We start from the raw sequence: 52,904 nt of genomic DNA on the forward strand, positions 1-52,904 counted from the left end.
TAAGTCAAAGCTTTCCTTAAGTTTGGGTCAGCCACAGTGGTCAGGTATTCTGCCACTGTGTAGTTTAGGGGCAAATAGCATTCTAGTTTGCTCTGTTTTTTTGTTAATTCTTTCCAATGTGTCAAGAAATTATATTTTTGTTGATTTGGTTGTGTCTAATTGTGTTGCTGTCTTGGGGCTCTGTGAGGTGTGTTGTGAACAGAGCCCCAGGACCAGCTTGCTTAGGGGACTCTTCTCCAGGGTCATCTTTCGTAGATGATGGCTTTGTTATGGAAGCTTGGGAATCGCTTCCTTTTAGGTGGTTGTAGAATTTACGGTTCTTTTCTGGATTTTGATAATTAGCCTAATTCTGCTCTGCATCATTATTTTGTTTCTACGTTGTACACAGAGGATATTTTTGCAGAATTCTGCATGCAGAGTCTCAATTTGGTGTTTGACCCTTTTGTGAATTCTTGGTTGGTGAGCGGACACCAGACCTCACAACCATGAAGGGCAATGGGTTCTATAACTGATTCAAGTATTTAGCCAGATCCTAATTGGTATGTCGAATTGTATGTTCCTTTTGATGGCCTAGAATGCCCTTCTTGCCTTGTCTCTCTCTTTTCGTGCTCTCTTCTCCCGTTCCCTTCATCTCCTTCCTCTTTCACCCCTCCCAGCTCCTGACCCAGCCAGCTGACTCCCAGGAGGAGATCACGGCCCGCCACCACATCGCTGACCAGCTGGAGCGCCGTTTCATCCCCCGCCCCCTTTGCAAGAGCTCCCTGTTCGCAGAGTTCAACAACGAGCTGAAGATCCTCAAGGAGGCCGTGCACAGTGGCTCTGGTTGGTGACCCACTGATTAGTATACTAGTTATTAGTAGAGTAGCCGTTAGTATACTACTTTATAGTGCACTACCCATTAGTACACTATACCCATTAGTAAACTACCCGTTAGTGGACTACCCATTAGTGGACTACCCATTAGGGACTAAAACCATTAGGCACTACCCATTAGTAAACTACCGTTAGGGACTACCCATTAGTACACTACCCATTAGTGGACTACACCCATTAGTACACTACCCATTAGTAAACTACCCGTTAGTGGACTACCCATTAGTGGACTACCCATTAGTGGACTACACCCATTAGTACACTACCCATTAGTGGACTACCCGTTAGTGGACTACACATTAGTGGACTACCCATTAGTACACTACCCATTAGTGCACTACCCATTAGTGCACTACCCATTAGTGGACTACCCATTAGTACACTACCCATTAGTACACTACCCATTAGTGGACTACCCATTAGTACACTACCCATTAGTGGACTACCCATTAGTACACTACCCATTAGCGGACTACCCATTAGTGCACTACCCATTAGTGAACTACCCATTAGTGGACTACCCATTAGTGGACTACCCATTAATGGACTACACATTAGTGGACTACCCATTAGGACACTACCCATTAGTGGACTACCCATTAGTACACTACCCATTAATGGACTACACATTAGTGGACTACCCATTAGCACACTACCCATTAGTGGACTACCCATTAGTACACTACCCATTAGTGGACTACCCATTAGTGGACTACCCATTAGTGGACTACCCATTAGTACACTACCCATTAGTCCACAACCCATTAGTGGACTACCCATTAGTACACTACCCATTAGTGGACTACCCGTTAGTGGACTACCCATTAGTACACTACTCATTAGTGGACTACCCGTTAGTGGACTACCCATTAGTGGACTACCCATTAGCGGACTACCCATTAGTACACTACCCATTAGTGGACTACCCATTAGTGGACTATCCATTAGTACACTACCCATTAGTACACTACCCATTAGTCCACAACCCGTTAGTCTACTATCCGTTAGTGCACTACCCATTAGTCCACAACCCGTTAGTATACTATCCGTTAGTGCACTACCCATTAGTACACAACCCGTTAGTCTACTATCCGTTAGTGCACTACCCATTAGTCCACAACCCGTTAGTATACTATCCGTTAGTGCACTACCCATTAGTACACTACCCATTAGTCCACTATCCATTAGCACATTACCCATTAGTGGACTACCCATTAGTACACTACTCATTAGCGCACGTTCACTACCCGTTAGTGCACTACCCGTCAGTACGCTGCACGTTAGTACGCTGCATGTTAGTCCACTACCCGTTAGTGCACTACCCATTAGTGCACTACCCATTAGTGCACTACCCATTAGTGCACAACCCATTAGTAGACTACCCATTAGTAGACTACCCATTAGCACACTATCCATTAGCACACTACCCAAATGCCATGTTAACCTTTTGTTATTAAATGACAGGTTATGATAAGAGATGTGTCTGTTCATGCCCCCTGCTGCCCACAGCGTACCAGGGCAAGACGTCCATCAGTACAGTGGGCACGTCCACCTCTGCCTACCGCCTGTCGCTGGCCACCATGTCCCGGTCCAACACGGGCACGGGCACGGTGTGGGAGCAGGAGAGCCAGCCGTCACGCCAGCCCTCTCAGGACACGCTGAGCCGCACCGACGAGGATGACGAACAGGAGCAGGAAGAGAGTCAGACACCACTCCTACTACTATCACTACCACTATCACTATCACTGAGTCAGACACCACTCCTACTACTACCACTACCACTATCACTCTATCACTGAGTCAGACACCCCTCCTACCTCCTACTACTATCACTATCACTCTATCACTGAGTCAGACACCCCTCCTACCTCCTACTACTATCACTATCACTCTATCACTGAGTCAGACACCACTCCTACTACTATCACTACCACTATCACTCTATCACTGAGTCAGACACCCCTCCTACCTACTACTACTATCACTACCACTATCACTCTATCACTGAGTCAGACACCACTCCTACCTACTATCACTACCACTATCACTCTATCACTGAGTCAGACACCCCTCCTACCTACTACTACTATCACTACCACTATCACTCTATCACTGAGTCAGACACCACTCCTACTACTATCACTACCACTATCACTATATCACTGAGTCAGACACCCCTCCTACCTACTACTACTATCACTATCACTCTATCACTGAGTCAGACACCCCTCCTACTACTATCACTACCACTATCACTCTATCACTGAGTCAGACACCCCTCCTACTACTATCACTACCACTATCACTATATCACTGAGTCAGACACCCCTCCTACTACTATCACTACCACTATCACTCTATCACTGAGTCAGACACCCCTCCTACTACTATCACTACCACTATCACTCTATCACTGAGTCAGACACCCCTCCTACTACTATCACTACCACTATCACTCTATCACTGAGTCAGACACCACTCCTACACTATCACTACCACTATCACTCTATCACTGAGTCAGACACCCCTCCTACTACTATCACTACCACTATCACTCTATCACTGAGTCAGACACCCCTCCTACTACTATCACTACCACTATCACTCTATCACTGAGTCAGACACCACTCCTACTACTATCACTACCACTATCACTCTATCACTGAGTCAGACACCCTCCTACTACTATCACTATCACTCTATCACTGAGTCAGACACCACTCCTACTACTATCACTACCACTATCACTCTGTCACTGAGTCAGACACCCTCCTACTACTATCACTACCACTATCACTCTATCACTGAGTCAGACACCACTCCTACTACTATCACTACCACTATCACTCTATCACTGAGTCAGACACCACTCCTACTACTATCACTACCACTATCACTCTATCACTGAGTCAGACACCCTCCTACCTACTACTACTATCACTATCACTCTATCACTGAGTCAAACACTCCTCCTACCTACTACTACTATCACTATCACTCTATCACTGAGTCAGACACTCCTCCTACCTACTACTACTATCACTATCACTATCACTCTATCACTGAGTCAGACACCACTCCTACTACTACCACTATCACTCTATCACTGAGTCAGACACCACTCCTACTACTATCACTACCACTATCACTCTATCACTGAGTCAGACACCACTCCTACTACTATCACTACCACTATCACTCTATCACTGAGTCAGACACCCCTCCTACCTACTACTACTATCACTACCACTATCACTCTATCACTGAGTCAGACCCCACTCCTACTACTATCACTACCACTATCACTCTATCACTGAGTCAGACACCCCTCCTACCTACTACTACTATCACTACCACTATCACTCTATCACTGAGTCAGACACCCCTCCTACCTACTACTACTATCACTACCACTATCACTCTATCACTGAGTCATACACCCCTCCTACCTACTACTACTATCACTACCACTATCACTCTGTCACTGAGTCAGACACTCCTCCTACCTACTACTACTATCACTCTATCACTGAGTCAGACACCACTCCTACTACTATCACTACCACTATCACTCTATCACTGAGTCAGACACCACTCCTACTACTATCACTACCACTATCACTCTATCACTGAGTCAGACACCCTCCTACCTACTACTACTGTCACTATCACTCTATCACTGAGTCAAACACTCCTCCTACCTACTACTACTATCACTATCACTCTATCACTGAGTCAGACACTCCTCCTACCTACTACTACTATCACTATCACTATCACTCTATCACTGAGTCAGACACCACTCCTACTACTACCACTATCACTCTATCACTGAGTCAGACACCACTCCTACTACTATCACTACCACTATCACTCTATCACTGAGTCAGACACCACTCCTACTACTATCACTACCACTATCACTCTATCACTGAGTCAGACACCCCTCCTACCTACTACTACTATCACTACCACTATCACTCTATCACTGAGTCAGACACCACTCCTACTACTATCACTACCACTATCACTCTATCACTGAGTCAGACACCCCTCCTACCTACTACTACTATCACTACCACTATCACTCTATCACTGAGTCAGACACCCCTCCTACCTACTACTACTATCACTACCACTATCACTCTATCACTGAGTCATACACCCCTCCTACCTACTACTACTATCACTACCACTATCACTCTGTCACTGAGTCAGACACTCCTCCTACCTACTACTACTATCACTCTATCACTGAGTCAGACACCACTCCTACTACTATCACTACCACTATCACTCTATCCCTGAGTCAGACACCCCTCCTACTACTACCACTATCACTATCACTCTATCACTGAGTCATACACCACTCCTACTACTACCACTATCACTACCACTATCACTCTGTCACTGAGTCAGACACCCCTCCTACCTACTACTACTACCACTACCACTATCACTCTATCACTGAGTCAGACACCACTCCTACTACTACCACTATCACTACCACTATCACTCTGTCACTGAGTCAGACACCCCTCCTACCTACTACTACTACCACTACCACTATCACTCTATCACTGAGTCAGACACCACTCCTACTACTACTATCACTACCACTATCACTCTATCACTGAGTCAGACACCCCTCCTACCTACTACTACTATCACTATCACTCTATCACTGAGTCAGACACCCCTCCTACTACTACCACTACCACTATCACTCTATCACTGAGTCAGACACCCCTCCTACCTACTACTACTATCACTATCACTCTATCACTGAGTCAGACACCCCTCCTACTACTACCACTACCACTATCACTCTATCACTGAGTCAGACACCACTCCTACTACTACCACTACCACTATCACTCTATCACTGAGTCAGACACCACTCCTACTACTACCACTACCACTATCACTCTATCACTGAGTCAGACACCCCTCCTACTACTACCACTACCACTATCACTCTATCACTGAGTCAGACACCCCTCCTACTACTACCACTACCACTATCACTCTATCACTGAGTCAGACACCACTCCTACTACTACCACTACCACTATCACTCTATCACTGAGTCAGACACCCCTCCTACTACTATCACTATCACTATCACTCTATCACTGAGTCAGACACCCCTCCTACTACTATCACTATCACTATCACTCTATCACTGAGTCAGACACCCCTCCTACTACTATCACTATCACTCTATCACTGAGTCAGACACCACTCCTACTACTATTACTACCACTATCACTCTATCGCTGAGTCAGACACCCTCCTACTACTATCACTACCACTATCACTCTGTCACTGAGTCAGACACCCTCCTACTACTATCACTATCACTCTATCACTGAGTCAGACACCACTCCTACTACTATCACTACCACTATCACTCTGTCACTGAGTCAGACACCACTCCTACTACTATCACTACCACTATCACTCTATCCCTGAGTCAGACACCCCTCCTACTACTACCACTATCACTATCACTCTATCACTGAGTCATACACCACTCCTACTACTACCACTATCAATACCACTATCACTCTGTCACTGAGTAAGACACCCCTCCTACCTACTACTACTACCACTACCACTATCACTCTATCACTGAGTCAGACACCACTCCTACTACTACCACTATCACTACCACTATCACTCTGTCACTGAGTCAGACACCCCTCCTACCTACTACTACTACCACTACCACTATCACTCTATCACTGAGTCAGACACCCCTCCTACTACTACCACTACCACTATCACTCTATCACTGAGTCAGACACCCCTCCTACCTACTACTACTATCACTATCACTCTATCACTGAGTCAGACACCACTCCTACTACTACCACTACCACTATCACTCTATCACTGAGTCAGTGACACCCCTCCTACCTACTACTACTATCACTATCACTCTATCACTGAGTCAGACACCACTCCTACTACTACCACTACCACTATCACTGAGTCAGACACCACTCCTACTACTACCACTACCACTATCACTCTATCACTGAGTCAGACACCACTCCTACTACTACCACTATCACTATCACTCTATCACTGAGTCAGACACCCCTCCTACTACTACCACTACCACTATCACTCTATCACTGAGTCAGACACCCCTCCTACTACTACCACTACCACTATCACTCTATCACTGAGTCAGACACCACTCCTACTACTACCACTACCACTATCACTCTATCACTGAGTCAGACACCCCTCCTACTACTATCACTATCACTATCACTCTATCACTGAGTCAGACACCCCTCCTACTACTATCACTATCACTATCACTCTATCACTGAGTCAGACACCACTCCTACTACTACCACTATCACTATCACTCTATCACTGAGTCAGACACCCCTCCTACTACTATCACTATCACTATCACTCTATCACTGAGTCAGACACCACTCCTACTACTATTACTACCACTATCACTCTATCGCTGAGTCAGACACCCTCCTACTACTATCACTACCACTATCACTCTGTCACTGAGTCAGACACCCTCCTACTACTATCACTATCACTCTATCACTGAGTCAGACACCACTCCTACTACTATCACTACCACTATCACTCTGTCACTGAGTCAGACACCACTCCTACTACTATCACTACCACTATCACTCTATCACTGAGTCAGACACCACTCCTACTACTATCACTACCACTATCACTCTGTCACTGAGTCAGACACCACTCCTACTACTATCACTACCACTATCACTCTGTCACTGAGTCAGACACCTCTCCTACTACTATCACTACCACTATCACTCTATCACTGAGTCAGACACCCCTCCTACTACTATCACTATCACTATATCACTGAGTCAGACACCCCTCCTACTACTATCACTACCACTATCACTCTATCACTGAGTCAGACACCACTCCTACTACTATCACTACCACTATCACTCTGTCACTGAGTCAGACACCACTCCTACTACTATCACTACCACTATCACTCTGTCACTGAGTCAGACACCTCTCCTACTACTATCACTACCACTATCACTCTATCACTGAGTCAGACACCCCTCCTACTACTATCACTATCACTATATCACTGAGTCAGACACCCCTCCTACTACTATCACTACCACTATCACTCTATCACTGAGTCAGACACCACTCCTACTACTATCACTACCACTATCACTCTGTCACTGAGTCAGACACCACTCCTACTACTATCACTACCACTACCACTCTATCACTGAGTCAGACACCACTCCTACTACTATCACTATCACTATCACTCTGTCACTGAGTCAGACACCCTCCTACTACTATCACTACCACTATCACTCTATCACTGAGTCAGACACCACTCCTACTACTATCACTACCACTATCACTCTATCACTGAGTCAGACACCACTCCTACTACTATCACTATCACTATATCACTGAGTCAGACACCCCTCCTACCTACTACTACTATCACTACCACTATCACTCTATCACTGAGTCAGACACCACTCCTACTACTATCACTATCACTCTATCACTGAGTCAGACACCACTCCTACTACTACTACTATCACTACCACTATCACTCTGTCACTGAGTCAGACACCCCTCCTACCTACTACTACTATCACTACCACTATCACTCTATCACTGAGTCAGACACCACTCCTACTACTATCACTATCACTCTATCACTGAGTCAGACACCACTCCTACTACTACTACTATCACTACCACTATCACTCTGTCACTGAGTCAGACACCCCTCCTACCTACTACTACTATCACTCTATCACTGAGTCAGACACCCCTCCTACCTACTACTACTATCACTACCACTATCACTCTATCACTGAGTCAGACACCACTCCTACTACTATCACTATCACTCTATCACTGAGTCAGACACCCCTCCTACTACTATCACTATCACTCTATCACTGAGTCAGACACCCTCCTACTACTATCACTATCACTATCACTATATCACTGAGTCAGACACCCCTCCTACTACTATCACTCTATCACTGAGTCAGACACCCCTCCTACTACTATCACTATCACTCTATCACTGAGTCAGACACCCCTCCTACTACTATCACTCTATCACTGAGTCAGACACCCCTCCTACTACTATCACTATCACTCTATCACTGAGTCAGACACCACTCCTACTACTATCACTCTATCACTGAGTCAGACACCCCTCCTACCAACTACGATCACTCTATTTTCTCTAAGGCTGTATTCCAATATCCACTAGCATACCACATAGAATCCATGCCTAATACTTGGTTCATTGTAAATGCTATTGTAGATATTGGATGTTTAATTGAGTACAGGTTTCAAACCAAAGTACTATACCTGTCAATCCCAGCGGTCAAAAGAGAATGATGACTTCCTTGTTGTTGGACATGTTATATGTTTTGAGATTTTTTAAAGGTCCAATGCAACTGACAATTAGCTGTTATTGGCAGAGAGGTTTGGAGCTCTCTGTTTTATTGGTCTATTAACTAATTTCCCGCATGGTGATGTCACCATGGAAAGCCAAAACTCCAACCCACCAAAACAGGCTGAAATTTCAAGTGGTCTTTTCAAACAGCACTTACACTAAAAGGGCATTATCATAAGTTTCACAATATTATTCCAACCTCAGTGTTGAAATAAATACTGACAAAAATATAAATGCAACATACAACAATTTCAAAGATTTTACGGAGTTACAGTTCATATAAGGAAATCAGTCAATTGAAATAAATGAATTTGGCCCTAATCTATGGATTTCACATGACTGGGTTCACATGACTGGGCAGGGGCGCAGCCCTGGTTTGGCATAGGCCCTCCCAGGCCCACCCACTGGGGAGCCAGGACCAGCCAATCGGGGAGTTACTGCCAAATTCTCTAAAACGACGTTGGATGCGGCTTATGGTAGAGAAATGAACATTCAATTATCTGGCAATGGCTCTGGTGGACATTCCTGCAGTTTGCAGTGACAAAACTGTGACAAAAACTGCACATTTTAGAGTGGCCTTTTATTGTCTCCAGCACAAGGTGCACCTGTGTAATGATCATGCTGTTTAATCAGCTTCCTGATATGCCACACGTCAGGTGGATGGATTATCTTGGCAAAGGAGAAATGCTCACTAACAGGGATGTAAACAAATTTGAGAGAAATAAGCTTTTTATGCGTATGGAACATTTCTGGGATCTTTTATTTCAGCACATGAAACATGGGACCAACACTTTACATGTTGCGTTTATATTTTAGTTCAGTATATATAAAACAAAGAAAAGTCACGTTTTTGACTGCACTGGGCCTTTAATGAATTGTATCTCTGTTTTCATATTGTCTGTTTTCCTCTCCCTCTCTTTCTCTCTTTCTCCCCCTCTTTCACTATCTGAATGGTGTCTGGTTTGGCATGTTTGGGTTTGCCTGCATGTCATTTTCAACCCCCACTCTCCCCACCCTACACTGGTCTTTTGATCGCCCCCTTTCCTCCCTCTCTCTCTGTCCCTACCTCCTTCCTCCCTCTCTCTCTGTCCCTACCTCCTTTCCTCCCTCTCTCTCTCTGTCCCTATCTCCCTCTCTCTCTGTCCCTACCACCTTTCCTCCCTCTCTCTCTCTGTCCCTATCCCCTCTCTCTCTGTCCCTACCACCTTTCCTCCCTCTCTCTCTGTTCCTATCTCCTCTCTCTCTGTCCCTACCACCGTTCCTCCCTCTCTCTGTTCCTATCTCCTCTCTCTCTGTCCCTACCTCCTTTCCTCCCTCTCTCTCTCTGTCCCTACCACCTTTCCTCCCTCTCTCTCTGTCCCTATCTCCTCTCTCTCTGTCCCTACCTCCTTCCCTCCATCTCTCTCTCTCTCTCTCTCTCTCTCTCTCTCTCTCTCTCTCTGTCCCTACCTCCCCTACCTCTGTCTCTCCCTCCCCTCCTCTCTCTCCTATAGATGACTCTATCAGTATTCCCAGTGTGGTGAGTGAACATGAGGTCTTCCTGCCCAGGCTCATCACCCAGCGACGCTTCTCTAGTCACGCCACGGGCAGCGCCCAGCCTGAACCCAGCACCCGCAGCACCATGCTGCCCAGCCACAGGTAACACACACACACGTACACACAACCCTACACACACACACCCCTACACACACACCCCTACACACACACACACACACACACACACACACACACACACACACACACACACACACACACACACACACACACAACCCTACACACACACAACCCTACACACACACACCTCTACACACACATACACAGACACACACACACACACACACACAAACCCCTACACACACCTCTACACACACACTCACACACACACACCTCTACACACACACACAACCCTACACACACACACACACACACACACACACACACACACACACACACACACACACACACACACACACACACACACATCCACACTGGATTGTACTATGACTGTCCACAGATCACCTCACTCCTCAACACTGGATTACACTATGACTGTCAACACATCACCTCACTCCTCAACACTGGATTACACTATGACTGTCATCACATCATCTCACTCCTCAACACTGGATTACACTATGACTGTCAACACATCACCTCACTCCTCAACACTGGATTACACTATGACTGTCAACACATCACCTCACTCCTCAACACTGGATTACACTATGACTGTCAACACATCACCTCACTCCTCAACACTGGATTACACTATGACTGTCAACACATCACCTCACTCCTCAACACTGGATTACACTATGACTGTCAACACATCACCTCACTCCTCAACACTGGATTACACTATGACTGTCAACACATCACCTCACTCCTCAACACTGGATTACACTATGACTGTCAACACATCACCTCACTCCTCAACACTGGATTACACTATGACTGTCCACACATCACCTCACTCCTCAACACTGGATTACACTATGACTGTCAACACATCACCTCACTCCTCAACACTGGATTACACTATGACTGTCAACACATCACCTCACTCCTCAACACTGGATTACACTATGACTGTCCACACATCACCTCACTCCTCAACACTGGATTACACTATGACTGTCCACACATCACCTCACTCCTCAACACTGGATTACACTATGACTGTCAACACATCACCTCACTCCTCAACACTGGATTACACTATGACTGTCAACACATCACCTCACTCCTCAACACTGGATTGTACTATGACTGTCCACAGATCACCTCACTCCTCAACACTGGATTACACTATGACTGTCAACACATCACCTCACTCCTCAACACTGGATTACACTATGACTGTCAACACATCACCTCACTCCTCAACACTGGATTACACTATGACTGTCAACACATCACCTCACTCCTCAACACTGGATTACAATATGACTGTCAACACATCACCTCACTCCTCAACACTGGATTACAATATGACTGTCAACACATCACCTCACTCCTCAACACTGGATTACACTATGACTGTCCACACATCACCTCACTCCTCAACACTGGATTACAATATGACTGTCAACACATCACCTCACTCCTCAACACTGGATTACACTATGACTGTCAACACATCACCTCACTCCTCAACACTGGATTACACTATGACTGTCAACACATCACCTCACTCCTCAACACTGGATTACACTATGACTGTCCACACATCACCTCACTCCTCAACACTGGATTACACTATGACTGTCCACACATCACCTCACTCCTCAACACTGGATTACACTATGACTGTCAACACATCACCTCACTCCTCAACACTGGATTACACTATGACTGTCCACACATCACCTCACTCCTCAACACTGGATTACACTATGACTGTCCACACATCACCTCACTCCTCAACACTGGATTACACTATGACTGTCAACACATCACCTCACTCCTCAACACTGGATTACACTATGACTGTCAACACATCACCTCACTCCTCAACACTGGATTGTACTATGACTGTCCACAGATCACCTCACTCCTCAACACTGGATTACACTATGACTGTCAACACATCACCTCACTCCTCAACACTGGATTACACTATGACTGTCAACACATCACCTCACTCCTCAACACTGGATTACACTATGACTGTCAACACATCACCTCACTCCTCAACACTGGATTACAATATGACTGTCAACACATCACCTCACTCCTCAACACTGGATTACAATATGACTGTCAACACATCACCTCACTCCTCAACACTGGATTACACTATGACTGTCCACACATCACCTCACTCCTCAACACTGGATTACAATATGACTGTCAACACATCACCTCACTCCTCAACACTGGATTACACTATGACTGTCAACACATCACCTCACTCCTCAACACTGGATTACACTATGACTGTCAACACATCACCTCACTCCTCAACACTGGATTACACTATGACTGTCCACACGTCACCTCGTTCAGTACATGTAAAACACTGTCACTTCAGAAGACATAATCACAGTCATACTATTTGTGTTGTTTCAAGCTGTTTATTTCTGTTTATTTGTGTACCCTTTTCTGGAGAACAGCATGCTAGATGAACAGACAGGAAGTGAGGAGTGCTACAAGTCATAGTTGTTTTAGCAGAGAGATTGGCTGTGTTATTATCTATGCATAGTCCCTTTAATAACTCTACATGTACATATTACCTCAATTACCTTGACTAACCGGTGCCCCCGCACATTGACTCTGTACCGGTACCCCCTGTATATAGCCTCCACATTGACTCTGTACCGGTACCCCCTGTATATAGCCTCCACATTGACTCTGTACCGGTACCCCCTGTATATAGCCTCCACATTGACTCTGTACCGGTACCCCCTGTATATAGCCTCCACATTGACTCTGTACCGTAACACCCTGTATATAGCCTCCACATTGACTCTGTACCGGTACCCCCTGTATATAGCCTCCACATTGACTCTGTACCGGTACCCCCTGTATATAGCCTCCACATTGACTCTGTACCGGTACCCCCTGTATATAGCCTCGCTATTGTTATTTTTTATTATTTGTTACTTTTATTCCATACTTTTTATTAGGTATTTTTCTTAAAACTGCATTGTTGGTTAAGGGCTTGTAAGTAAGCATTTCACAGTAAGGTCTACAACTGTTGTATTCAACGCATGTGACAAATAAAATTTGATTTGATTTTGTTTGAATAAAACACACCCTTCCTGCCAAGGATTTCTTCAAGTAAGGGAGGATGGATGCGTATTTAGAGTATTCAAGCAGGGCCCTAGATCAATGGAAAGTTCCTGACAAGCTGATCCAGCTACCGTGCTATAGGAGACCCATCCGAGGAGGGGCCTTGGACATTGGGCAGCATGCTCTCCTCTCTCCCTAAACCCCTTTTCCCCTTCCTGCCCCCTCCTCTGCAGTGAACCCAATGTGCTAGATGAGTCTCAAGGACTGGAAGAGGGTAACCTGTCTAGGTACAGTGTCACGTCACAGCCCCCCTGTGTGTTGCGTCTCTCTGCGTCTCTCTGTGTGCAGTTTGGGGGAGGCTCGGCCAGTCGGACGGCCTCCTCTGACTTCTTCGTTTTCCTCACTCATTATCTCATCCAATCAAAACCGCCGTTGGTCTATCACCCTTCCTCTTCGTATAGGTCTAATGTAACGTAGTCTCTTGTTCCCCCTCGTAGCTCCCACACTGATCCACCCACCCATCTCAAGTCATCCGCTGTTGCCTCTTTAACCCTTTAAGTCCCTGGGCGGTGTGAGGATGCTGGGGAGCCAGTGGTAATGTGTCTCAGCAAGCTCAGTCCATCGGTGCCATCATGGTCTTCATACTGTTTCAGGCTTTTCACTGTTCAAATTGGACGTCCTCTCCAGGATACCAATCTGTGGGGCATGGGGTACTGGAGTGGCAATCAATCAATGAAATGATTGCATTTATCTTATCAAGAAGTCTAACGTTACCAGATAGGTTCATGTTCTAGTTCAGTGCACTGGTAATATGGTACGAGCTGTCTACATAAGAACACAGATCACTCCAGACCTCATAACCCCCTTTGTGTTTTGGTGTATTCTTGTGCTGTGATTGGGTGTCCTTGACTGGTGGGTGTGTCGGTGTGGTGTGCAGTGGAGTGATTGGGGAGAGATGGGAAGAATGGAAGGAGCAGTGGACAGACACACGTCCTCTTGACTCTCCTATGTGTCTCAGTGAAAGAGAGAGAGAGTTCATTAGGAGAAGCACTACCTCTGTGTTGTACTGATTGGTTTTGTCTGTCTGTCTCTGCATGTCTATCTGTCTGTCTCTGTCTGTCTCTGTGTCTCTGCATGTCTGCATGTCTGTCTCTTTGTCTGTCTGTTTCGCTGTCTCTGCATGTTTGTCTGTCTGTCTCTGTGTCTCTCTGTCTGTCTCTCTGTCTGTCTGTCTGGTTGGGTTGTGTAGGGTGGCCAGTGTGCAGAGTGAACCAGGACAGCAGAACCTCTTGAACCAACCTCCGCTGGGACGCAATAGAGGACTGAGACAGGTGAGAGTAGTCTTAAAGGTGGAACTTAGACTTTTTAAATAAATAGCTCCTTTTAAGTTTATTGAGAAAATATTTGTTTTTTAAATGCATTGTTCTCAATTATTGAATTGGAATTTCAGTTTACTACCCGAATTGACTGACTTCAATTAACCCTGGTTTATACGTTTTTTCCATTTGGTGTGTGTGGCGGGGTGTGGCTGAAGCAATGAGTGATGTATTTAAAGGGCAGCAGTGCATTTTGAACACACAACCCCTCCCCGTTTCCCGGGTCGTTCAGTACAGCACCGTTTCCCTTTCATTGAATGTTCCACTATATTTTTTGCATACTGAACGCAGCCCTGGTCTTGTCACATGGTCAGGGAAAACGATGTCCCTAATTGTGGATAATGATGAAGAGGCTATCCTTATTGACATTCACAGTGGAAATGATATGTGGATTGGGTTAATTGATATTTCAATGCAGTTGCGACGCCCCCTGCTGTCTCTTCCGAAGAGTGAGGCGCGAGGACCAGGTCGCTCTGGAGCCCGACTCTCCACCACCCGCAGGAGCATCCAGCCCAAGAACAGACCTCTGGGTAACTGTGTGTGTGTCTGTTGTGTGTGTGTGTGTCTGTTGTGTGAGAGAGATTGTGTAACTATAGCAACCTTGCCCTACACTTCAGATCAAGCACACTGCAGTTCACATTCAGACCTTGTGATATTAACTATTAATACTCAGTATTTGCTCATGAACGTATCTCTGATAATCTGACTCCTCCAACTGTGTTGACTTGAACTGACATGTACCGATCCTCCTCATTCACAACCGTTGTCTCTGTTCCAATGTGTCTTTATCCCCTGTCACCTCCGACCCCAATAACTGACTCTGTTCATTCTGTGTTCTGTTTATGCCTTTGTTTCGATTCGAAATAAAGAAACTTTATTGGACTGCGAAGGTGAGACACCTATACTCCCCCCTCTCCTCTTGCAACGTAACAACGCCCTCTCTCTGAAACCTCTCACCTGATACGTTGCTCTGCATGTCTGTCTTGCATCCCCCCTCGCTCCCGCTCCCGCCCCCTCCACTCCTCCCCCCCTGCCCCTGGTAGTGTGTCCGCTAGTCCCCAAGGTGGCGCTGTGATGGACTGTGTATGTGATGACTGTGATGTCTCCTCAGCAACCCACGGGTGGGACCAGAAAAGGGTGGTCACCTTCACGGAGGGCCAGCAGGCTCAGGGAAAGTCCCCCGACCCAGGTGGCGCCAATGCGCACCCAGAGGGCAGGAAGGCCAGCCCGGCCCCTCCAATCACTCCCCCTGCTGCCCCTGGGGCCTCATCCTCGGCCACCGTCAAAGCTGACCTCCACAGCCCTGCCAAGAAACAGGTACGACTGGGGGAGTAAGGATATTTTATGACATTGTTGATTCTCACAGGCTTCTGTAGTTTGTATCATGTTTACTTGGTAAGAAGGTACGCAGAACGGCCATTTTGCATAGCCTGCATTTTGTACGTTCCTAGGGTGTATATTAGGCTTAAAGTGATAATCCACTCCAGACATGAAACTCATGAAACTCCTCTCAATGTGGTGCTCTATAAGTGGGTAAAATAACTACTTGATTATTTAACTTCTATGTGGTTTGTCTGGGAAATGTTATTTTATCATGTTGTATCGCGTCATCACGGTAAGGTTCTCGTCGCTGAGATAAGGAATATCACATTTCATAAAGTTTTTAAAACAACTAGCTGCACTCCATATCGCCAAATCAGCCAATAGATGGTATGGGGATATGGTATGGGGATACTTGAAACTAAATAGTGTAATAGTGTTCAACTCAGTTTCTTCTTCAACTACCATCATCGGGCAATGCCCGTTTCTCCTCTCCCTCCTCGCCCTGGCCTGTGTCTGTTTCTGTGGTGAATAATGAAGGGTATATGACAAGACAACGCCATTGATCACGTCACACCATTAATTTCTATGTGAAGACTCAATACCGCATTGAAGCCAAATGAAGTTGGTTAGAGGCCCAGTACAGTCAAAAATGTGTTTTATATCTATTTCCACACTGAGGTTGGAATAATACTGTGAAATTGTGAAAATGTTGATAATGCCCTTTTACTGTAAGAGCTGTTTGAAAAGACCAGCTGACATGTCTTCCTGTTTCGGTGGGATGGAGTTTTGGCCTGCCTGTTGACATCAATAAGAAAGAGTTCCAAACCTCTGCCAATAATATCTAGTTTTCAGATGTCCCCTCCCCACTCAGACCGCTCCCAGGCAGTCCTAGCAAAATTCTTGCTATAGAAATGTCTCTTTGCAAAGAAGCTATTTTTGTTACCTTTTGACCATTTTAATTGAAAACATTCACAGCAAGGTTCTTCATTTTTACACAGAAATGATTTGATATTGAGATAAAAACGGCTGCAATGGACCTCCTAAGATGGCTTCTCATGGAGACAACATGCTACACCAGGAAGTGATGTTGCTAGTTAACTCAGTGCTGCCCACTCTCATTGATTAACTCCAGTAGAAGGCCGAACAGGGTACTGCATGCTGCCATTAGCAACTCAATTATTCTCAGAACTTCTTCTGTGTGCGATTTTGAAATAATCGGTTAGAGCACATACATCTGGTATATTAGAAACAATTATTGGTACCATGACTGTCTTCTAAACAATTTTTTATTTACATGAAGATTGACCACGAAGATCGCAATTTTCCCATTCATTATAATGGGGGATCCTGTTTTCTGCTAACAGTGCCTGCAGTACTGCGGTCGGCCTTGAACCTCCGTGGCTTCAATGAGAGGGGGCATTTGTTCTGCCCTGGTGGGAAAGCATGGGAAAGGGCCGTAGCCATAGCAATTTAAGACCCTCCACTCCTCGAGGTAGACAATCTGCAGGTGAAACCATATAAATATAATGAATGGGTTGGACATGGTGAGATTGTAGACTTTTTCAGCTAGCTAGCTACTTCACACGCTGACAATGACTTTGGTATTACTGTGTGTAGCTACGTTTGCTAGCTAGCTACCTAGCATAGACTGTAAAAAGCCCAGCGAGAGATCATTGCGTTATGGGTTTTGTAGTCGGCTTGAGGTGCAAGATTTCCACAACAATTTTCACATGTTGCTACCAACCTTATTAAAACGACAAAATTACACATTTATTCACTTAATGTTTTGCTCCCATATTAGTGTTATTTAACCCTGTAAATCATATTCATTTTTAGTTTTGAGAGGATTATTCATTTAAGTCATCACTCATTACAGAAGAGACAGAGAGTGAAGAATGGGAGAGATGGGAATGAATGTGAGTTCTCTATATTTAACAGAGCATGGACTAAGTAAGTCTTTGAAATATCACTCTTCTCCCACTTGTTTCCTGGTTCTAGTTATCGATGGAGAGCAAGGAGAAACGAGAACAGTGGGGCCTCCGCAGCAGCCTCTCTCCTCGGCCCTCCATCTCCCGCGCCTCCACCCCCACCCCACCCTCCTCCTGCTCTCCTCTCCCTCCTCCACCTCTCCCCATCTCTCGCACCTGTTCTCCCCTCCCCCCTCTGCCGATCCTGGGGATCCAACCCCCCGCTCCCCCCACCCACCTCTTCCATCCTGGTCCGTCCTCCCATCAGACCCCCGAGAGCCCCGAGGACGAGGACACGACTGCCCTGCTGGGGAGGAACGCAGACACCCTACTCCACATTTCAGAGGACAATGGGGGCACAGAGAACCCCCTGCTCGCCCCCCTGCTCTCCCCCCGCCGCTCGCCCGCCCTGCCCCCCCGCCACTCCCACGCCCTGCCCCCCCGCCGCTCCCCCCTCCCCATCTCCCCAGTCGACCTGGACCTGGATGAGTCCCACGTCTGAGAAGCGTCCCTGTAACGTTTCAGTAACGTTTTGTTAACATTTCAGTAACAAAACTCGTAACGTAACGTTATAACTAGGGCCAGGAGTTTTTGCCTGACTGAACTTGCGTGACCGCACTAGGAAAAAGTCCTGGCCCTAGTTACAAGGCTCTAAACTACAGACGTAGGCTATAACTAGGGCCCGGAGTTTTGACCCTTTAGGTTATATCACATGGTCCGGCTGGGGAAACTCCTGGTCCTAGTTATGACCCTGGCAGGGTAGCTTCTCTGTGTCGGTCCCCTTCTATATCTTTGGAGTCTGTGTTTAGACATTGAGCTGCCTGATAACTCTGTGTCCTTCTAGCCAACAGAGGTCAGAGGGCACTTGAAAAATGAGGAACCTGTTGGAATACTCTAAAAATAAAAATGCATCCTCCCTTCCTTGATCTGATCTGACATAAAATGACTGGTGAAATCAGTGCAGTAGAATCCTTGCTCTCACCTATCCAATCACGTTAGATTAGTGATTACCTCAAGAAAAGAAGGGAGAAAAGATGCATCTTTAGAGTATTAGAACAGGGCCAAGGACCAATACCTGTTAGTGTTCTCCTCTTGCCCACTCCCCTGCCCCTCTCTCCCCTTCTCTCTCTGCTCTCTTCTGTCCTGTTAGAGCACCAAGATGAAATCCATACTTCACTATGTCTACAGTACCAGTACCCTGGTACCCTCACCTCGGACATTTCAACCCATCTCATAACAAAGTATTCAAATCAAATGCAGAATCAACATGCCTTCTTCACACGTCAGGGTGGATTAATCCACGGTGTCCAACAGGTGATCAAGTGGGACTGTTACTGTTGCTAGGTAGATCACAAGAGAAGGGAGATGTTTCCAGCCATTGGCTGCTACAAACAGACATCTGTTTACCTATAGGTTGACCGTGTCACCTCTCAAGAACTGTTTACAGTGAAGCTGCTGAAGGGTAAACTGTTGACTAGAGAAATTAAATGTATATTAGCTATGATATTATAATATTATGAAATGTATTATATTTAATCCTGAAGACTATTTTAAAGAAATATTTAATATATATAATTGTCAAAGTATTGCAGAGAGGCATAGTATGTTTGTCATTAGGATAATATATTAGTGGCCTCCCAGGTGGGACTGCGGTCTAGGGCACTGCATAGCAGTGCTTGAGGCATCAATACAGACCCGGGTTCAATCCCAGGCTGTGTCACAACCGGCCGTGGGAGTCCCATAGGTGGGCGCACAATTGGCCCAGCGTTGTCTGGGTTAGGGGAGGGTTTGGCCGGGGAGGCTTTACTTGGCTCATGGAGTTCTAGTGACAACCAGTTTTGGCCCAGTGGATGGATGTTGTTTTATGTGTAACCAAATTCATGTTTCGTTTTGAATAGCCTCCAAAGTAATACGGCCCTTCTGTTGTTCTGAAAGCATCATGCATAAAGAATAGGTAACTGCTTATGGGCACCGAAGTATTATTAGTATGTCCCAGTAATGTCATGGAGTTTACAATGCTGCTTTTTATTGTTGCGTTTTCATTGTCTTGAAGAAAGGTTTCTAGTACTCAAAACATTATGCCAACAAGATCCCTGATTCTGAGTTGTAGCAGTTAGGATACCTCCTTGTTCAACGTATGCCTTAAACTAGAGAACTGGGAGGACCCCTCCAGCTCCTTGATAATGGTCTGTTCCCTGACTGAGGTCCCCTTATGTGCCATGGGGCTTGGTAGAGTCCAAACCTGAGATGGGTGTGCTGCAGCCTACTATCTTCTGGTTAATGTTGGTTTTGCACCAGATCAGTGAAAAGAGGATGTAGTTATGAACTAAACTGTAAAAACATTAGGAACAACTTCCTCATAACAGCTTCCTCATATTGAGTTGCATCTCCTTTTCCCCTCAAAACAACTTCCTCATATTGAGTTGCATCTCCTTTTCCCCTCAAAACAGCTTCAATTCGTCGAGTCATGGACTCTGAAAGTTGTGGAAAGCGTTCCACACAGGGATGCTGGCCCATGTTGACTCCAATCCTTCCCACAGTTGTATCAAGTTGGCTGGATGTCCTTTGGGTGGTGGATCATTCTTGATACACATGGGAAACTGTTGGGCGTGAAAAACCCAGAAACGTTGCAGTTCTTGACACAAACCGGTACGCCTGGCACTTACTACCATATCCCCTTGAAAGGCACTTAAATCATTAGTCTTGCCCATTTACCCTCTGAATGGCACACATACACAAGCCATGTCTCAATTGTCTCAAGGATTAAAAATCATTCTTTAACCTGTCTCCTCCCCTTCATCTACACTGACTGAAGTGGATTTATGAGGGATCATAGCTTTCACCTGGATTCACCTGGTCAGTCTATGTCATGGACAGAGCAGGTGTTCCTAATGGTTTGTACACTCAGTTATATGTGAAAGGAAGAACTGGGCTTTTCCTGAATATCTTCTACCATTTCCTCCTGTTTGACGGCATCAGTGCAGAAGCGTTAGTAGTGATATAAATAGGTGCCATAATGCACATATGACCATTGCACTGTGAGTCGGTCTCATAGCTGTGTCTGCTTCTGTGTGTGATCTAAATGTACTGCTGTGTAGTTCCCACAGAGGAGGCTGGTTATCAGATCTATAGTGCCCATATTGTTAGAGGGGTTATCAGATCTATAGTGCCATATCGTTAGAGGGGTTATCAGATCTATAGTGCCCATATCGTTAGAGGGGTTATCAGATCTATAGTGCCCATATCGTTAGAGGGGTTATCAGATCTATAGTGCCATATCGTTAGAGGGGTTATCAGATCTATAGTGCCCATATTGTTAGAGGGGTTATCAGATCTATAGTGCCATATCGTTAGAGGGGTTATCAGATCTATAGTGCCCATATCGTTAGAGGGGTTATCAGATCTATAGTGCCCATATCGTTAGAGGGGATTCTATTTCAATGATAGTATCACTATAGTTCATTCTAGAACCCACGGGGATAGTACAACAGTCTATTATACTGTATAAGCCAATGATACTGTAGGTGACATATTCGGGTGTCCCTGTGGACGTGTGTTGTCTTGTCAGTGCTAACGGTTAGTGTCTGTCCGTGTGTGTAGTGCCAATGCTCTCTGCTGCTGAGCTGTCCTTGTGCAGATGCTTTCTGGGAGGTTGGCATGGAGACTTATTCATCAAACTTGCCATACATTCCAAAGTCATCTGCATTCTGCAGTTTGTCCCATGTAATGCACTGTTGAAGTGCTCTACTTCAAACTGGAACTGTTTTGGATGAGAGATCTATTTAGGATTGCAAAATGTCTGTAACTTTTCCAAAATAACCAGCTTTTCCAGAAATCTTGGTTGGAGGATTCTGGATTTCTTGTTTATTACCATCATAGTGGGTTTATCTCAACCTACTGTCTCCATATACCATCATAGTGGGTTTACCTCAACCTACTGTCTCCATATACCATCATAGTGGTTTTACCTCAACCTGCTGTCTCCATATACCATCATAGTGGGTATACCTCAACCTGCTGTCTCCATATACCATCATAGTGGGTTTACCTCAACCTGCTGTCTCCATATACCATCATAGTGGGTTTACCTCAACCTGCTGTCTCCATATACCATCATAGTGGTTTTACCTCAACCTGCTGTCTCCATATACCATCATAGTGGGTTTATCTCAACCTGCTGTCTCCATATACCATCATAGTGGGTTTACCTCAACCTGCTGTCTCCATATACCATCATAGTGGGTTTACCTCAACCTACTGTCTCCATATACCATCATAGTGGGTTTACCTCAACCTGCTGTCTCCATATACCCTCATAGTGGGTTTACCTCAACCTACTGTCTCCATATACCATCATAGTGGGTTTACCTCAACCTGCTGTCTCCATATACCCTCATAGTGGGTATACCTCAACCTGCTGTCTCCATATACCATCATAGTGGGTTTACCTCAACCTGCTGTCTCCATATAACATCATAGTGGGTTTACCTCAACCTGCTGTCTCCATATACCCTCATAGTGGGTTTACCTCAACCTACTGTCTACATATACCATCATAGTGGGTTTACCTCAACCTGCTGTCTCCATATACCATCATAGTGGGTTTACCTCAACCTGCTGTCTACATATACCATCATAGTGGGTTTATCTCAACCTGCTGTCTCCATATACCATCATAGTGGGTTTATCTCAACCTGCTGTCTCCATATACCATCATAGTGGGTTTAACTCAACCTGCTGTCCAACTAGTATATCAGGAGTTTGAGGAAAGTTACCAGAATTTGGAGACCCTAGTTCTATTGCATTGTCAATTGCAATTTGTAGTACCGGTAAGCACACTGTATTGCTTTAAACATAATCAGAAAATGATCTTTTTAGATGATTGCCAACTCATAGCTAACAGCGTAATATTCTGTGGCCAATTTGTTAATTGATGATGTTCGTCGCAATGAAATATGTTTCTAGTTTGTTTAGTTCTATTTCTTACATGTTATGGAGGATAGCTGGATCTGTGTTGTTCTGGCTCTGGGGATAACCTTTCCATAAACTAGGAAGTTTACCTCAAAGTCCTATCCACACGCTAGGGGCGGCAGGTAGCCTAGTGGTTAGAGCGTTGGACAAGTAACTGAAAGGTTGTAAGATCGAATCCCTGAGCTGACAAGGTAAAAATCTGTCGTTCTGCCCCTGAACAAGGCAGTTAACCCACTGTTCCTAAGCCATCATTGAAAATAGGAATTTGTTCTTAACTGACTTGCCTAGTTAAATAAAGATAAAATGCTGTATGGTGGAGCTGTGACATATTCAGAAGTGTGTGTGTGTGTCAAATGCAGGGCCCCCAGGGGTGATTAGCAGTGGAGGCTGGTGGAAGGAGCTATAGGAAGACAGGCTCATTGTAATGGCTGGAATGGAACCATGTTTGACTCCGTTCCATTGATTCCATTACAATGAGCCTGTCCTCCTATAGCTCCTCCCACCAGACTCCTCAGGTGGAAAGTGGAAATGACACATTATGGCCTAGATACATATATTATATTTTGATATTTTATTTCTCCAAATATATATTAACATCAACATTTGTTCACGTGAAGATTAGCCTCATATTCAATCATTGTTCCATCGACATATATTTTTTCCTCTGTGTGACTCTGAAATATATCGTATTATATACTTAAGATATTTATTTCAAATTATTGTCTTGTCCTGTGTTCTCAATCTATTCTAAAATATAGCTATATCAAAGTATTTATGAAACATTTAAAGAATAAATGGATATTGTTGTACACAATGTTATTTATTTTCCGTCCCTAGTTTTTTCCTTCTCTTGTAATATCTTGAACTAACTGTCAACTAAATGTAAGTTTAGAGGGCATTTACTGTAGTTCAGATAAAACTACCACACAACCACCCACAGATGGCAGTAGAAAGGATACTCTGAGACAATTTCCTGTTTGGAGTTGATGAAAGGAAGGGCTCTCTTTGGTTAAAGACTTCAACAGTGCCGGTCAGAGGTCAGAAGCTGGAGAAGGTAAGCTCATATACAGTCAGTGAACTAAGCAGACCAGACCCAGCTGCTAATGCATTGGTGCCTATGGGAGAGCCACCCCTTAAGCAGACTGGAACTGTGACCATTTTTTCCACCATATTTGATAAGCTTCCTGCGTTGAGGTACACAGACCATACCTGTTCACTAACTCAACTCTTACTCACGTCTTCTTCAAACATTCTTCAGACATTTGTAACACCATTTTTTCCCTCGATACCACCACACCGACACTCTTTTTTTCCTTGATGCCCCCATTATTAACCAAATAATGATCATTTTGCGAGAAGAAAAAAAAGTTAGACAGGCTCACTGGGCTAAAAATGGACCAACCCATATGGCCCTAAACAAAGAGGTGAACAGCCCAGGGCCCTAAACAAAGAGGTGAACAGTGGGTCAGCCTCAACCTGCTGTCTACATATACCATCATAGTGGGTTTACCTCAACCTGCTGTCTCCATATACCATCATAGTGGGTCAACCTCAACCTGCTGTCTCCATATACCATCATAGTGGGTTTACCTCAACCTGCTGTCTCCATATACCATCATAGTGGGTCAACCTCAACCTGCTGTCTCCATATACCATCATAGTGGGTTTACCTCAACCTGCTGTCTCCATATACCATCATAGTGGTTTTACCTCAACCTGCTGTCTCCATATACCATCATAGTGGGTTTATCTCAACCTGCTGTCTCCATATACCATCATAGTGGGTTTATCTCAACCTGCTGTCTCCATATACCATCATAATGGGTTTACCTCAACCTGCTGTCTCCATATACCATCATAGTGGGTTTATCTCAACCTGCTGTCTCCATATACCATCATAGTGGGTTTATCTCAACCTGCTGTCTCCATATACCCTCACAACATCATACTGGTCCAACATAAAATGTGTGGTAGCCTGAGGAACCGTAGCTGTAGGAATATGGTAGAAGACAATATTTTTATTAAAACCATAAAGCGGAATATACAATGCAGTATAACTGTTATCTCAGTTCAACTTGGATAAGAATGTACATGAATGATGATCAAATCTGACCTTAAATCACATTATTACTGCGAGTCACAATGTAGAAATAGATGTTTTCTTTGAGAAACCATGATTAAATTAGTGAGTTAATACTTTGGATTCAACCAACAAACACCAGGTTAGTGTTCACTGTTGTTAATATATTTACATAGATGGACACGTCAAAGTATATAATATTCTTATATACATGTACCTTGACATTTTCTGAAATAATATCTTATTCAATATTCACATACCAGACATTATGATATCATGTGCTTTAAGCAGAGAAAAGGCCAGAAGTCCTTTGACAGTTGATTCAGTTTCTTTTCCAGTTCAGTTCAGAGGTAAACCAAGGTAACAGCAGCATACTGATAACTGACGTCATGCTGCTTGCTTAGCGAGTACCGCTTCCTCCTGATCGGCTCACACGGATGCTCCAACCCAGGACATCTGCTTCGCTAGCACACGTGACCGCCGTCCCGAAGCGTCTTACCAGTCGGCGCCATTGAAGCGTTGACAATTCGGCTACACAAGTGGTGACACTTCAGGCTGAGGAGTAAGTTTCCCACGTCCCCCACGTGCTACACTCTCACCATACAACCTTTATCCCCCACGTGCTACACTCTCACCATACAACCTTTATCCCCCACGTGCTACACTCTCACCATACAACCTTTATCCCCCACGTGCTACACTCTCACCATACAACCTTTATCCCCCACGTGCTACACTCTCACCATACAACCTTTATCCCCCACGTGCTACACTCTCACCATACAACCTTTATCCCCCACGTGCTACACTCTCACCATACAACCTTTATCCCCCACGTGCTACACTCTCACCATACAACCTTTATCCCCCACGTGCTACACTCTCACCATACAACCTTTATCCCCCACGTGCTACACTCTCACCATACAACCTTTATCCCCCATGTGCTACACTCTCACCATACAACCTTTATCCCCCATGTGCTACACTCTCACCATACAACCTTTATCCCCCATGTGCTACACTCTCACCATACAACCTTTATCCCCCATGTGCTACACTCTCACCATACAACCTTTATCCCCCAAGTGCTACACTCTCACCATACAACCTTTATCCCCCACGTGCTACACTCTCACCATACAACCTTTATCCCCCATGTGCTACACTCTCACCATACAACCTTTATCCCCCATGTGCTACACTCTCACCATACAACCTTTATCCCCCATGTGCTACACTCTCACCATACAACCTTTATCCCCCATGTGCTACACTCTCACCATACAACCTTTATCCCCCATGTGCTACACTCTCACCATACAACCTTTATCCCCCAAGTGCTACACTCTCACCATAACAACCTTTATCCCCCACGTGCTACACTCTCACCATACAACCTTTATCCCCCATGTGCTACACTCTCACCATACAACCTTTATCCCCCACGTGCTACACTCTCACAATACAACCTTTATCCCCCACGTGCTACACTCTCACCATACAACCTTTATCCTGCTGATACTACACACGTTCTCTTAATAAACAACCTTTATCCTGCTGATACTACACACGTTCTCTTAATAAACAACCTTTATCCTGCTGATACTACACACGTTCTCTTAATAAACAAACCTTTATCCTGCTGATACTACACACGTTCTCTTAATAAACAACCTTTATCCTGCTGATACTACACACGTTCTCTTAATAAACAACCTTTATCCTGCTGATACTACACACGTTCTCTTAATAAACAACCTTTATCCTGCTGATACTACACACGTTCTCTTAATAAACAAACCTTTATCCTGCTGATACTACACACGTTCTCTTAATAAACAACCTTTATCCTGCTGATACTACACACGTTCTCTTAATAAACAAACTTTATCCTGCTGATACTACACACGTTCTCTTAATAAACAAACCTTTATCCTGCTGATACTACACACGTTCTCTTAATAAACAACCTTTATCCTGCTGATACTACACACGTTCTCTTAATAAACAACCTTTATCCTGCTGATACTACACACGTTCTCTTAATAAACAACCTTTATCCTGCTGATACTACACACGTTCTCTTAATAAACAACCTTTATCCTGCTGATACTACACACGTTCTCTTAATAAACAACCTTTATCCTGCTGATACTACACACGTTCTCTTAATAAACAACCTTTATCCTGCTGATACTACACACGTTCTCTTAATAAACAACCTTTATCCTGCTGATACTACACACGTTCTCTTAATAAACAACCTTTATCCTGCTGATACTACACACGTTCTCTTAATAAACAACCTTTATCCTGCTGATACTACACACGTTCTCTTACTAAACAACCCTTTATCCTGCTGATACTACACACGTTCTCTTAATAAACAACCTTTATCCTGCTGATACTACACACGTTCTCTTCCTAAACAACCCTTTATCCTGCTGATACTACACACGTTCTCTTAATAAACAAACCTTAATCCTGCTGATACTACACACGTTCTCTTAATAAACAACCCTTTATCCTGCTGATACTACACACGTTCTCTTAATAAACAACCTTAATCCTGCTGATACTACACACGTTCTCGTAATAAACAACCTTTATCCTGCTGATACTACACACGTTCTCTTAATAAACAACCTTTATCCTGCTGATACTACACACGTTCTCTTAATAAACAACCTTTATCCTGCTGATACTACACACGTTCTCTTAATAAACAACCTTTATCCTGCTGATACTACACACGTTCTCTTAATAAATCAACACAAGGGGATATGTTTGTGCCTTATATCTCATTATAAAATATAGTCCTGGACTGCATCTCATGTCTTGAAAGGCTTCCTTACCTCCCCACTTTATCTGGAGCGCAGCCAGTATTGGACTGAGTATTGAGACGCAGCCCTGTAACTTTATGCCAGCTGGGGCTTGTTGCCGTGACAACAGTGGTTCTGTTTCCATGTGAAGGTCAAAAGGTGAAGTTGTTGTGCACTCGTACCATAGACGTCGTCGCTGACCCACGGCCCGACCACCTTACATCTTGTGGAAACATTCCTTAGCATTGGTCCACACTTGAATGCCCTATACAGAGAGGAGAACATAAAACACAGAAATTGAACTAGGTCCTAACAACATTGGCCTTTGACTTTATAACAAGCGGGTTGTGTTCAGTAGGGCACACCGTTGCAACGCGTTTTGAAACAAAAGTCTCTCATTGGACAAGTCCAGGTAGTCCCTCTCTCTTTCAGTCCGTGTTCTTCAGTTTGGTGCCTAATGAACACAACTCTGAGAGTGGTATTTAAAGCAACACGAAAATTACAGTTTCTTATTGGACAAGTCCAGGTAGTCCCTCTGTCTTTGAGTCAGTTTTTGTCCGTTTGATGCCCAATGAAAATAACCCTCATAGATATAGGAGCATTTCCAGACTTCCACCTGAGTGTGACACACCTTCTTACACATGCTGATCTGCATGACGGCGTAGCCAATCAAAGCCTCCCTCAGATCCCTGTCCTTCTGCTCCTTGAAGCGCTGCATGTCCACCCACGCACCCTTCACGTACTCCCTGCACACACACACACACACACACACACACACACACACACACACACACACACACACACACACACACACACACACACACTATATTACATACTTTATCAATGAGTTGTTTTCAGCATGTGGTCTATCCATCTATCTATCTAGGTATTTCTGCATGGTTTAACATGAGGGACTCACTCGCACTCCACTGTTTTCTCTGTGACCGTCTCCTCTCCCTGGACGATCTGCTCCTCTAGTAGGCTGAGTTTAGCCTCCCTCTGCTCTGGTGTCTCCTGACCAAACAGCTTGTTGGTCATTCCTTTGAAGGAGAACGTCCGTACCATCTGAGGACGGACAGACAGAGAATGGAGGGGCATTACTAGCCTGGTGGTCTTGTCAATTCAAGAAGTACACTGAAATGCCAGATTCTCTCCTATGCTTTTCAATGAGGAAAATGTGGAATTGGAATTTGATTTACTTTCTGAATTGAAATGGAATTCACCACAGGCCTGCTGTTGGTCCAGTCTGTTGATGCTTCGGCCTCTCTGTGTTTGTTGTCATGACAAACATGCATGGCATGCAATAGAAGAGTTGGCTACAGTAGAGTCTGGGACTACAGTAGAGCCTGGGACTACAGTAGAGCCTGGGACTACAGTAGAGCCTGGGACTACAGTAGAGTCTGGGACTACAGTAGAGTCTGGGACTACAGTAGAGTCTGGGACATGTCCTTATATAGAGGGGTTTGAAGAAGACATGAAGTCAAAGATGGGACCAGGCTAGGGCTTTACATGTCCTTATATAGAAGGGTTTGAAAAATACATGTAGTCAAAGATTCTGAGAGGACTTGACAAACAAGACCTCTTGGGCCTTGCCAATGCTCTTGAGACCTATACTGTACTAATATTGGAAAGACAAGAGCTTGCCTCTTACAAGAGATCACCATCTCAGTTGGAGTCCTCTAGTTTTCCTATAACAGGATACAAACAGTAGATAAACTAGACCTTCGCCTAAACCTACGGCTTTCTTCATTGTCCCTGAGGGTATCGATAAAGTTGTATTGAATTGAATACCCCAGTGGCCAGCTCCTCCCGTTGCTGCTTCTTGGAGATGAGGTCTGAGGAGGCCGTCTCCAGCTCATACTGGGTCAGCTCGTGTTTCCTACACACAGCCCTGTAGGAAACAGACAGCAGCAGCTTTACAGGAGGCCCATACAATGTCACAACATCATACAGCATTACTTCCTGGGACACAAGTTGTAGCAGGCCCGTTTAGAGGAGATATTTTTACACTGTCAGAACCTTCTACTTGGTGCATTACCCTCTTTACCTGACTAAGGGGACAGGGTTCTGGAATCCCTTCACAAAATATGATTCATTGGTTAGTTGATTCATTGATTGATTAGCCATAATGTGCAATAGGACCAACCTTAAGGCTTCGGCATAGAAAAGGTATTCCTTCAGTTGGTCTGCGTAGCGCTCCTCTTCCTCCAAGATATCATCTACTGACGCAGCATAGCTGTGGACAAAATGACAGATTGATTGATTTTATTAGCCAGTTAAACAAATATATACTTATTTTCATTGTAGTTCCTAAATTGCTTGATGTGTGCACTCTGCATTAGAATACCAGGCTGATTTTATTTGCCAGTTAAAAAATATATAATTATTTCCATTGTGTTCCCTATTTTCCATTGTGGTTCCTAAATTGCAGGTTGTGTGCAATCTACATTAGAATAGCAGGCTCAGCAGCACAGGTTAGATAAAACAGCTGTTGGCGGATGGAGAGTACTCACGCATCCATATGGTGTCCAGCACTCTGTAGACCGTCTCCCATCTCCTTCTCTAAGGCACTCCACTCACTGTCACACAAACAGTCAGATCAGTCAGACCGTCTCCCATCTCCTTCTCTAAGGCACTCCACTCACTGTCACACAAACAGTCAGATCAGTCAGACCGTCTCCCATCTCCTTCTCTAAGGCACTCCACTCACTGTCACACAAACAGTCAGATCAGTCAGACCGTCTCCCATCTCCTTCTCTAAGGCACTCCACTCACTGTCACACAAACAGTCAGATCAGTTAGACCGTCTCCCATCTCCTTCTCTAAGGCACTCCACTCACTGACACACAAACAGTCAGATCAGTCAGACCGTCTCCCATCTCCTTCTCTAAGGCACTCCACTCACTGACACACAAACAGTCAGATCAGTCAGACCGTCTCCCATCTCCTTCTCTAATGCACTCCACTCACTGACACACAAACAGTCAGATCAGTCAGACCGTCTCCCATCTCCTTCTCTAAGGCGCTCCACTCACTGTCACACAAACAGTCAGACCGTCTCCCATCTCCTTCTCTAAGGCACTCCACTCACTGACACACAAACAGTCAGATCAGTCAGACCGTCTCCCATCTCCTTCTCTAAGGCACTCCACTCACTGACACACAAACAGTCAGATCAGTTAGACCGTCTCCCATCTCCTTCTCTAAGGCACTCCACTCACTGACACACAAACAGTCAGATCAGTTAGACCGTCTCCCATCTCCTTCTCTAAGGCACTCCACTCACTGACACACAAACAGTCAGATCAGTTAGACCGTCTCCCATCTCCTTCTCTAAGGCACTCCACTCACTGACACACAAACAGTCAGATCAGTTAGACCGTCTCCCATCTCCTTCTCTAAGGCACTCCACTCACTGACACACAAACAGTCAGATCAGTTAGACCGTCTCCCATCTCCTTCTCTAAGGCACTCCACTCACTGACACACAAACAGTCAGATCAGTTAGACCGTCTCCCATCTCCTTCTCTAAGGCACTCCACTCACTGACACACAAACAGTCAGATCAGTTAGACCGTCTCCCATCTCCTTCTCTAAGGCACTCCACTCACTGTCACACAAACAGTCAGACCGTCTCCCATCTCCTTCTCTAAGGCACTCCACTCACTGACACACAAACAGTCAGATCAGTTAGACCGTCTCCCATCTCCTTCTCTAAGGCACTCCACTCACTGACACACAAACAGTCAGATCAGTTAGACCGTCTCCCATCTCCTTCTCTAAGGCACTCCACTCACTGACACACAAACAGTCAGATCAGTCAGACCGTCTCCCATCTCCTTCTCTAAGGCACTCCACTCACTGACACACAAACAGTCAGATCAGTCAGACCGTCTCCCATCTCCTTCTCTAATGCACTCCACTCACTGACACACAAACAGTCAGATCAGTCAGACCGTCTCCCATCTCCTTCTCTAAGGCGCTCCACTCACTGTACACACAAACAGTCAGATCAGTCAGACCGTCTCCCATCTCCTTCTCTAAGGCACTCCACTCACTGACACACAAACAGTCAGATCAGTTAGACCGTCTCCCATCTCCTTCTCTAAGGCACTCCACTCACTGACACACAAACAGTCAGATCAGTTAGACCGTCTCCCATCTCCTTCTCTAAGGCACTCCACTCACTGACACACAAACAGTCAGATCAGTTAGACCGTCTCCCATCTCCTTCTCTAAGGCACTCCACTCACTGACACACAAACAGTCAGATCAGTTAGACCGTCTCCCATCTCCTTCTCTAAGGCACTCCACTCACTGACACACAAACAGTCAGATCAGTTAGACCGTCTCCCATCTCCTTCTCTAAGGCACTCCACTCACTGACACACAAACAGTCAGATCAGTTAGACCGTCTCCCATCTCCTTCTCTAAGGCACTCCACTCACTGACACACAAACAGTCAGATCAGTTAGACCGTCTCCCATCTCCTTCTCTAAGGCACTCCACTCACTGTCACACAAACAGTTAGATCAGTCAGACCGTCTCCCATCTCCTTCTCTAAGGCACTCCACTCACTGTCACACAAACAGTCAGACCGTCTCCCATCTCCTTCTCTAAGGCACTCCACTCACTGACACACAAACAGTCAGATCAGTTAGACCGTCTCCCATCTCCTTCTCTAAGGCACTCCACTCACTGACACACAAACAGTCAGATCAGTTAGACCGTCTCCCATCTCCTTCTCTAAGGCACTCCACTCACTGACACACAAACAGTCAGATCAGTTAGACCGTCTCCCATCTCCTTCTCTAAGGCACTCCACTCACTGTCACACAAACAGTCAGACCGTCTCCCATCTCCTTCTCTAAGGCACTCCACTCACTGACACACAAACAGTCAGATCAGTTAGACCGTCTCCCATCTCCTTCTCTAAGGCACTCCACTCACTGACACACAAACAGTCAGATCAGTTAGACCGTCTCCCATCTCCTTCTCTAAGGCACTCCACTCACTGTCACACAAACAGTCAGACCGTCTCCCATCTCCTTCTCTAAGGCACTCCACTCACTGACACACAAACAGTCAGATCAGTTAGACCGTCTCCCATCTCCTTCTCTAAGGCACTCCACTCACTGTCACACAAACAGTCAGATCAGTTAGACCGTCTCCCATCTCCTTCTCTAAGGCACTCCACTCACTGACACACAAACAGTCAGATCAGTCAGACCGTCTCCCATCTCCTTCTCTAAGGCACTCCACTCACTGACACACAAACAGTCAGATCAGTCAGACCGTCTCCCATCTCCTTCTCTAATGCACTCCACTCACTGACACACAAACAGTCAGATCAGTCAGACCGTCTCCCATCTCCTTCTCTAAGGCGCTCCACTCACTGTCACACAAACAGTCAGACCGTCTCCCATCTCCTTCTCTAAGGCACTCCACTCACTGACACACAAACAGTCAGATCAGTCAGACCGTCTCCCATCTCCTTCTCTAAGGCACTCCACTCACTGACACACAAACAGTCAGATCAGTTAGACCGTCTCCCATCTCCTTCTCTAAGGCACTCCACTCACTGACACACAAACAGTCAGATCAGTTAGACCGTCTCCCATCTCCTTCTCTAAGGCACTCCACTCACTGACACACAAACAGTCAGATCAGTTAGACCGTCTCCCATCTCCTTCTCTAAGGCACTCCACTCACTGACACACAAACAGTCAGATCAGTTAGACCGTCTCCCATCTCCTTCTCTAAGGCACTCCACTCACTGACACACAAACAGTCAGACCGTCTCCCATCTCCTTCTCTAAGGCACTCCACTCACTGTCACACAAACAGTCAGAAAGTCTCCCATCTCCTTCTCTAAGGCACTCCACTCACTGTCACACAAACAGTCAGACCGTCTCCCATCTCCTTCTCTAAGGCACTCCACTCACTGACACACAAACAGTCAGACCGTCTCCCATCTCCTTCTCTAAGGCACTCCACTCACTGACACACAAACAGTCAGACCGTCTCCCATCTCCTTCTCTAAGGCACTCCACTCACTGACACACAAACAGACAGACCGTCTCCCATCTCCTTCTCTAAGGCACTCCACTCACTGTCACACAAACAGTCAGACCGTCTCCCATCTCCTTCTCTAAGGCACTCCACTCACTGACACACAAACAGTCAGACCGTCTCCCATCTCCTTCTCTAAGGCACTCCACTCACTGACACACAAACAGTCAGATCAGTTAGACCGTCTCCCATCTCCTTCTCTAAGGCACTCCACTCACTGTCACACAAACAGTCAGATCAGTCAGACCGTCTCCCATCTCCTTCTCTAAGGCACTCCACTCACTGTCACACAAACAGTCAGATCAGTCAGACCGTCTCCCATCTCCTTCTCTAAGGCACTCCACTCACTGTCACACAAACAGTCAGACCGTCTCCCATCTCCTTCTCTAAGGCACTCCACTCACTGTCACACAAACAGTCAGATCAGTCAGACCGTCTCCCATCTCCTTCTCTAAGGCACTCCACTCACTGTCACACAAACAGTCAGATCAGTCAGACCGTCTCCCATCTCCTTCTCTAAGGCACTCCACTCACTGTCACACAAACAGTCAGACCGTCTCCCATCTCCTTCTCTAAGGCACTCCACTCACTGTCACACAAACAGTCAGATCAGTCAGACCGTCTCCCATCTCCTTCTCTAAGGCACTCCACTCACTGTCACACAAACAGTCAGATCAGTTAGACCGTCTCCCATCTCCTTCTCTAAGGCACTCCACTCACTGACACACAAACAGTCAGATCAGTCAGACCGTCTCCCATCTCCTTCTCTAAGGCACTCCACTCACTGACACACAAACAGTCAGATCAGTTAGACCGTCTCCCATCTCCTTCTCTAAGGCACTCCACTCACTGACACACAAACAGTCAGACCGTCTCCCATCTCCTTCTCTAAGGCACTCCACTCACTGTCACACAAACAGTCAGATCAGTCAGACCGTCTCCCATCTCCTTCTCTAATGCACTCCACTCACTGTCACACAAACAGTCAGATCAGTTAGACCGTCTCCCATCTCCTTCTCTAAGGCACTCCACTCACTGTCACACAAACAGTCAGACCGTCTCCCATCTCCTTCTCTAAGGCACTCCACTCACTGACACACAAACAGTCAGACCGTCTCCCATCTCCTTCTCTAAGGCACTCCACTCACTGTCACACAAACAGTCAGATCAGTCAGACCGTCTCCCATCTCCTTCTCTAATGCACTCCACTCACTGCCACACAAACAGTCAGATCAGTCAGACCGTCTCCCATCTCCTTCTCTAAGGCACTCCACTCACTGCCACACAAACAGTCAGATCAGTCAGACCGTCTCCCATCTCCTTCTCTAAGGCACTCCACTCACTGTCACACAAACAGTCAGATCAGTTAGACCGTCTCCCATCTCCTTCTCTAAGGCACTCCACTCACTGTCACACAAACAGTCAGATCAGTCAGACCGTCTCCCATCTCCTTCTCTAATGCACTCCACTCACTGTCACACAAACAGTCAGACCGTCTCCCATCTCCTTCTCTAAGGCACTCCACTCACTGCCACACAAACAGTCAGATCAGTCAGACCGTCTCCCATCTCCTTCTCTAAGGCACTCCACTCACTGTCACACAAACAGTCAGATCAGTCAGACCGTCTCCCATCTCCTTCTCTAATGCACTCCACTCACTGACACACAAACAGTTAGACCGTCTCCCATCTCCTTCTCTAAGGCACTCCACTCACTGTCACACAAACAGTCAGATCAGTTAGACCGTCTCCCATCTCCTTCTCTAATGCACTCCACTCACTGCCACACAAACAGTCAGATCAGTCAGACCGTCTCCCATCTCCTTCTCTAAGGCACTCCACTCACTGTCACACAAACAGTCAGATCAGTCAGACCGTCTCCCATCTCCTTCTCTAAGGCACTCCACTCACTGTCACACAAACAGTCAGATCAGTCAGACCGTCTCCCATCTCCTTCTCTAAGGCACTCCACTCACTGCCACACAAACAGTCAGATCAGTCAGACCGTCTCCCATCTCCTTCTCTAAGGCACTCCACTCACTGACACACAAACAGTCAGATCAGTCAGACCGTCTCCCATCTCCTTCTCTAAGGCACTCCACTCACTGTCACACAAACAGTCAGACCGTCTCCCATCTCCTTCTCTAAGGCACTCCACTCACTGTCACACAAACAGTCAGATCAGTCAGACCGTCTCCCATCTCCTTCTCTAAGGCACTCCACTCACTGTCACACAAACAGTCAGACCGTCTCCCATCTGCTTCTCTAAGGCACTCCACTCACTGTCACACAAACAGTCAGACCGTCTCCCATCTCCTTCTCTAAGGCACTCCACTCACTGTCACACAAACAGTCAGATCAGTCAGACCGTCTCCCATCTCCTTCTCTAAGGCACTCCACTCACTGTCACACAAACAGTCAGATCAGTCAGACCGTCTCCCATCTCCTTCTCTAAGGCACTCCACTCACTGTCACACAAACAGTCAGACCGTCTCCCATCTCCTTCTCTAAGGCACTCCACTCACTGCCACACAAACAGTCAGACCGTCTCCCATCTCCTTCTCTAAGGCACTCCACTCACTGTCACACAAACAGTCAGACCGTCTCCCATCTCCTTCTCTAAGGCACTCCACTCACTGCCACACAAACAGTCAGATCAGTCAGACCATCTCCCATCTCCTTCTCTAAGGCACTCCACTCACTGACACACAAACAGTCAGATCAGTTAGACCGTCTCCCATCTCCTTCTCTAAGGCACTCCACTCACTGACACACAAACAGTCAGATCAGTTAGACCGTCTCCCATCTCCTTCTCTAAGGCACTCCACTCACTGACACACAAACAGTCAGATCAGTTAGACCGTCTCCCATCTCCTTCTCTAAGGCACTCCACTCACTGCCACACAAACAGTCAGATCAGTCAGACCGTCTCCCATCTCCTTCTCTAAGGCACTCCACTCACTGTCACACAAACAGTCAGATCAGTTAGACCGTCTCCCATCTCCTTCTCTAAGGCACTCCACTCACTGTCACACAAACAGTCAGATCAGTCAGACCGTCTCCCATCTCCTTCTCTAATGCACTCCACTCACTGTCACACAAACAGTCAGACCGTCTCCCATCTCCTTCTCTAAGGCACTCCACTCACTGCCACACAAACAGTCAGATCAGTCAGACCGTCTCCCATCTCCTTCTCTAAGGCACTCCACTCACTGTCACACAAACAGTCAGATCAGTCAGACCGTCTCCCATCTCCTTCTCTAAGGCACTCCACTCACTGACACACAAACAGTTAGACCGTCTCCCATCTCCTTCTCTAAGGCACTCCACTCACTGACACACAAACAGTCAGATAGTCTCCCATCTCCTTCTCTAAGGCACTCCACTCACTGTCACACAAACAGTCAGATCAGTTAGACCGTCTCCCATCTCCTTCTCTAAGGCACTCCACTCACTGTCACACAAACAGTCAGATCAGTCAGACCGTCTCCCATCTCCTTCTCTAAGGCACTCCACTCACTGTCACACAAACAGTCAGATCAGTCAGACCGTCTCCCATCTCCTTCTCTAAGGCACTCCACTCACTGCCACACAAACAGTCAGATCAGTCAGACCGTCTCCCATCTCCTTCTCTAAGGCACTCCACTCACTGACACACAAACAGTCAGATCAGTCAGACCGTCTCCCATCTCCTTCTCTAAGGCACTCCACTCACTGTCACACAAACAGTCAGATCAGTCAGACCGTCTCCCATCTCCTTCTCTAAGGCACTCCACTCACTGTCACACAAACAGTCAGATCAGTCAGACCGTCTCCCATCTCCTTCTCTAAGGCACTCCACTCACTGTCACACAAACAGTCAGATCAGTACCGTCTCCCATCTCCTTCTCTAAGGCACTCCACTCACTGTCACACAAACAGTCAGACCGTCTCCCATCTCCTTCTCTAAGGCACTCCACTCACTGTCACACAAACAGTCAGATCAGTCAGACCGTCTCCCATCTCCTTCTCTAAGGCACTCCACTCACTGTCACACAAACAGTCAGATCAGTCAGACCGTCTCCCATCTCCTTCTCTAAGGCACTCCACTCACTGTCACACAAACAGTCAGACCGTCTCCCATCTCCTTCTCTAAGGCACTCCACTCACTGCCACACAAAACAGTCAGACCGTCTCCCATCTCCTTCTCTAAGGCACTCCACTCACTGTCACACAAACAGTCAGACCGTCTCCCATCTCCTTCTCTAAGGCACTCCACTCACTGCCACACAAACAGTCAGATCAGTCAGACCGTCTCCCATCTCCTTCTCTAAGGCACTCCACTCACTGACACACAAACAGTCAGATCAGTTAGACCGTCTCCCATCTCCTTCTCTAAGGCACTCCACTCACTGACACACAAACAGTCAGATCAGTCAGACCGTCTCCCATCTCCTTCTCTAAGGCACTCCACTCACTGTCACACAAACAGTCAGATCAGTCAGACCGTCTCCCATCTCCTTCTCTAAGGCACTCCACTCACTGTCACACAAACAGTCAGATCAGTCAGACCGTCTCCCATCTCCTTCTCTAAGGCACTCCACTCACTGTCACACAAACAGTCAGATCAGTCAGACCGTCTCCCATCTCCTTCTCTAAGGCACTCCACTCACTGTCACACAAACAGTCAGACCGTCTCCCATCTCCTTCTCTAAGGCACTCCACTCACTGTCACACAAACAGTCAGACCGTCTCCCATCTCCTTCTCTAAGGCACTCCACTCACTGCACACAACAGTCAGATCAGTCAGACCGTCTCCCATCTCCTTCTCTAAGGCACTCCACTCACTGTACACACAAACAGTACAGACCGTCTCCCATCTCCTTCTCTAAGGCACTCCACTCACTGCCACACAAACAGTCAGATCAGTCAGACCGTCTCCCATCTCCTTCTCTAAGGCACTCCACTCACTGTCACACAAACAGACAGACCGTCTCCCATCTCCTTCTCTAAGGCACTCCACTCACTGCCACACAAACAGTCAGATCAGTCAGACCGTCTCCCATCTCCTTCTCTAAGGCACTCCACTCACTGTCACACAAACAGTCAGATCAGTTAGACCGTCTCCCATCTCCTTCTCTAAGGCACTCCACTCACTGCCACACAAACAGTCAGATCAGTCAGACCGTCTCCCATCTCCTTCTCTAAGGCACTCCACTCACTGACACACAAACAGTCAGATCAGTCAGACCGTCTCCCATCTCCTTCTCTAAGGCACTCCACTCACTGACACACAAACAGTCAGATCAGTCAGACCGTCTCCCATCTCCTTCTCTAAGGCACTCCACTCACTGCCACACAAACAGTCAGACCGTCTCCCATCTCCTTCTCTAAGGCACTCCACTCACTGTCACACAAACAGTCAGATCAGTTAGACCGTCTCCCATCTCCTTCTCTAAGGCACTCCACTCACTGTCACACAAACAGTCAGACCGTCTCCCATCTCCTTCTCTAAGGCACTCCACTCACTGCCACACAAACAGTCAGATCAGTCAGACCGTCTCCCATCTCCTTCTCTAAGGCACTCCACTCACTGTCACACAAACAGTCAGATCAGTTAGACCGTCTCCCATCTCCTTCTCTAAGGCACTCCACTCACTGTCACACAAACAGTCAGATCAGTCAGACCGTCTCCCATCTCCTTCTCTAAGGCACTCCACTCACTGACACACAAACAGTCAGATCAGTTAGACCGTCTCCCATCTCCTTCTCTAAGGCACTCCACTCACTGCCACACAAACAGTCAGACCGTCTCCCATCTCCTTCTCTAAGGCACTCCACTCACTGCCACACAAACAGTCAGATCAGTTAGACCGTCTCCCATCTCTTTCTCTAAGGCACTCCACTCACTGCCACACAAACAGTCAGATCAGTTAGACCGTCTCCCATCTCCTTCTCTAAGGAACTCCACTCACTGACACACAAACAGTCAGACCGTCTCCCATCTCCTTCTCTAAGGCACTCCACTCACTGACACACAAACAGTCAGATCAGTCAGACCGTCTCCCATCTCCTTCTCTAATGCACTCCACTCACTGTCACACAAACAGTCAGATCAGTCAGACCGTCTCCCATCTCCTTCTCTAAGGCACTCCACTCACTGTCACACAAACAGTCAGACCGTCTCCCATCTCCTTCTCTAAGGCACTCCACTCACTGCCACACAAACAGTCAGATCAGTCAGACCGTCTCCCATCTCCTTCTCTAATGCACTCCACTCACTGTCACACAAACAGTCAGATCAGTCAGACCGTCTCCCATCTCCTTCTCTAAGGCACTCCACTCACTGTCACACAAACAGTCAGACCGTCTCCCATCTCCTTCTCTAAGGCACTCCACTCACTGCCACACAAACAGTCAGACCGTCTCCCATCTCCTTCTCTAAGGCACTCCACTCACTGTCACACAAACAGTCAGACCGTCTCCCATCTCCTTCTCTAAGGCACTCCACTCACTGCCACACAAACAGTCAGATCAGTCAGACCGTCTCCCATCTCCTTCTCTAAGGCACTCCACTCACTGTCACACAAACAGTCAGATCAGTTAGACCGTCTCCCATCTCCTTCTCTAAGGCACTCCACTCACTGCCACACAAACAGTCAGATCAGTTAGACCGTCTCCCATCTCCTTCTCTAAGGCACTCCACTCACTGACACACAAACAGTCAGATCAGTTAGACCGTCTCCCATCTCCTTCTCTAAGGCACTCCACTCACTGACACACAAACAGTCAGATCAGTTAGACCGTCTCCCATCTCCTTCTCTAAGGCACTCCACTCACTGACACACAAACAGTTAGACCGTCTCCCATCTCCTTCTCTAAGGCACTCCACTCACTGACACACAAACAGTCAGATCAGTTAGACCGTCTCCCATCTCCTTCTCTAAGGCACTCCACTCACTGACACACAAACAGTCAGACCGTCTCCCATCTCCTTCTCTAAGGCACTCCACTCACTGACACACAAACAGTCAGATCAGTCAGACCGTCTCCCATCTCCTTCTCTAAGGCACTCCACTCACTGACACACAAACAGTCAGATCAGTCAGACCGTCTCCCATCTCCTTCTCTAAGGCACTCCACTCACTGACACACAAACAGTCAGACCGTCTCCCATCTCCTTCTCTAAGGCACTCCACTCACTGTCACACAAACAGTCAGATCAGTTAGACCGTCTCCCATCTCCTTCTCTAAGGCACTCCACTCACTGTCACACAAACAGTCAGACCGTCTCCCATCTCCTTCTCTAAGGCACTCCACTCACTGCCACACAAACAGTCAGATCAGTCAGACCGTCTCCCATCTCCTTCTCTAAGGCACTCCACTCACTGTCACACAAACAGTCAGATCAGTTAGACCGTCTCCCATCTCCTTCTCTAAGGCACTCCACTCACTGTCACACAAACAGTCAGATCAGTCAGACCGTCTCCCATCTCCTTCTCTAAGGCACTCCACTCACTGACACACAAACAGTCAGACCGTCTCCCATCTCCTTCTCTAAGGCACTCCACTCACTGACACACAAACAGACAGACTGTCTCCCATCTCCTTCTCTAAGGCACTCCACTCACTGACACACAAACAGTCAGACCGTCTCCCATCTCCTTCTCTAAGGCACTCCACTCACTGACACACAAACAGTTAGACCGTCTCCCATCTCCTTCTCTAAGGCACTCCACTCACTGACACACAAACAGTCAGATCAGTTACACCGTCTCCCATCTCCTTCTCTAAGGCACTCCACTCACTGTCACACAAACAGTCAGATCAGTTAGACCGTCTCCCATCTCCTTCTCTAAGGCATTCCACTCACTGACACACAAACAGACAGACTGTCTCCCATCTCCTTCTCTAAGGCACTCCACTCACTGTCACACAAACAGTCAGATCAGTCAGACCGTCTCCCATCTCCTTCTCTAAGGCACTCCACTCACTGTCACACAAACAGTCAGACCGTCTCCCATCTCCTTCTCTAAGGCACTCCACTCACTGTCACACAAACAGTCAGACCGTCTCCCATCTCCTTCTCTAAGGCACTCCACTCACTGCCACACAAACAGTCAGATCAGTCAGACCGTCTCCCATCTCCTTCTCTAAGGCACTCCACTCACTGACACACAAACAGTCAGATCAGTTAGACCGTCTCCCATCTCCTTCTCTAAGGCACTCCACTCACTGACACACAAACAGTCAGATCAGTCAGACCGTCTCCCATCTCCTTCTCTAATGCACTCCACTCACTGTCACACAAACAGTCAGATCAGTCAGACCGTCTCCCATCTCCTTCTCTAAGGCACTCCACTCACTGTCACACAAACAGTCAGACCGTCTCCCATCTCCTTCTCTAAGGCACTCCACTCACTGCCACACAAACAGTCAGATCAGTCAGACCGTCTCCCATCTCCTTCTCTAATGCACTCCACTCACTGTCACACAAACAGTCAGATCAGTCAGACCGTCTCCCATCTCCTTCTCTAAGGCACTCCACTCACTGTCACACAAACAGTCAGACCGTCTCCCATCTCCTTCTCTAAGGCACTCCACTCACTGCCACACAAACAGTCAGACCGTCTCCCATCTCCTTCTCTAAGGCACTCCACTCACTGACACACAAACAGACAGACCGTCTCCCATCTCCTTCTCTAAGGCACTCCACTCACTGCCACACAAACAGTCAGATCAGTCAGACCGTCTCCCATCTCCTTCTCTAAGGCACTCCACTCACTGTCACACAAACAGTCAGATCAGTTAGACCGTCTCCCATCTCCTTCTCTAAGGCACTCCACTCACTGCCACACAAACAGTCAGATCAGTTAGACCGTCTCCCATCTCCTTCTCTAAGGCACTCCACTCACTGACACACAAACAGTCAGATCAGTTAGACCGTCTCCCATCTCCTTCTCTAAGGCACTCCACTCACTGACACACAAACAGTCAGATCAGTTAGACCGTCTCCCATCTCCTTCTCTAAGGCACTCCACTCACTGACACACAAACAGTCAGATCAGTTAGACCGTCTCCCATCTCCTTCTCTAAGGCACTCCACTCACTGACACACAAACAGTCAGACCGTCTCCCATCTCCTTCTCTAAGGCACTCCACTCACTGACACACAAACAGTCAGATCAGTCAGACCGTCTCCCATCTCCTTCTCTAAGGCACTCCACTCACTGACACACAAACAGTCAGATCAGTCAGACCGTCTCCCATCTCCTTCTCTAAGGCACTCCACTCACTGCCACACAAACAGTCAGACCGTCTCCCATCTCCTTCTCTAAGGCACTCCACTCACTGTCACACAAACAGTCAGATCAGTTAGACCGTCTCCCATCTCCTTCTCTAAGGCACTCCACTCACTGTCACACAAACAGTCAGACCGTCTCCCATCTCCTTCTCTAAGGCACTCCACTCACTGCCACACAAACAGTCAGATCAGTCAGACCGTCTCCCATCTCCTTCTCTAAGGCACTCCACTCACTGTCACACAAACAGTCAGATCAGTTAGACCGTCTCCCATCTCCTTCTCTAAGGCACTCCACTCACTGTCACACAAACAGTCAGATCAGTCAGACCGTCTCCCATCTCCTTCTCTAAGGCACTCCACTCACTGACACACAAACAGTCAGATCAGTTAGACCGTCTCCCATCTCCTTCTCTAAGGCACTCCACTCACTGCCACACAAACAGTCAGACCGTCTCCCATCTCCTTCTCTAAGGCACTCCACTCACTGCCACACAAACAGTCAGATCAGTTAGACCGTCTCCCATCTCTTTCTCTAAGGCACTCCACTCACTGCCACACAAACAGTCAGATCAGTTAGACCGTCTCCCATCTCCTTCTCTAAGGCACTCCACTCACTGACACACAAACAGTCAGATAGTCTCCCATCTCCTTCTCTAAGGCACTCCACTCACTGACACACAAACAGTCAGACCGTCTCCCATCTCCTTCTCTAAGGCACTCCACTCACTGACACACAAACAGTCAGATCAGTCAGACCGTCTCCCATCTCCTTCTCTAATGCACTCCACTCACTGTCACACAAACAGTCAGATCAGTCAGACCGTCTCCCATCTCCTTCTCTAAGGCACTCCACTCACTGTCACACAAACAGTCAGACCGTCTCCCATCTCCTTCTCTAAGGCACTCCACTCACTGCCACACAAACAGTCAGATCAGTCAGACCGTCTCCCATCTCCTTCTCTAATGCACTCCACTCACTGTCACACAAACAGTCAGATCAGTCAGACCGTCTCCCATCTCCTTCTCTAAGGCACTCCACTCACTGTCACACAAACAGTCAGACCGTCTCCCATCTCCTTCTCTAAGGCACTCCACTCACTGCCACACAAACAGTCAGACCGTCTCCCATCTCCTTCTCTAAGGCACTCCACTCACTGTCACACAAACAGTCAGACCGTCTCCCATCTCCTTCTCTAAGGCACTCCACTCACTGCCACACAAACAGTCAGATCAGTCAGACCGTCTCCCATCTCCTTCTCTAAGGCACTCCACTCACTGTCACACAAACAGTCAGATCAGTTAGACCGTCTCCCATCTCCTTCTCTAAGGCACTCCACTCACTGCCACACAAACAGTCAGATCAGTTAGACCGTCTCCCATCTCCTTCTCTAAGGCACTCCACTCACTGACACACAAACAGTCAGATCAGTTAGACCGTCTCCCATCTCCTTCTCTAAGGCACTCCACTCACTGACACACAAACAGTCAGATCAGTTAGACCGTCTCCCATCTCCTTCTCTAAGGCACTCCACTCACTGACACACAAACAGTTAGACCGTCTCCCATCTCCTTCTCTAAGGCACTCCACTCACTGACACACAAACAGTCAGATCAGTTAGACCGTCTCCCATCTCCTTCTCTAAGGCACTCCACTCACTGACACACAAACAGTCAGACCGTCTCCCATCTCCTTCTCTAAGGCACTCCACTCACTGACACACAAACAGTCAGATCAGTCAGACCGTCTCCCATCTCCTTCTCTAAGGCACTCCACTCACTGACACACAAACAGTCAGATCAGTCAGACCGTCTCCCATCTCCTTCTCTAAGGCACTCCACTCACTGACACACAAACAGTCAGACCGTCTCCCATCTCCTTCTCTAAGGCACTCCACTCACTGTCACACAAACAGTCAGATCAGTTAGACCGTCTCCCATCTCCTTCTCTAAGGCACTCCACTCACTGTCACACAAACAGTCAGACCGTCTCCCATCTCCTTCTCTAAGGCACTCCACTCACTGCCACACAAACAGTCAGATCAGTCAGACCGTCTCCCATCTCCTTCTCTAAGGCACTCCACTCACTGTCACACAAACAGTCAGATCAGTTAGACCGTCTCCCATCTCCTTCTCTAAGGCACTCCACTCACTGTCACACAAACAGTCAGATCAGTCAGACCGTCTCCCATCTCCTTCTCTAAGGCACTCCACTCACTGACACACAAACAGTCAGACCGTCTCCCATCTCCTTCTCTAAGGCACTCCACTCACTGACACACAAACAGACAGACTGTCTCCCATCTCCTTCTCTAAGGCACTCCACTCACTGACACACAAACAGTCAGACCGTCTCCCATCTCCTTCTCTAAGGCACTCCACTCACTGACACACAAACAGTTAGACCGTCTCCCATCTCCTTCTCTAAGGCACTCCACTCACTGACACACAAACAGTCAGATCAGTTAGACCGTCTCCCATCTCCTTCTCTAAGGCACTCCACTCACTGTCACACAAACAGTCAGATCAGTTAGACCGTCTCCCATCTCCTTCTCTAAGGCATTCCACTCACTGACACACAAACAGACAGACTGTCTCCCATCTCCTTCTCTAAGGCACTCCACTCACTGACACACAAACAGTCAGATCAGTCAGAGAATCCCACAACAATATCATATCAGTCTTTCTTCAATATCCAAATACAACATGTTTTATTGTTAGTGTTAAGTGCCTTGCTCAAGGGCACATCGACAGATTTTTCACCTACTCGGCTCGGTTGCTGGCCCAACACTCTTAACCACTGGCTACCTGCTGACTAGTACTCTTACCTGAACACTCTTCCGTAGTTCCCATGGACTTTGTATACGCCGTAGACCCTGTCTGCTACTCTCTGGAGAATGAAACGTGACTTGTTAAATGTATAACAAGAGGTGAGCGCTAAATAAAAGGAGATGTTGTTCCAACGATATAACTTTAGACTAATGAGAGGAGCAGAGTGACTGTGGATCTAAAGCATCTAATAAATCGTATATTATTATATGACTTACTGCTCTGACTCTGAGCAGCTGGGAGGTGAGAGACTGAAGCTCATCGCTGTAGTGTTTCATCTCTGTGAACCGCCTAGATAGAGGAAGACAAATGGCAACCTTAACATACCTTTACACAACTTCACCTTTACACAACTTCAAATGTACACGACTTCAAATGTACACGACTTCAAATGTACACGACTTTACCCGACTTCCACAAATTTAACTTTATACAACTTAACACCATTTCTTCTTTACACAAATTCAACTTTACTCGACTTCAACTTAACACGGCTTCAAATTAACACGACTAACTTTACACCTCTTTAACTTAACTCAACTTTAAGTAAAATGTATGTAATACATGTATAATGCCACTAGGTGTCTGACAACTCTTGGTTTTAAATGGGAAAGATTGATTTACTTGTCAGGGTTCTTCACCCTGAAAGTTGCGCTCAGAGCTTTAATCCTGGAGTCTGCCTAGAAAAAACACACAATTTAATTAGAATGCAATTATAAACCAAACACAACCAATGTGTACCACTGGATGTACCACTGGATGTACCACTGGATGTACCACTAGGTGTACCACTGGATGTACCACTGGATGTACCACTAGGTGTACCACTGGATGTACCACCGGATGTACCACTGGATGTACCACTGGATGTACCACCGGATGTACCACTGGATGTACCACTGGATGTACCACTAGGTGTACCACTAGGTGTACCACTGGATGTACCACTAGGTGTACCACTAGGTGTACCACTGGATGTACCACTAGGTGTACCACTAGGTGTACCACTGGATGTACCACTAGGTGTACCACTGGATGTACCACCGGATGTACCACTGGATGTACCACTGGATGTACCACCGGATGTACCACTGGATGTACCACTAGGTGTACCACTAGGTGTACCACTGGATGTACCACTAGGTGTACCACTGGATGTACCACTAGGTGTACCACTGGATGTACCACTGGATGTACCACTAGGTGTACCACTGGATGTACCACTAGGTGTACCACTAGGTGTACCACTAGGTGTACCACTGGATGTACCACTAGGTGTACCACTGGATGTACCACTGGATGTACCACTAGGTGTACCACTAGGTGTACCACTGGATGTACCACTAGGTGTACCACTGGATGTACCACTAGGTGTACCACTAGGTGTACCACTGGATGTACCACTAGGTGTACCACTGGATGTACCACTAGGTGTACCACTGGATGTACCACTAGGTGTACCACTGGATGTACCACTGGATGTACCACTGGATGGATCAAAATAGATTCAATACGGTTTTTATTTTTTTAGGATCTCCATTAGCGGTTGCTCATCCAGCAGCTACTCTTCCTGGGGTCCAAACAGAACATGATGTAATACAGAACATCAATAGACGGGAACAGCTCAAGGACACAACCCCTTAAATAAGTGGTAGAAACGATAGACATTCATGAAGTAAAAAATGCCTCTGAGGTACCTTGGCTTGGAACCCTGTCTCATACACCACCTCCTTCCACCTGTGTTCCTGGGAGAGGAGGAGAGGAAATGAAAAGTTAAAAAAGTAGAGTACAAATAAATAAATACAAATGTATGTTGAATCTCTCCAACACATTCCAATACAACGTCAACGTGATGGAGTGAGCTGATAGGCTATCGTACCTCAGTCAGGAAGTGGTATAGGATTTTGTCATTGGACAGAACCGAATGGGAGGCCACGCGAAGTAGGAAGTTCTCCAGACCAATCCTGCGCCTCTCTACAAAGTCTGGGTCCATGTTGTCTGCAGACAGCTTGTGCCAAACAAACTCTGCCTGTAGAAATCAGACAAGGGTTATTACACAAAGATATATAATAACATTTATTGAATATTATATATAAAATAAAATAAATAAAAAGTGTTCTATTCTATTAAATTCTGTGGGTATTAAGGCCCAAACACTGCAGTGTGGTGCTTGGGACTACTAGGTATAGATGTGGCCATCAGGTTTGAATTTAGCTCACCCTCTTCTCTGGCAAAGGCGGCACCACGATAAACGGATAGGTGACTAACAAATAGTTCCGGAGAATCTCAAATTCACTGTATCTCCTCCAGAGAGAGTCTGGGGCTGGGTTATGGCCTTCTGTTATTGCATCTATGGGTCTGAAAGAAGAAACATCAACATCTAGATCAGATCAGAAAAATCCAGGTTCAAGAGCGTCATTGTACCGAGAACATGTTTTAATTTGGGAGCAAGGCTATTTTTTGCATATGCTTCATTTTTCAACAGGTCCCACTCTCTCACCGAGTTTCTATGAGGTATACTGTGAATATCTCTTGCATGTTCACTGTATTTTTCCCAGTTCTTTTCTCTGCCTCGGCCACACTGATCTCCATTCTCCGCAGCAGAGTGGATCCTTCCTCCACCATCTGTACAAACAGAGTGCATGGGAGAAATAGGCAGTGATTAGTGAATAGAGAGTTAGAGCAGTGTTTCCCAAACTTGGTCCTGGGGCCCCACGAGGGTGCACGTTTTGGTTTTTGCCCTAGCTCTAACAGCTGATTCAAATAATCAAATATTGATGATGAATTGGTTGGATGGGGGGCAGGACCAAGTTTGAGAAACCCTGCTCTAGAGGACTGAATATGAATAGAACAGAATATCAATAGATTTAGATTGTTCCTATCCTTTGCCAATTATTGGACCTATTTGGAAATGTTCTAGTAATAAACACATACGTGTCTATAGACGTCCATGTGTCATAATACCGTGACGTCATTCGCTGGATGCTGCGAGTGGACCAATAACGTGCCGAACAGCTTCTGGCCACGTAGCACAGATCAGATCTGGTTTTATTTTGGATAGATAGGTCTTTCAATCTTCAAAACACTCATAGTGTGTGCAGTATTGTTACAAACAAGGTTATATTGTAGCCAACAGCAGCGCGTAGTTACAATGTATCGCGTGGCCTGCCTGATGTCCCGACGGCTACATCTGTATGGTCGAACCAGGATGTTCTATTCTGTATGCATCCATCCAGTCCTTTGCCGTGGACAAAGGACAATAGTTCGTTCGCAAAGAGACAATTTACAAACACAGACAAAACCTAGAAATGATTGCGTTACTACCGTGTTATTCTTGTTATTCTCCAACTCTGTGTTAGTAAATTCATCTCCTCCAATCGGCGCTGACTCTTTATTTCCAGCATCCGCCATCCTCCTTTCCAGCTGTGTTATGCAAACAAGATAAATCGATTCTGGGTCACGTGATTTTATATCTTTCAAAATAAGAGTCCTGTCCTGTAAACTGTAGAAGATCAGAATCACCTTTAATCGCCAAATACATTTCTATATAAAGGAATTTGACTTGGTGAAATGGTGCTGCCACAATAAACAGAATATACAGGCAGAAGATAAACCTGATATACAGACAACATACTGTACGTAGAAGCAGAGCTGATAAACAGGATACAGACAACATACTGTACGTAGAAGCAGAGCTGATAAACAGGATACAGACAACATACTGTATGTAGAAGCAGAGCTGATAAACAGGATACAGACAACATACTGTATGTAGAAGCAGAGCTGATAAACAGGATACAGACAACATACTGTACGTAGAAGCAGAGCTGATAAACAGGATACAGACAACATACTGTACGTAGAAGCAGAGCTGATAAACAGGATACAGACAACATACTGTACGTAGAAGCAGAGCTGATAAACAGGATACAGACAACATACTGTATGTAGAAGCAGAGCTAATAAACAGGATACAGACAACATACTGTACGTAGAAGCAGAGCTGATAAACAGGATACAGACAACATACTGTATGTAGAAGCAGAGCTGATAAACAGGAAACAGACAACATACTGTATGTAGAAGCAGAGCTGATAAACAGGATACAGACAACATACTGTACGTAGAAGCAGAGCTGATAAACAGGATACAGACAACATACTGTACGTAGAAGCAGAGCTTACACAAATCCACATGCGGTATGTACACTATCTACACTGTAAGGTAGGACCTACAAACTTCACTATGAAAACTAGTGCAAACATTGAATCGAACTAAACGCACCCCACTTGCTTTTGGCATTTGGCAATAGCTGCTAATCAGAGAAGGGAGACACGATTGCCCTGTTTCCCGCTATTTGTGCATTTTGTATAGCCCTCCCCGCTGCTCTTATTCAAACACATCTGGCCTCAATTTCCGCAATTTCACTAACTATAAAACGTTCTATTTTCGCATACCTAAAAAGCATACTATTTAGAACGCAAATAGTTACGGGTATTCGGTCAGTGGCGAGCAGAAGCAAAGCGGTGTGCCGTAAATAGCTGTTTCTTTGGGAGTGTTTGTCGCTCAGCGGGTCGAGGTCTCAGGGTCTAACTGAGTGACTGAGTATGATCCATATATTTTTCTCCTGGCTTGGACTCCAGGGACCGGGGCACAGCAGGACACCCCTATGCCCTTCATGGCGCACCTTGACCCGGAGAACAACGTCAACTTGAAGTGGGGGTTCAGTGATGTCCAGGACACTATCACGTTCCAGCTGACCGTGAAAACCACTGGCTGGGTGGGATTCGGGTTGAGCCCAAACGGAGGCATGGCTGGAGCAGATATAGTTATTGGCGGAGTCGGACGAGATAGCAACTACTTCAAGGTATTTAAATCCGTAATCATTGCTATTAGACACAACCTTATCAGTGGTGTTTTTCACATGGGAGTAACGTTAGTTATTTTAGGTCTTAGAAGCAGGCTAGACCTACTGTAACAGTTGTAGTAGTAATTATCCTCTAATTGTCTGGAGTTGTAGGTGTGGTGTTCAACACCTCCCAAACCTTTGGAAGATCAAATTACTCTTTAAAGTTACATATGAATGTTTTAGACGGGATGGAAACTCCACAACATGGAAGTATACTAAAACCTAACGATTGATTAAGCTCTAGAGGTTCTGGTTTGTGGTAATGGCTGGGGGGAAACGTGGAATGGTATCAAACATTTCCATGTGTTTGCAGCCATTTATTATGAGCGTCCTCCCCTCAGCAACCTCATTGATGTGAATGTGTTCAAGTTTTAAAGAAGCGATGGAAACTCCACAACAATGAAGTATAATAAAACATTATTACAACTCTTAATTAAGTTCTATAAAGAGTCCAGGTAACATCAGTGTGTGTTCCTCCTTCAGGATTATCATGCCACAGGGAATGGGTTTCCCCTGGTGGATGAGAAACAGACCTACACCCTCCTGTCCCTGATTGAGGCAGATGGTCAAACCACCATGACCTTCTGGAGGTCCATCCAGTCATGTGACCAGGAAGACTTCCACATCACCGTGAGTCAACTGTTTCAGACTCTTAACAAGTAATATGTGCTGAAAGTGTTCAGGATTGAAGGGGACAATCATGTTCCCTTGTCATAGACTTTCTATTCACAAGGTTTGTTTAAAAATATCTATACAACCTAAAGCCTGTTTTGAGAATTGTTCCACTTTTCCCTAAATGGAGCAAAAGTTGGATGTGAGGGTGGGCCAAAGTATCATTCCCCAAGAGGCCAGAAAGTAGCTCACACCCCTGAGAAATGGGATCTGCACCTATGGCCATTCCTGAGGTTCAATGCCGGTTTCTCTGGAGACTCATTTACATCCACCTACTGATTATTTTCACTTAGATTAAATTACCACAAATCAGGGATTTAGAACAATGGCTTAAACACGGAGGCCAGCAAACTTTAAAACTGTCCTAACCCTATATGGTTCCCAGAGGATTCACAAATCTAAGTGAAAATAGCATTGGTGCGGCTGGCTTCCGGGTTAAGAAGCAGCGCGGCTTGGTGGGTCATGTTTCGGAGGACGTATGACTCGACCTTCGCCTCTCCTGAGCCCGTTGT

The 52,904-nt window shown here is 46.2% G+C and overlaps 1 protein-coding gene across 1 annotated transcript; it reads right to left on the minus strand.

Moving 5' to 3' along the window:
- Positions 1–28,806: 28,806 nt before the first annotated feature.
- On the minus strand, positions 28,807–50,222 carry LOC120051385 (sorting nexin-4-like). Its single transcript, XM_038998225.1, has 14 exons — positions 50,136–50,222; positions 49,312–49,436; positions 49,031–49,169; positions 48,691–48,840; positions 48,509–48,556; positions 47,436–47,491; positions 47,030–47,102; positions 46,811–46,872; positions 31,145–31,210; positions 30,778–30,867; positions 30,423–30,522; positions 29,551–29,696; positions 29,263–29,377; positions 28,807–28,896 (listed from the first exon to the last, which is right to left on the minus strand). The coding sequence occupies exons 1-14, from the start codon at positions 50,220–50,222 to the stop codon at positions 28,849–28,851; spliced, it is 1,305 nt and encodes a 434-aa protein (XP_038854153.1). The 3' UTR covers positions 28,807–28,848.
- Between the last annotated feature and the right edge of the window lie 2,682 nt (positions 50,223–52,904).

Source organism: Salvelinus namaycush, chromosome 7, assembly GCF_016432855.1.
Source record: "Salvelinus namaycush isolate Seneca chromosome 7, SaNama_1.0, whole genome shotgun sequence".
NCBI classification, from domain to species: domain Eukaryota; kingdom Metazoa; phylum Chordata; class Actinopteri; order Salmoniformes; family Salmonidae; genus Salvelinus; species Salvelinus namaycush.

Coding starts and splice junctions, on each gene's coding strand:
- LOC120051385 (XM_038998225.1), bottom strand. CDS start 50,222: ATGGCGGATGCTGGAAATAAAGAGTCAGCGCCGATTGGAGGAGATGAA. Junction 47,103..47,435: donor AGGGTGAAGAACCCTGACAA/GTAAATCAATCT, acceptor TCCTCTATCTAG/GCGGTTCACAGAGATGAAAC. Junction 28,897..29,262: donor AGATCAGCATGTGTAAGAAG/GTGTGTCACACT, acceptor CTCTCTGTATAG/GGCATTCAAGTGTGGACCAA.